The 72,089-nt window shown below is 38.3% G+C and overlaps 2 protein-coding genes across 2 annotated transcripts in view; both read left to right on the top strand.

The window, feature by feature from the left end:
• The window catches only part of LOC139721299 (membrane-associated transporter protein-like), a 15,921-nt gene extending 5,165 nt beyond the window's left edge, over positions 1-10,756 (top strand). The window contains exons 3-6 of the mRNA XM_071632624.1: positions 1-74; positions 3,798-3,908; positions 8,414-8,622; positions 10,502-10,756. The exon at positions 1-74 is cut by the window's left edge and continues 937 nt beyond it. Coding sequence (XP_071488725.1) covers positions 1-74; positions 3,798-3,908; positions 8,414-8,622; positions 10,502-10,756 — 649 coding nt within the window. The remainder of the gene's footprint in view (positions 75-3,797; positions 3,909-8,413; positions 8,623-10,501) is intronic.
• A 17,183-nt stretch (positions 10,757-27,939) lies between these two features.
• On the top strand, positions 27,940-66,080 carry LOC139721136 (echinoidin-like). The gene is made up of 3 exons (XM_071632471.1): positions 27,940-28,076; positions 64,521-64,710; positions 65,847-66,080. Exons 1-3 carry the CDS (start codon positions 27,940-27,942, stop codon positions 66,078-66,080), a joined length of 561 nt encoding a protein of 186 aa, XP_071488572.1.
• The last annotated feature ends 6,009 nt before the right edge of the window (positions 66,081-72,089 follow it).

Raw genomic sequence — 72,089 nt, 5'->3', positions numbered from 1 at the left:
TTTCTTCGGCTGGGCGGGGATGAACATCGCTCTGGTCTTCTACACTGACTTTGTCGCCCAGGCCGTGTACAATGGTAAATCACCTCATTCTTTCCATCACCTTCGTAATTACTTACCTCAGTAAGTGTGGTTTTGTACTTATTTTCTTTCAGTTGCTTCTTCTTTTCTTTTAGACAAAGTTAACCTATCTGGAATGGCTGGTCTTAATGAACTGATGCAAGTTACCACTTCATGTTTTATGAAACGAAAAAGGATAGTAGGCCCTATCCTTCCTCTTAATGAGCTATAACGGATTAATGATAAGTAGTTGGGGTTTTTTTTGGCGTATCTTACAACGTACACTGTATATCACTCTTGACGCGCGCACAAAAATTTAAACTTTGACGGGGCCATATTGTGTCATATCAGTTTAGATTGATGTGAAATTCAGCAAACATATTTTCTGTAATTTACATCGGCAGCGTATCACCCAAAACGTAAGATTTCATACAAACACAATAGCTTCCAGTCTGTCACTTCTCTCTTTTTTTATTTATGGAAATGAGAGTCAAAATTGAGGTACAAATGTATGCCTATGTGAGGCTGTGATTGCTTTTGAATTGATAGTACCATACTTAGTACTGCATTGATTTGTAACTATCCTATTTTACATGTGTCGATCATGGGTGACCAATATATCTGATGACCCCCCCCCCCCCCCCCCCCCCAGCATATGACCTATCATAACTCGTCTTAAAGTGACAAGTTCCATAATTTATTTATCTTTGAAGTTCAGTTCAAAGCAAAGGGTGTATGATCTACATACAAGTACCATTGATTGTGTTGGGATACAAATCATGCATGCTTGCCTTGCACAATGCACTTTACAGTGTAGCATGACAGGGTTATGGTTAGCACATGAAGCTCTTGTCATACAATGACATGTTAGGTCTAGATTGAAGTCCACATTGGTCCTGTTTACAGACCATAAGGTCATTGAGGCTCCATTTCAGCATAACTGTTACCTACGTTGTACATTGTACAATGATTAGAATAGCCGTTTACAAACACGAAAAATGCGTGTATGTGACCTTACTTCACAAAACTGACAAAAAGTCACTACAATATTTAATGTTGTTTTGTTTTGTTTTTGTTTATTGGTTTTTGTTTTTATTTGTTTTTGTTTAATGGAAGTTGAGGTCAGTCAGTGAAAGAAGAGGTTCTGTACTGTCAAGTGGAACAAGATAACTGATCTAAATTGAATTGATTTATTCCCATTGATATGGATAATGAAAATTTAACTTACAGGAAACACTATATTTTATAAAGGGGCTGTGATATCAAAGGTCTATTATGTGCACAGAATGGGGGCATCACTAGAAATCAGTTACAGACCACTGCAGACATTTACAATTCCTGACATGCATTAATCTTAATCTAGAGATAAATCAGTGTATATGATTTTTAATTTGTACTTTGCCACAAGCATCATACCCAATCTGTAAAAATCTTGAAAGAAAAATCACCTGCTCACGAGTGAATGTGAAAGTAACAAAGAGGAAATAATTTCACAAGATGGAAAGTGATGTCATTGGGAACCTTGTCCATGATTTAAGTGAATGCTGTACATTTATATCCGAAAGACATGAGGCAGTGGCCTTGAATATTTATAGAGGGAGTGAAAGTTCATTCATTCCCAAGGTGTGGCTTCATCAAAGGGGAATACCCAATTCCAGACCAATCAGAAGCTAGTGCAATTAAGAAAGAATAGAAATTTACAAGCACAAAATAAAAAAAAAATGATTGAAATCTGTTATTGGGGAGATAATTGTTAAGTTAGTGCTATCAACCTGTTTTGGCAGTGTGCAGAGTTGACAATTATTCTCTCACTCTCTCTCATATCCACACTTACACACATAATGGACTGGTGTAAAAATCTATATCGAAAATTAGAACAGCAGAGTTACAGTGCTATGCATCAGGTTATTCCTTGTGATTTATACAATTTATTGAGCAATTTGTGAGCATAGTCAGAATACATGGTAGTGTATTGTGCAAAGTATTGTACGTCTCCCCCCACTTGTGTTATATAATTTTTTTTTAGTCAACTAGAATTGAACTGTGTTCGAAGAATGTCACTTCATGCTTAAGCTGGCTTTGATAAAGAAAAATTGTTGAACAAAAAGGAAAGCAAGAGTTCATTCAAATCTAATGAAACATAATCCAGGAGTTTTAAAAGTTGCAAACGAGTGTATTTTCACTACTAAAGAGAGGATTTATCACAGGCATGTAGATGCAAAAACAAAATAAGGTGATGTAATCATTTACAAACTGGGCATTATTGCACTTTATTGCACTGTAAAATCATTTTCAGAAATAAATCAGCACTGTGAATCCTGTTTTAAGAAAAAAAAGCATCATCATGTAACATCTCTGGAATAATCTGATTGAAAAGATGCAGAAATTATACATGTAATTGCCTCATTTCAAATTTGTTGTGAAACAAGGAAAATTCATTTGAGTTATGTACTCAAATTTATGACTTAACCAGCTTTTAACATGATCACTACTAATAATTTCCATTAATTTTTAGATAATGACCAGTATTACCTTTCAATAAAAATGTATGCATGTAAAGGTAAAAACCACCAAAATTATAATCATGCTCTCTTTTTTGCCTACTTTTTCTTCTATGTGTGCATAGTTACATGTAGGTCTATCACTGAAATCTTTTATGTGGAGATGAGCTCCCAGTTAACTCTCTCACTTTCCCTGGCAATTTGTCAGCAAAGCATACAAAAGCTATTTTACATACAGTCTTCACAGAGTTGATTGTGTGCACAAAAGGTTAATGAAGAGCTTTGGTGAGTTTAGGCCACTCCCTATTGGCAGTTTCTTCCTTCATCAGTGGATTACCTCTGATGTAGGCCACTTTGGCCTCCTCCTGCTACTACTCCTCCCCCTCCTCCTCCTTTTCCTCCTCTTCCTCCTCCTCTTCCTCCTCCTCTTCCTCCTCCTCTTCCTCCTCCTCTTCCTCCTCCTCTTCCTCCTCCTCTTCCTCCTCTTCCTCCTCCCCTCTTCCTCCTCCTCCTCTTCTTCCTCCTCTTCCTCCACCTACCCTCCTCCCCTCTTTCTCCTCCTCCTCTTCCTCCACCTACCCCTCCTCCTTCTCCTCTTCTTCCTCCACCTACCCCTCCTCCTCCTCTTCTTCCTCCTCCTCCTTCTCCTCCCCTCCTCCTTCTCATCTTCCTCCTCCTCCTCCTCCTCCACCTCATCTTCCTCCTCCTCCTCCTCCACCTCCTCCTCCTCCTCCTCCCCCTCCTTCTCCTCCTCCCCCTCCACCTCCCCTCCTCCTCCCCCTCCTCCTCCTCCTCCTCCTCTTCCTCCACTTACCCCTCCTCCTCATCTTCCTCCTCCTCCTCATCTTCCTCCTCCCCCTCCTCCTCCTCCTCCCCCACCTCCTCCTCCTCCCCTCCTCCTCCTCCCACTCCTCCTCCTCCCCTCCTCCTCCTCCCCTCCTCCTCCTCCCCTCCTCCTCCTCCTCTTCCTCTTCCTCCACTTACCCCTCCTCCTTCTCCTCTTCCTCACCCTCCTACCCCTCCTCCCCTTCACCTTCTCTGCCTCCTCCTCTTCCACCTCTTTCTCCTCCTCCTTCTCCTCCTTCTCCTTCTCCTCCTCCTCCTCCTCCTCTTCCTCCTCTTCCTCCTTCTCCTCCTCCTCCTCCTTTTCCTTCTCCTCCTCTTCCTCTTACTTTTAACCTCCTCCTCATGCTCATCCCCCTAATCTTCCTCTTCCTCCTTTTACTCCGTCTCCATCAGGTGACCCCAGTGCTCCTCCAGACTCCGAGGAGTACCTCCGCTACGAGGAAGGCGTCCAGATGGGAAGCTGGGGTCTGTGCATCTACGCTTTCTTCTCCTCGGCAGTCGGACGTACGTATGCATTTCTTACCCATGACCACATTACCCTGGTATAGACCTGCATGTTACAAGCGAAAAATTTGTTGTTGTTGTTGTTGTTGTTGTTGTTGTTGCTGTTGTTGTTGTTTATCAAAGGTTTAATACTTTTGCTTTATTCTGTCAAAATATTCAAAGGCACAAAACATTCAAAATTTTGAAAAATATTGATATAGAGAAAGCATGTTACTGTAGCTTTCTAATATGGATTGTGTTTCAATGCCAAAAAGCTGTTTTTATCAAACAATGTTTTTCTTGTTTATCTGAGGTTTTGTGTTTTTGTTTTTGTTTTTTGTTTTTTATGCCTCCGCCACAAAGTGGTGCCGGAGGCATTATGTTTTCGGGTTGTCCGTCCGTCCGTCCGTCCGTCCTTCCGTACGTCCGTCTGTAATGAATTTTGTGGACAAGGTAACTATCAAAACCTGTTGAGGTATCCTAATGAAACTAGGCATGTATGTGTATTAGGGGATGAAGTTGTGCCTATCAACTTTTGGGTGCACGTGCTCAAGGTCAAAGGTCAAAAGGTCAAGGTTAAATACATGAAATTTTACTATTTCCTCCATATCTATGCAATGCCTGAAGATATTTTCTTGAAACTTAGTGTATACATGTATTACCCAATTTAGATTCTGTGGTGAAAGTCTGGGTCGTGAGGTCAAAGGTCAAAAGGTCAAGTAAAACTATTAAAACTTCTTTTTTTTCTCTGTAAATTTGAAAATTGTTCAAGGTATCTTCATGGAACATAGTATATACATGTACTGACTGGCAGTGATTATCTAGAGAATGTAGGGTTCATGGGGTCAAAGGTCAGGGGTCAAATGCCAGCAGGATTGTTATTTTTTGTTTACACTTGGTGTATGCATGGTTAACCTAATAGAAATTCTCTGGAGAGTTTATTTTTTTTTCTTTTTCTTTTTTTTTTGACTCAAAGGTCAAAAGGTCAAAGATCAAGTGAAAGTGCTGAACTAACTTTTTCCTCCATATCTCGGAAGTGGCTCAATTTATCGTGAACTTACTGCATATTTATGCATGTTCTACCTGAAAGTGATTATCTTATGAATTCTAGGGTCAAAGGCCAGATGAACATGGTAACAATTTACTATTCAGTACAGAAATTGCACTTTTTCTCCATACCGGTACCATGAAAATTACTCAATGCATAAATGTATGAATGGGTCAAAGTCAAGTTAAAGTCCTTAAATCCCCAAATACATGCTCTCCTATTCATCCAATTAAACCAAGGTCAAGGAAGGTGAACATTCAACACATTTGTGACAAACTTGTCATTTCAATATTTTGCCAGTTTTGTGAAAATGTAATCACACAGTGTCCACATGTACTATCTAGACCTATTTAATAAGAGAATCATGCATTATGGCGGAGGCATACCAGTCGCCATAGCGACATTTCTAGTTTGTTGTTGTTTTTTTGTAATTAAGTGGGATAAAATCATCCATCACTGTGATTTGAAAGAATAGAATCTGATCTGGCAATGTAATCGGACTGCATTCTGATGGTGATGCTCAGCAACTTTCATTATGCTTCCATGGTAACAGGGCATATTTATCAGGGATGCCAGTTTTCAGGCAAAAGCCTATTCAGGACCTGGCAGTTTCAAGGTTCAGGCTTTTTCATGGTCACAGTAGCTTCATGTAAGTGTATTTCAGACCATCTCTTTCATTCAAACTGGCATCCCTAATTTGTAAATGTGCAATCTTTACTAGGCTACAGACCAAAACACTTCCACTTGTAACTTTATTGAGTGTCCTGTGACATGCAAGTAACTTTAAAAGTAATCATGAAATTTTACATTTCATTTGCAATATCAGAAATCCATATTTTGAATTCACTTTCTTATTTTTTTTTTTTATTAGGTAATTTGTCACACTGAAGACCCTCATTTGTGTAGCTGTCAAATCAATCTTTTGGTCCATTCAGTGTTCACTTTTATAAGTACTACTATAACAGTTCTTGTAAGAGGTAATAATGGTGATTATGTCATGTAGACCATTCAGATATTTAGATATCCATCCTTATACTCTGTAAGACGTGATTAGATAGTGTTTTTTTTTTTTTAAACTCGCATTTAGATAAAAGAGATTTCCCAATGGTTTAAATGTGGATACAATCCTGCATATATATGTGTATTGATTACCCAGGTCACGTACAAGTACTACCAGTACTATTACACATTGAGCTGTAATTCAGTAGGCAGTTTGGCTGACATACCATTCTTTCTCTCCATCATCCCCCCCCCCCAAAAAAAAAGCTCTTCCCTCTACCCTGAAAGAAAGAGCAGTACACATACTGACCGTTTTTTAAATTTACATACAGTCTGTACTGTCATTCAACTGAACTGGGCAATATCACAAACACAGGAAGGGAGGGGGGAAGTCAATAGGGATTACTACTACTTCCTTTGTTTGGGTTGGACTTGCTAATCAATTGTCTATTTTCACCCATTGGGAAGCAGCACAGTTTTCTGATAACATTGGATGATAATCTCAGACACATTACATTTTAAATAAAAGACAATGAAAAGTACAGAGAGAAGACTTTTGTTCATGCCATTAAGAATATAAAGTTCATTTGAGCCCGTATCCTGTGCACTTTAATAATGAGGCTTATAAATGTCAGGAGAATAAATGATTTGACCCTCTTTTAAAGGAAATGGATTTGAAAAGGTCAGTGGTTTCTTATTGTTGCTTGTACTGTAAAATAAGACTTGATCTTGATGTCTATACTGTAAAGCAAGATATTTTAGCAGCATGAAATCTTCGCAAAGTGGAGCCGACAGTCTTTTTTATGGCATGAAATTTTCTCAAATTGCCACTGTCATTCTGTTTAATGCATTTAGTGTTAAAGAACTTTGACATACATTTTAATTTCAAGAATCTAGGTTCACAAAATTAGAATGCGTGTGAACATTTCTGGTTTTAAAATACATGAACAGTAAGAAGGCGCTAGGAGAACACAGGACCCCTGAAGAAGCAGAACAATTGAACAGTGTTCACATTGGAGCTTCCTTTAAGATTCTCGTACCATCAAACATCGAATTTCTCGAAATTATGATCACCAACATGTAATTTCTATCGTCCAAGTTTGTTTCTGCATTTTTTTTTTCCATTTGATTAACCAGGCTAGAAGTCCTGATGTGAGAAATGTCACAGCCTGGTGAAACTATAAATTACTCACCTTATCTCCGTAGATTAATTGCTCAGCAAATAGACGTTGTTGTAATGTCCCTGATTAGGCTCATTACTGATCAATCACACTGGTAGTACGTGCCATCCCGTATCTGTCTGGCATGTAGCCAACACTGCTGCCAAAGAGGTGTTGGTACTTAGGAAGGAGAGTCAGGAGGAGGGGGTGTGGGAAGTAGGAGGCTGTGGAGGAGGGTTTGTTATGAGTGAGGGGTGTGCGAAGTAGGAGGCTGTGGAGGAGGGTGTGTGGGGAGTGAGGGGTGTGGGAAATAGGGGGCTGTGGAGGAGGGTTTGTGGTTGAGTGAGGGTTGTGGGAAGTACAGGTAGGAGGCTATGGAGGAGAGATTGTGGGGGAGTGAGGGGTATGGGAAGTAGGAGGCTTTGGAAGAGGGTGTGTGGGGAGTGAGGGGTGTGGGATGTAAGGGGCTTTGGAGGAGGGTGTGGGGGAGTTAGGGATGTGGGAAGTAGGGGGCTTTGGAGGAGGGTGTGTGGGGTTTGGGAAGAAGGGGGCATTGGGTAGGGGGGAGGGACATAGGAGGAGGGAGTGTGGGAAGGAAGAGACTTGGAATTAGGGGCTGTGGGAAGAAGGGGATATGGGGAAGAGGGGTGTCAGGAGAACGTGTATGGGAAGGAGGAAACACTGGGGGAGAGATGCGGAGAGGAAGGGTTGTGTGAAGAAAGGGGCATGGGTAGGAGGGGGCACTAGAGGAGAGGGTGTGGAGAGGATCTATAAAGGGAGTAGGAAGATGGGATTGTGGGGAGGAGAGGGTGCCCGGAGGAAGGAATGTCAGGAGGAGAGACTGTCAGGAGGAAGGGATGTGGAGAGGATGGAGTGTTTGGAAGAAGGGGCATGAGGAGGACAGGGCCTGGGGGAAGAGGAGATGTGGACAGGAGGGGGGCAGTAGGAGGAAGAGGCATATTGCAAGAAGGTGGTATGTAGGAAGGAGGGGGTGTGAGAAAAGTGTATCAGATGTGCTGAGGAGGTTACATGGGGAGGAGGAGGGGGCATTATAAGAAGGGACTATGTGAGGAGGAGGGGGTGTGAGAAAGATCAAATGAGGTGAGGAGGGGACATGGGGAGGAGGCGGGTATTGGGAGGAGGAGGAGGCATTGTAAAAAGGGGATGTACTGTAGGATGGAGGGGGTGTGAGAAAGTTTGGGTGTGGTGAGGAGGGGGCAGGGGAGGATGGATGTGGCAGAGTGTGGTGCTGTGATGTTAAGCTTTACTCTCCATGGCTCCATTTCATAATGAACTTTCTCTCCTCTCTCTCTTCGTAGTGCTGATGACATTCCTGCAGCGCCACCTCAGCCAGAAGTTTCTCTACGTGTCCTGTCATCTGATCTTTGTAGCGGGATGTATCGCCGCGGTGTCTCTCACCAAACACATCTTCATCATCTTTCTCCTATGCCTGTCGGCCGGGCCATACCAGGTGGTGCTCATGACTGTTCCCTATAACATCCTCGCTCAGTACCACAAATGCAACAAGGTAAATTTAGATCTATTCAAATTATTGAAATTCTTCATCAAGATGTTTTTATTGCAACTGATGGAAAAATTGCCCTACATCGATGTAAATAAGCACCAAATCAGTCAGTGTTGAGTAGTAGCCATGATTAAAAAAAAAACTGTTGGCATGCATACTCATGCAGGATTTAAAGGGATTGTGTAGTTTTGGTTGCGACCTAATTTCAGGTTTCTAACAATTTTTGGTGGGATAATGAGAAACCTCTTTTGAAGTATGAAAGAGCATGTATTTCCATGAGGCATTCAACATTTATTTGATGAAAATTGGTTTTGAAATGGCTGAGATATTCAAAACAGCGATTCTAATAAAGTGTGGGACCCACATTTTTTTACGATCGCTTTGTTTTACTTTGTTTTTGGATGTTTCAGTCATTCCAAACCCAATTTTCATCAAATAAACTTTGAATTCCTCTTAAAATGGTATGCTCTGTACTATTTTGTAAGTGTTTTCTCGGTATCTCGCAAAAAGTTAAAAGCCCAATTCTCATCTCCACCAATACTGTACCATCCCTTTAAACTTACAATCTCCTGATCGCCAGACAGGCATCATCTCCACTAGACCACCAAGCTTCCAACCGCAAGTGCTGGTTCTAATCCTCGTAGCATGCAGTGGGTACTGCATGTTTATTCAAATCAATGAAATTCTTGCATTGAGATGTTTTTATTGCCACTGTTTGACAATGAATCATGGCTACTACCAAACACTGATTAATTCAGTGCTTACTTATATTTACATCAATTTACCTAGAGGAGAATTTGTCAATCAGTTGCAACTGTAGATCTTTGTGCCAAGCTCTCATTTGTTTACAGTGCCATATTTCAGAAATTATGACATACACAACTTCCCCATTTTCTCAGCCCTGTCAGGTGGGGGATTTTGTTTGTTTGTTTGTGTGTTTGTTGCCATTTTTTCAAGCAATGTAGGCAATACTAAAAAAGATTGTAAATTGTGTTAAGGCCAGTTCCATGGGATTTCTTGCATACTTTGGCATTTCATATTTTGCAGGAAAGGTCACCAATGATAGTATATTCCTTCTACAGTAATCAAAAAGGGACTTGTATGGTATTTTTCTTTTGGATGTAACATACCTTTGAATAACTCCATTGCCCTCTGTTTCACATAAAGTATAATCACCTTGTAGACAATAACAGGATGAATATGGGATGACAAAAGAGTCACAGTCTGTGTGCTAAAATTCCCATGAGATCTTTTGTAGATTGTGCTCTTTTTTTTTCCTAACCCATTTGACAAGGGTCTGTTGCATCAATCAAATGTCTTTCTGCTGGCATGTTTTTGCCTGCTGCAATAAAGTCATCGTTGTTTATTGCAGAAGGTGACTGCTCATTCTCTCCTGTGTTATGTTCATGCCATTTATGTACTTGTCAATCAAGAAGTCATTATATAAGCATGCGCCACATGCAATATGATTGATATAGAACAGAAATGGCAACTATTTTAATGCAAAAAGCGAATAGTTGCACATTGTATTCTAGCACCATTCATATTCACAAGGAGTTGGTTGAAGGTGTTGGTAGTGAAAAGAGTGACCGAATCCACGCTTGTAACTGATTGAGTGTACGCGGCAAAGGTATGCATATTGTGATTTCAGAGGCATGCAGTGGTGCAGAAGCTATGAGTTGATCATGATCCCAACACGAGAGTCAATGTAAATTGGTGATGTCAGCTATGCAGCATCTGAAATGATGAAAATTGCACGGCTTACGAGCGACAGCATGCAATGGTGCTGTAACCGCATGTCACATGAACAATCAAGCAATAGGAAAGCTAGAATTTTGTAGGTTTTGTATGAAATTTTTTTTAATGTGTTTTGTCCTTGTAGTACAAGAGTCCAGAGGAAGGGCTCCCTCGTGGGCTTGGTACGGACATGGCGTGTCTTGACTCCCAGTCATACCTGGGCCAGATTGCCATCTCGGCCATTATGGGCCCCCTGATCCAGCTGACCGGGTCCCACCTCACCATCATCGCCCTGTCCGGTCTCATGTCCCTCATCGCTGCCCTCTCGGCCGCCTTCCTCGTCGCCTATGAGATCGTAGAAGACGGAGATAGCGACACGGAGAACGAGAATGTTGCCTAATCGTGCAAGGTGGGGGGTCACAGACCAGACGTGCCATATACGTAGTTATCACTCTGATTTGCACACATGACTAGCAGTAGACAGGTCCTCAGTTCAAGCCCTAGCTGGGATAATGACATTCCTGAGCAAGATGCTCCCCTACCCGACTTCTTCTCTGTCGCACTATACCACCAGGTGTGAGTGAAAGAGAGAGTTTATGACAAGATTTGAAATGATATTGAGATGGTGCTCTGAAAATAGGATTGACAGGGAACAACTCCAACACAGGTGCTTTGCAGTACCTGTAAGTCGATGGTAACAGAAAACGGATCGGTTTCAAAGCTCTCACGCAGGTCACACGGAACACACGCAAGTAGAAGGTCAGTAGCACACGTCTAGCAGGTAAGACACAAGTGCGAAACTCGCAAACATTCTTGTCCGTCCGCAGAAAATTCTCCTGCGTGCTGGAAAATCCCAACTCTCAACAAGCCCGCGTAGCTTGCCCGGAAAGGTGTGACACAGCCTTTACACTTACAATTACATTGCTGCTAGCTGCACACCAAACTTTTCATGCAGCAACCTTGTCATGATGATTTAGAATACCTTCTAAAACGTTTAATTGCTTAATTCTGTCTCCCCCCCCCCCCCCCAAAAAAAAAGGACTTAACAGTTTCATCACTTTTATGCTGAATATTTCCTAGCTAGCTGCCATGTCATGCTTTTTGGTCACAATGTCTATAAGTCATGTGTATATTCTTGTGTATTCTATGATGTTAATCCTACAAAATGGTGATGTTTGAAGAGTAAGGTGATGATTATTATGAAGTCATATTTATCTTTCCCATCTTTTGTGCAGTATTTCTCAGGTGATAACCCATTTGTCACTTCAAGAAGTTGTGTTTCACATGATTATATAGAGATAAACATACATTGTAGATGATTTGTTCCTTTGTTCTTGTTGTTTGAAATGCTGTGTTAAAACTTACAGGACTAGACTTACATCAACAAGACAATCTAGCTTGTTGGATGTAAAACAGATTTAAGTGTTACTTGCATTTAGATTCATATAAATTTTATGCTAGAAGCCTGTTCTTATTCATCTTGTATAATTATAAGGTGCTTGGTTACTTTAACAAGGATGGATCCATGAATCCCATAAAGGGGGACCCCTTTACAAAATCAGGAGGGGGGCGCACGCCCCCCTTTTTTCTTTTTATTTCTTTTCTTTTAACAAAAAAAAGGGGGGGCATGCGCCCAGTGCGCCCCCGCCTGGATCTGCCACTGCTTTAATGTGTATGTAGCTCCAGTGCTGTTTTGTTTCCGGGAAGGCAAGTTCACTTTCTTGTTCCAAAGAAGAAATAGGGCAGTCTTTGCCCTCTAGGGGACAATGCAACTTCCTGTTCACATCACGGCAGATGTTGGCTGGAAAATGCCAACATGAGTTTCAGTGTCATTCTGTGGCACACACATTAATCGTTCATCATGCATTCAGGTGAATGACCCATGAATGTTATCATTTTAACATTTTATTTTCCCCAAGGAGTGTCACATGCACTAGTCTCAATATTTCAGACCCAGTGATTTTCATATACCAGTGCTGTTTTATGGGGGAAAAATGATTTACTGTAAAAGTGGATATTTTCGCGCGACTAATTTTTCGCACTTGGTCGGGTTAGAAGAGTTTCACGTGTTTTTAATTCCGCGGAATCAAGACATCACGCACAGGAACATATGGCAAGCAAAAATATTCGCATGCTTTTATTTTTGTGCTAGTTTCTGGTTGCGCGAAATGCTCAAAAATTTCAACTCCGCGAAAATTTCCACTTTTACAGTATTTGTAATGGGCTATCAAGTCTCGTCTTTTGAACACTTCTTGCACTTACCAAATTTTAGAAGCTGAAATATGCTATTCAAACCTTGAAATGATCTCAGTATACAGTAGCTTAGCATGTAGTCATTAGGTACTATGAGATGTACTTAAAAAAATGTAGAATATCAGAATTGGAGAACTTCCATTCAAAGAGGCTTTCAGTGGTCTGCTTTGGAAACTATCATTCCTGTAGATAAGTTATGAGAAAACAGATTTAGTGAAGAGTTATAATCACCTTCTAAATGTCTTTCCAGAGTAGAAGAAATGACTGAATATAGGTCAGATTTAGTGGTCCATTTGTATGTTTCACTTCCACTTTCCTATGACAATTTTCCACTTGATAATGCAACATTGATAATAGAGACAGTCAGGTGTTTGATAGATGTTATTAGTGACTATAGTATCGCCCACATTTTTATGTCATTTTTGTCAAGAACATTTAGAAATGTTTAACATGCTGCAAAGACAGTTGAAGCTAATTACAATACTCTCACATGGCTCCAGAAAATTTTACTGAAAGTGGCTGGAAATGTTATGAAGAAACATCTGTCTTTGGTCCTAGTCTATGTGTATAATATGTGTATATTGTGTAGGCCCTGATATTTTTTTTTCTTATATATCGGAGCTCATTGCAAGGTGAACTAACTTGTGGTAGTTATCCTGATGAAGGAACCTGTGAAGATGTTCCAATTCTTGCAGATTGACATCAGAACAGAGGATAAAACATATCAGAATATGAACAGTTTTTCACCACATTTAATGATGATATGTCGATGTGTTGCCAACTTTTCATCTTGTCGTAGTTTATATCATCAGCTAGCTTCAGGATAGTAAGAAGAGTGTGGAAAATTGTTGAAATTTTCAAATTTCTTTGCTGTATCTGACATTGAAACATTAGTTTATTTATCTTTTTCCTTGGGGCAATTCATATCAACAATTAATTGTTGAATAACTATTAGCACATATTCTACTTTTAGACAAATTCTTGGTATGTTTGCCTGTGAAATATTAATGTATAATTACATCTCATCATTCCTAGCGTGTCTGTGTCCCAAATAGCAACATTTTATTTTTTCCACAGTGAGTTTTCCATGTCACCATGATTACGATATTTATATATAAATACATAATATATATATTAATATGTATATTTTTTTTAAAGCTTTGTCAGTAGTGGTTAGTGATGGCTTGCAACCTTCAAAATGAGACTAGAAGATGATATGGCAATACATCTACATCAGGACAGGTGTTTAGGGTGGATAGTACTGGAACTCGAAAGTCAGGTGTGTGAGATACGATGCTTGTTGTATTAAATCAACAGGGTAGCACTCCCTATACATCAAGCAGTGTTCTCCCTATACACCAAACAGTGTTGTAAGTTGTTGGGTCTTTTTAAAGATTATTGACAAACAAGTGTAATAATCCATTTATATCACCATTCTTTTATATTGTTATACTTGTAGGAATGTTTGCTATCAAATCTGGAGTTTGCTACCACTTTGCCAGAATTTTCACGATTGTATGTACCCATTTTTACCAGACATTTAGTATTTACCTAGCTTCTACCTCATGTTATATGTTTTATGTACCCTATGTCATGTGGTGAAATAGGACTTACCTTGATTTGAACGTCCAGTGACCACAAGGCAGGTATATGCAGGTACAAAAAGAAAAATGAGTTTGTTATCTTGATAACTTTACAGGTTTGCACCTGGTTGATATCAGGTCTGAAACCATGCAAAGGTTTGATAAGTTGTAGGTGTTTTCTCAAAAAAATGAACTATTTACTAGGATAACAAATTATATTGTTCATGTAGTGTATTTATTCTTTTTTTTTTCTTTTTTTCTTTTTTGCTTTTAGTTTATCCTCCATAGCAAGCATATTGTGAATATGAATTTAAGGAGGACATTAAGTAATTTCACTTCATTTGGTATATAATGCGGTCAAATCCCTAGAAAATATTACCAGGAATCTCTCCACTGTGGCAAACATAAGACACTCCATACAATATTTATGCAGCAGATGTATAAACCAAAGATATATTGCTGTGAGATATATACTAAACCCTTCATAACCAACCTTGTGTTGGTCATTTCCTCATATTTTTTGGCCTACGGAATGTCCATATGAATATGTTTGAGGTTGTGCGCCCTTACATCCGGAATATATAGCAGATATATATTACATCCTTCACACACTTTCCAGTGCAAATATTAATCGATATCTACATATTTTGTGAGTGTATTAGTGGACACTATAACCAAACTGGAATTTTAAAGCATACAAGTTAGAAAGTGACATAAAAAGATTACTAAAAGTTTTTGTATGTACAATGTAGGAGTGTTTGCATTTATACTAAAGGAAGTTTGGGTAGTTAATGTTTCTTCTCTCATTATTGCACAGGGTATAATAGTGGGCTTGGCTCAGCAACTAAGGAATATTTCTTACAGCTGAAAAATCATATTTCATGTATTAACAAGTGTTGATGTCAAAGGATGGGAGCAATACGAAATATTATATATTGAAGAGTGCATATAACATGGTGTGAGTGTCTCCCTCTTATATGTCAGTGGTGCAAAATCTAAACTTTACAAATATATGTACTAACTAGTTGAATGCCAGTGGATGCAATGTGCTTTTTCTATGGAGTGCTGTTTTATTAGTTGAAAACATCATTTTGCTGGTCACCTGGTGGATAAACAAATAAAATTCTATTTTCATGTCTACTGAGATATGTCTACTGAGATATGGGGTTCGTGCTGTTTTTTGACTGTTAGCCTTGAACGAGAAGGACATATGACGTATGAGTGGACATTGTTGTTGTTGTTGTCGTCATTCTTGTTGTTGTTGTTGCAGCTGCTGCTGTTGCTGCTTCTGTTGTAGTTGACTAATTGTATACGTGTATGAAATAAAAGAAAGTAGTCTGCTGGGTTTGTGTGATCTTTTGTTGAGGATAAAACTATATCACGTCTTAGTTGACTCTGAATGTAAAACAAAAGTCTAAGAACTTTTTTTTTTTAAGAAAAAAAAAAACATTCGCTCAGTAATTGTCTGATCTAAAGTTTCACAAGTACAGTGTACTGTATTCATGAAGCAAGGATAGCATCACAATCATTGTGAATGCTAATCACTAGGTAAATGAGTCACTGATACATTGTCCCACAGCTCTTGTATTGGTTTGTGTGTGGAAAGTACTCTCATCCTAAGCAGGTGTCAATATCCGCTACGTAGTAAGAAGTCATGACTGCATAAGTCACTATATCTCGAGAATAATATCATGAAAATACCCACATGTAATTTTCTTCCATGAAATTTCTTTGGTGAAATTGATAATCAAAACTCACTTGTTTAATCAATAGTAATATTTTGCATTTTCTGTCTCTCACAATGTTCGTAATTATTATAGACAGGAAATGTTTGTAGCTACTACATTGGCGATAAAGAAACGATAATAATGATAATAATAATAATAATAATGATATTATCATTATTATTATTATTATTATTATTATTATTATTATTATTATTATTATTACTATTAATATTATTATTTTGTATACAAAACAATCAGAGCGTGGTTATGCGTTAACATCAACACCTTGCCCAGTATCTACATGCCTGCAAACAATACCACTGTTCACTAAAATCATGTGTAAATGGAAATGCAACATCTTAATTCGTTAAACATGTTATCATGTGTTTGATTTTGATGAAATTTCTATCGTTCTGCTTGTTTTCATTTCACTCGATTTATGTAAGCCCACGCGATCGTGGAATGGCACTGGGGTTTATGAAGTCGCAGACTCACAAACTAATGTTACAGAGTGCTTGTGTTTATCGGCAAATCGTCAGGATATTTTGGTTGATAAACTAATTTTGTGTGTGTCCTGCCCAATAGTGTGTTCAGACTTCAGAGAGAATGCAACAGTTGTCTTGGTTCTTTTGCATGTTCTTTTTTTTTTTCAGTCTCAATTTCATTTTTAGTACCTCCCAAGGTAGTTATAGTTGCAGTGATCATAGAGTATAGTAATGTTTTTATTAATACGTGTACATGGTAGTAATAACATCTATCGATATTATTAGCTAACCCCTGAATGTTCCCGTATTACGTGCTGAGAACAAGAAGGGGTCAACTAATAATATCATCATTTTTAGTGATGGTGCATTCTGTAATCTGATTGATCAATCAACCACGCACCTTCCTGTAAACGTTTTGGCGCCCTCACCGGCGGGTACCGGTAGACCCAGAACTCTGTACGTTTATCTCTTTAATACAATTTAGTGAAAGAGTACCCGTCAGGTAGACTCACCGGTATACATGTGCACAGGTAGGGCGGTAGGTGATCATGGTGTGATAGAAAGTTGATAAAATAATAAATATTTTATTTGGGTTTGATTCCTCTTTAATTCAGAACGAGAGAGCACACACGTTCGCACACACGCGCAGACTGCATAGTTTCCAGAATTGTTGTGTATCAAATTCCATTCTAATTAATACGTGCAGTAACATAATCCGATTTTACTATACAGAGTAATCAAATTTCAGACATTGATCATCAGCATAATATGGTAATAAATAAATCTTTAAAAAAATTGTTTCTCCGTGGGCCTACTGTGACAAAAACACCAAAATCTAAAAGGAAATTAAAGATGGTGGGAACATGTGTTTATCATGAGCAAACCGAACAAGCCTATGTCCTCCCTGTTTCCCCACCGCAAGTTTCCCCCGCCCCTCTTGACCCTAAGGTAACCTTTCACCCATAAGCCTAAATACATATACGTTATGTATGTAAGAACTACACCTGCTAAGTCTCTTCGAAAGTTGTGGTTGATTTTTTTTTTTCTTCAGGACAATAAATCGTCATGCTCTTGCTCATAAAATTACCATGTGTTGTCATGAAAAAAAAAATGGAGGATTAAAAGGAGATTAGCACAAAATAAAACCTATAAAGGGAGCTCTTCCTTTGTTTAGTTCAAATCTACTCTCCCACTTCAGTAGAAGAATTCCTGCTGATTTGCCTCATTTAAATAATATATATCTTCCCTCCTCAATCAATTCTACACAAATTTCTTTATTCAAGTTTAAGTGGGCACGGTCAGTGACGGTGTACCTTAATTTCTAAATTCATGTATTTCACAGAAATACAAGGTGTATAAACAAACCTTATTCTACCCAAATTTCCTTTCAAACCACAAAATATAAAACTCCAGAATAATTCCTTGATATCTTCTAGACGGGACCAGACCGAAGAGTGAACTTACAGCCTACTAAACTTATTCAATTCTTTGGCAGTTCAGGAAAAAAAAATGCACATTATGACTCTCCTTCCTAATTGCAAAAGGAACATAAATTGTTTAAAGAGCTGATTGTTTGTGTTTAACATGCTATGTGGGTGTTTATGATTTGGAATTCCCTGTATCAATATTTTATTCAGCAGTGTTGTATTTCTTTTGGCCTAATAAATGTTTCCTTTCATATCTATATCATTAGATCCAAGTTAGTCTTGTCATTTCTTTTTTGAAGTGTTACAAACTTTTCAAAGCCCTTACAAAATGATTATGAAATTTTCTGAATTTGATATTTTCAAAAATAAATTGTTGACCTGTCAATATTCATATAAAAGATTGAAACATCGAATTGATCAACTTGTCGAGAGCTGTGGTGTATAGGCCTATTACACACACGCACCACACATGCAGACACGTACACGGCATACACGCACTGCCGTACAAAATTCGGCCGAGACTTTATTTCAGTATCTGGTTATGAGTTAAATAACAGATAGTCCAATTATCAAAAGGTTTCATCACAACAGAAAGTTATTGATAACGGAGACATGCTGCACTTAAATGTTCTGGCTTATAATCTCGCGTCAAAATCTTATACACACATCTATAACGGAAGTTGTTCCTGACAACTAAAGATTACCCCAGCCCAGCCCGACAAAGCAGCAACTAATAATTGATATGAAGTGTATTAAAATGCGTGAAGCTGGATGGAATAACTTGCTATATACCCCGTGTTCATAGAAAAATCATCGGCCATTCACATCATTAATAGGCTATAGTCGTCTGGCGAGTTTATTGGGATACGGCATCAGTTATTTCATAAACGTTGTTCCAGCCTGACGCATCGTTACTACAAATAGCGATTTTCTTGTCCATATCTCATTATTTGTCATAACAACTTTCCTCCTAAAGATAGGAGCAAAACGCAACCTTGACCTTGCCGCATCTTGAACTTCTGGAAAGGAAAAAAAAACGGTTTTAGGAAGGAGCTTCGGTTAGTACAGTATACTGTGTGTGAGTTAGTGTTCGAAATAGTGTTGAGCTATGGCTACGTGCAGATTAACATGTACTCTCTTTACAAGGAGAACTGAGGTCACTTTTATAACTGAGAATTAAGTGCCACCCAGAATGACCCTCCACACAGTCGAATAAGGAAACCACAGAGAATAGTTCCTTTAGAAAGCCGTGAACGCTGAACATTTGAAGCTGTAATTGTTGCAGTTTAGAAACCATTCCCATGCATGTTAGGGTTTAAGATGGCTTCTTAAAAGTCATTTTATAACAATCAGGGCATTGCAAATGATATCTAATGAGTAGGGATCTGTTTGTAAGTCTATCAGGGAAACGAGTTCCGGTGTGATTCGCTTTCTGCTAATCCCTTGAAAAGATTCTTGACTAATCTGATTTTACATCGTCAAACGCTATTATACTCATTCTCATCATGTTTTAGGTATCATACGTCATAAAATTCATCGACGTGCGATTGTTGAAAAAATTCTAGTAGAACATGTTTATTTATGAGCGTTCTGTGACAAAGTATATTAAATATGCCAAATCCAAACAAATAGATTGTGCCGATCCCTGTTTGATGAAATGCTAAACTATGAGGACCACTAAGTCTTTATCCCAGGTCGATCGCAACCGCTGATTCAGAACATTAATCTGATTGATTTTGCCGAATGGAATAGATAAGCGGATTCGTTAAATTTGACGAAGCAATGAAATGCCGTCTTTAACAACATTGTCCACTAACAGAAAATTGCCAGAGAGCCGAAAATGTCACGAAAAGAGAACCAGTGGGAAGTTGAAAAAGTGGATAAAAGTTTTAAAGTTGATGTCGGAAAAACGTCGGTATTTTTATCCAAAAGTGGCGTCGCACTAAAATGCCTCTCATTTGTTTTGTTCTCTGCTTTATCTCTGTACACAATAGGATCAAATATGAATTTTTTTATGAGCTTTCACTTCTTGTGAATGTAAACTCAAGATTTAAACAGAATCTTCCTTCTTCTTGTGGTGCAGATGAATGTTGGCTTCTTTCAACTGTTCAAGAGATCTTGCTTCTTTTCCTGGTGTGGATTAAAACTATTTTTTTATTTATCTTTGATACTTCTTTTGTATTTTCATCAGTCTTATCTCCTATAGTGCCTTATTCAAATATTTGAATTGATTCAGTCTCTTACTTTTTAATAATGTGAATGAAAAGTGAATCTCATCAAAAATATTTTATTTCCCTTGGCCATAAAATTGAATATGAAATAAAATAGGATATAAGTTCTTTTTGTGGAGTTAATTAAAATTTGACATAAAAAAGGATCTTATTTCTTTTCGTGGTGTCGCTGAAACTGGCGGTTTTTTAAACAATCTTGCTTCTCGTAGCTCGAATGAAAACTTGATTATATATGATTTTGCAAGGTCCAAGAGTTTCTCGTTACATGATGGATGAAAACAACTAAACTTTAAAAGAGGGTCTTTCTTCTTTCGGCTTCTTACCTCTTCTCATTGTGTACCTATAGGAAAACTGAATTTTGACATGGAGTTCAATTTCTTCTCGTGGTGAGGATGATGTGTAGGAGCATGTCTCTGATGCGTAGGTTTTAGTGCAGTATGATTGTTAAGGCAATGCCACTTTCGTGATTAGCAGAGATCTTTTGCGGTTCCGAAACGACACCATGTTTGATGACTCAGCGACCAGCGAATACTGTATCTATCTGCATTGCTTGTAAATGTTTGCTTATTGGTTCAATATTTCGTTCTTCTTTTCAAATTTCATTTTGACATGCTTAACAGCTATAGATAAGATAGGTAGAGTTGATATAGACACCATAGAAAAGATAGGTAAAATTTACAATACACATTTGAATTGTACTGGCCTGTAGTTTCACCTAGACATGACGACTTTCACATTTTACCTGAATTACCATGCAGCAATCAAAGGGTTTCATACCCTTTCACGGGGTCTGGGGAGTTCTTGATTTTTGTTGTTGTTCGGGGTTTTTTTTTTTGTGGGAAGTGTTTTGATTTCTAAAACATTGCAAAAGTCGCAACATAATCATTTCGGTCATGGTGTGCTGGTCAGTTGTCGTAATGTTATTGCAAGTTTCATTTCATTTTGTTTCCATTTCATTTCATTTCATTTATTCATTTATTTTTGCTGAAAGACATGGCGGTATATTCAGTTTCCATAATGAAGAATTATAATACTGAAATAGATTATAATGATAAATTGTTATAATAAATTCCATGACAAATAACAAGCAAAAGCACCGACGAGTGGCTGGAAACAGGTGTGGAATGCAAAGCAGGCTGGTCAAACAGGATGGCAAAGTGCCATAGTTACACATATTGCCCGTTAAACATAAATCATGTGAGTACAAGTATGCGGAAATATTGACCGATTGTTACCTGTTCTGCTTGTGTATACACGTTAGCCAAGAAAATCTAATCTATTTAGAGAATACGTCGTTATCCTAATAAACCACAACCGTTCAAATAGTGTGAATGCAACTTGATGATTACACCGTGGTGTCAGTCTGCGGGAGGCGCTGAGGGCGCTATGGAGCTAGACGTCGGTCACTAAAAACCCTCATCCTGAACGGTAATGGTTCTAATTAAAGACAGCCCGATGGGCAGTTTGGGACGGAAAGACGCACATCAATACAACAACCCATTTAGCCCACGCAAACATGCTGACATGCAAGGGGGCAAACATCTCAATACAAATCAACACTTTCATTATAGTTGTTATATCAACACCAAGCAATGTCATCACATCACGTACGTACATCACATCACAACACGTCGCCTTTTTCGTGTTACGTAAGAAAAGCAGATGACGACAAGGTTTTTTCTTTTCTTTTTTTAGCTAAATGTTATTTAGAGCCTCTTTCATGCAGGTCTACATAACATATTCACGTGGACATTTTTTTAATCAGATTAAACTTGTCACTGTGGTAAAATGCAACGTCTGTTAGTGTTGGTTCGTTTCTATTGGGTCTTGGTCATGGATTCACATATCCCTTTCCCGCGGAATGGTTTGGATTGGTTGTGTTATTACGCACACTTTCAAACATATATATTCGTGTTCGGAATCTGACCCGTTGCATATTTCACGATGGACAAAGTATTTTTTACCCAATAAGTCTCTCGTCACTCATGTGTTTAAGTGGGTACCTGACAAAACCTTGATAATGATAGCAACTAGTAATAGTAGTAGTAGTAGTAGTAGTAGTAATAGTAATAGTAGCAGCAGCAGCAGCATCAGCAGTAGTAGTAGTAGTAGTATAGTACTAACAGTAGTAATGATAATAAAATATAGCAACAATATTGACGGCGGCATCCTTGTAAGAACTACCCTGAAAAGTACAATCATTATCTGCTTATCATTATCATTATTATGCAGGATAGGAGATATACAACAGTCTCGTAGCAACCTACACTGCAGAGCCTGGAGAAGGGACCATAATGTCTGCCCGATTCTCATTCCTGACATGAATGATTAATATTGACTGGCGAGACATCGCCCGCTTTGCCGAGCCCCCCGTAACCAACGAGCCCCCAAATTTTGCCAACCTGTCAAATCCGGGCAAACGTCTCTTCAGCACAGTGCTCGCTGACGTCTTGTCTTACCCTACCTTCAATAGAGGGCAACAAATGGAGTCCAGGTATCAGACTTATGGAAGGTGACACTGAAGGGCCCGCACAAGACTTTGAATCATCATAAGACACAGGCAGACCTGGAAGGGTAGTCTTCACTTTCAAATCCACGTCTTGTCACGCTGTCAATTCTTTTTTCTTTTTTGTTCATCGCCGTAGTTCCCCCCCCCCCCCCACCCGTCCATGTACCCTCTCCCTCCCGGATGACGGGGGTATTCACAGGTTTAACCTCTGGAGGCAGGTTGAAATAAATCCATCCTGTTTTCAGTTACGTCTGCTGCAATTGTACTATATTTGTATTTCTTTGGCTCACCAATCCTCACTTTTTATTTCAACCACATCTCCGGAGGGTTATAGGTAAGGCGCAACAGGAAAAACACACGGCAAAAAGTCTCATAAACTCCTTACTCATTAATTTATGCAACAATAACAATAACAATAACAATAACAACATCAAAAACAAAATCTATGTGAAGACATTGAAGTTCTGACCATTTTTGTCTCAAACTATAGCCGTTTATTCAGGCTTCATGTGAAGATGAGTATCAACTCATCGCTAACCTAAAACACAAACTAGGGATTAAAATATCACACCTATGTATAGGTTATACACTGTGGCGAAGTGAATTACACTTTAGACTCTTAAAAATATGCTTGAGAATCCTGACTTTATCCCTAACCAGGCTCGTACGTCCTTGAACAAACTGTTTTTTATCAATATTGATGATGAGACCTCTGAGAGGTCAAAGTTCACGTTCAAGATTTAATATGTATTATACATTGAGAAGACTATATGCTACATGTATATTATAATTCAATGTTTTAGAAGCTTTGGCGATCATTAATTTAATCATAGGCCTTACCATTATTATCATTCTGTTATTGAAATCATTTATCCATCAAGTCTAACAAACCACATTTTTTTTTATTTTTTGCCGCATTTTTTAATCGTAATATCAACACAACTCTTCCGTATTTTGAAAATAAGAGTTCATTTCTCTCCATTGAAGCTATTTCATGTTTATGATTACTTGTTGCACGAGATGCGAAGTTAACGCCTTTTATTGTTAATTCTAGAACAGATTATCAAATTGGCAACCCATTTTAGAAGACCCAAAACCCCTTTTCTCTCTCGAATTGACAATTATCTTATTTAACCTGATTTTGTGGAGATTCTATATGTAGTAAATACAATTAGTTTCTGTGTACTTTCTTAAAAATGCGAACATACCGTGGAATTCAAAGGTGAGACCAGATTATCAATTTTGCCGCCGAAAATTCCCCCAAAATTTGAGGGATTTGATACTATAGGAATGAAAGTTTTTTGCCCAGTTATAGTATTTATGGAGGAGCTCGTCAGTTTTGCTTACCAGAGAGTAAAGTATCTCATGGCTTTCAGAGTTGCCGTAAAACTTTCAAAAAATATAAATCTCAGTTTCTTTGTTTGTTTGTGTTTTTATTTAAAGTGCATTTATGTCCCTGTCTCAGTTCCTATTATTATACATGTATATGTTTGACTGTTCATCATTTTGAAGTTATTCATCAAGGAATAGCATTATGTTTTACCATTTTAAAACAGAAGAATTGATTTCTTTTAATTTCAGATGATCAATGGAAAATTGTGAGGTGATGACATCATCAGCACACCCATTTCCATATTCATCTCAACTGTTCGAGAAAAAACAAACGAGCGATATTAGCAAATCTTTACAAAATGTTATAACTTTCTTGTGTTCTTTTAATCCGACTTTGATGACTTCTTTACAGTTGTGCTTGTAAAATTTTAATCTTTCTTTTCAGACTAACTATATAGTCTCAAATTCCCCTTTAAAGGGTATGGCTAGTAACTGATCAGTGGAAATCAGAGGGAATGCTGGGGGATGATTGTTCCAATCCTTGTGGGATTCATTTAAGAGTACATTATATATCTATTGTTGTGTGAAAATTATTTGCTTCAGGATGGTCTCATATTCAAGTAATGCGCAGTTCAATGTTTCTAGGTTAGCATGCCTGTACAGTGTCGGAGCAATCGTTAGTTTAATGACATTATGCAGTGACTGCCATTTAACAGGGCCATAATAATTATATAGCATATATTCGAGTTCTGTAAACGTCATCCACAGACGAAAAAGTGTAAATCTTGTACCAAAGACAGTAAATGAGTGGGATGGCATTTTTTGACAGGAATATAATTAATTCAATTATGATTAGAAGTGTCAAGCCCTAGTGTCAAGGTGTGTATGTGGAAATGATTCAGGATTATTTCGTTCTTAATCATATCCATCCTGCGTGCGCCATCAAGTATGATTCTGTAGTATATCCATTTCTCGTCTTTCAAAAAAAAAATGATGAGTACTCTATACGATGGTGAATAACCAAAGAAAGTTGAAGCTTTAAAAAGGGCGTTGAGATTTAGTTGTGATGGATCATCGATCTTAGATGAGATGCTTATGTTCAATGATTGTTGTATCCCCCATACGAACACGCGCACATACACATACACTCACACACACACACACACACACACACACACACACACACACACACCAATATTCGAGAGTGATATACAGCGATGAAACAACTCAACAAGTGCAGCTGAAATCTATTTGCGCTTCTTTGATAGACCTAACAATGTAAATAGAATGGAGAGTGTTCATAAACATAATTCTTCTTGCCATCCTGAAACCTTTCTTTTTCTATATCATCATATTATTGTATGTAATTCACAAAATTTACAAGCTATGTTTCTCTTGTGAATTCCTCTTTTCCATAAACAGTTGAAAATAAGATTGTATTTGCTTACTTGTTTATTTATCGACATACAAAGTTGATATTACTATAATTGTATCCATGTTTTGTTGAAGCTTATGTGATTCAAAATTCCTCAAAATGCTCTGTACTCCTGTAAGCGTTATAATAATGATAATGAATAACATTATATAGCGCTTAATACTGATGTTTCTAAGCGCATCAATCCAACAAAAAAGGTGTAATATTGAGGTAAAATACAGCATTATGTACATATGATATAACGACAGCAACAACAACAAAAAGATTATGTTATGCATACTACTTTGTATTATAATATGGGCATAAAATCATTTGAATTTGAATTTGAATTTGGATTATTGTACGTGACATTGTAGTGGTTTCAATATTTTCTAATATAAAAACAAACAAACATGTGAAACAATACATTGAATAAAAATCGAGAATGAAATGATACGTTTGAATATGTTAGGCATTCTATTTCAAATGGTGTCGTCATTATTTTTTTTTTGAGGGCGTTCTTCGATTCACATCATCTCTTCTTGTATTAAAAGAGGAAATAAAACCCAAATATATAATTATGTGAATTGAGTGAATGCAGCAATATCAGTAGAACACATTAGTGAAAGCTTGAGGAAGAGCGGACAATCCGTTCAAAAGTTATAATCTTTTAACATTTTGGTACAGCCATCGCTGTGTGAGAAGACTACTACAATTGTGACGTCACAAATGAAGAACGATATAAAAGAAAAATACAGAAAATTCAGCAAAATTTGCTTTCCTTTGAAATTAAAAGTAAACATTCTTTCGCCTTTTTTTTACTGAAATTATATTAGAGTAATGTTATTTTCCTTGCTTTTTAAAAGAGATAAGACAAGTGCTCTTTCTTTATGCTAGGAAAGAGAAAATATTTTTTTCTCCTTAAAAAAAAAACACAGGAAAGAAAAGAGACGTAAACGCAGACAGATATTTCAGAGAAGACAGCAGAAAGTAAGAAAATGGATTTCCTAACACGGATAGGAAACTTACGTCGCTTCCTGTATCTCTACATAGTTCATGTATTATCTTTGTTGTCCTCCCCCTTCCCTCGCCCCTCTCCCTCTCTCCCAACAAGAAATCTGGAGATTGTGTAGCGCCGATGTCTCTTATTGTTGTTGTTTTTTATTATTATTATGAGCGAGTACATTAGTCTGTCGCTGTTGTTACGTTTGCTACTGTGCTCTGTCTTGCTCCCTTTATGATGTCTTGCGCATCACCGGATGTCCCTTATCAAAGTTGGTAAGGCAGCATTTCGAAGGGGTTCTTCAGAGATCCCCTTGTACTCACTGCTATAGGAGGCGAAACTCACCTCTAGCTAGCCTTTGTTCCAGACCAGTCTGATGTCATGGTTAAGGGGCAATAATTCATTTCATGTTTCAGTTAAATTTGACAAAGGGGATACATTCAAATAAACGTAATATATGGATTTTCATCAAAACCCAGCTTGTGGGGTAAGAAATTAATGCTTTCTGAAGTTACGCTCATGCTTTCGTGGAACGATGTCATGGTTATACACAAGTCTCCCATTGACCTTGAAACCAATCTTTACTTAATTTCCTCTTGTTTCATATTTGATGATAATTATGATGTAATATGATGTAATATGATATGATAAAAAACAGATATACAATGCTCTTAGAGGGTCTATTTGAAATTACGCACTCCCGAGGTCGCAGGAATACGGGAGCACTATTTTCTGAGCCGTCCTATATTTTGTCACATGATGCTATATAGACCAATCACTGAACATGATTTCGTTATTGAAGGATATGAAATATGATGTATATTGTAGTATGATATTAGGTACTGATAGTGTGATATCATGATATCATATTAAACAATATGATATGACAATATGAATCATTGTAATAAATCCATACCATATGATATAGGATATCGACTAGCACCAAAACTCGAGAGGGAATATGTGTTATAATTCAAATCTATGCCCGACAGTCATTGATATCGCCTGAAAGTGAATAGCAAAATGATATCTCCTATGAAGTTGCTGGTTGGTTGATATTTTTTAGTATTATTGTGTTTGTGATCATAACAGCTAACGGGATGATTGCACGTCAGGTTATCATCGCAGTCATTACCACCATCATTATCACAGCCATTGCATATTTTGTCGGCATTCTATCAACCGTAAAAGCTATGTTACTTGATGGCTTTCACTTCATATTCTTCAAGCAGAGGTAAGTGGACTGTTCTATAGAGACTAGCTGCTGCCGGTGAGCGCGGAGTTTTCGGCGCAGCGCGCGCGTGATCGGTCGAAAGTTTTCTACGTCGAATGACGTACGCGCAACAACTTTCTTGCTCGGTGCAGCTGTCCCCCGTCTTACTCTGCGTAGCGCGCTTTGTCACATCTCAGGGTCAGGTGCCAACAAAAAGTTGTTACTCAACGAAAAACTCGCTCTGCGTGCAGACGACCTACAGACGAGAATCGGAGGCTGCACCCTCTCCTGGCGGAGCACACGCCGCAGAAACTAATTATTCTTAAATTATTTCGTCCGCCTTATCGAAGCGGATTTCGTTCTTTCATACATGTCAACGGACGTGCCTCCCCAAAGACGCAATAAAATGGGCTCGCTTGTTACCTTTGTCGTCCTGTTCTCTGCCGTGGCCCTGCACTCAACGCAAGTTGCGGGACAGTTTTATATCGGAACACAATGCTGCTGCCCAACTTTCTGGACTGGTTACGGGAACTACTGTTACAGGTATTTTACCATCATCTTTTAATGTCCCCATCACTACAACCAACAAAAGCACTACAGTCAGTATCACTTTGTCAGACTAAACGTTGATGACGTGTAAACACGAGCTTTCTTGTTCTTCCTTTTGTTCAACCCATATAATGTTTCCTCCACTCTCGAACAGTGTACGTGATACGTGAATATAGTAATGGATCGTCACTTTGTATTCGTGTCTTTATTTCGAAGCTACACTGATTATCATTTCTCCATGGTTGACGAAGAAAACAAACAAACAAACAAACAAACACGGCAAATTTCAACTTATGATAAGCTTTATCAGCCTAATCTGCGCCATTTCATACATTGTACATAATGTCTCCGTCACAATCCATTAGAAATATACAAGGTTCAATCCTGTGACTGTTTCTTTTTTTCTTCATCATATTTAAATGAAATTGAGATGATGATACCATCACGTGTTGTACGGGCTGCATTTTAACGCATGTGATGCTTGGGTATTGACACTCGATATTTCTAATCTCTCCATTAATGCCACGGAAGATTATGACGCCAAAGTGACTTCGTCACGTCTATATGAAAGACTTGCATGTAAATCCCAGTGAAATAGAAACAACCAGGCAGGGGTGACAATATTATGATTCTACCTTTCCCCACTTTCCAAAACTTACACGCGTTCGTGGAATCATTTGACGCATAAGTCAGTTGATCTGTAAGCTATGATTCGTTTTGTTTGAACTTAATCTGAATGACCCTACCCTTAAAACTGCATGGAAGAGCTTATTACCTAAAAGTGTCCGAGAAATCTATCATTTCATCTTCGACCTGTGCCTGCCCGTGCATTTCATAGCACAAAATCGACTAAAGCAATAATTTAGCAGTAAAAGAGGCAAAGAAATACCACAAAAATCTACTGTACCTAAAGAAAGACAGTATTTAGCGCCAGAAGAGAACAAAGAGGGATTCTTTTCACAGCGATGTTCAGTCTGATTTGACTCAGTAATGCGGTCCCATTTTCTTGGCGCGGCATATCAGCGGAAGTTCTCTATAATTCCCGTTCGTGTTTCTCTATTGTGTCCTCACTGTGGATTGTATAAATGTTCCTCTCCTTATAGCTGATTAGAATCTTGGCTCGAGCGACTGATCAGCACTGCTCATATAGTGCCATTGATTCGGCAGACATGTTGCTTATAGAGTTTGAGTCTAACAATTGAATCGCAGTTTTGTAAACGATTTGCACAATGACACAACGAACGCGTCAGTGGCGGATTCAGAGGGGGGCGCACTAGGTGTGCGCCCCTCTTTATTTTTTGTTAAAACAAAAGAAATAAAACGAAAAAAGGGGGCGCGTGCTCCCCCCCCCTTTTTTTTTTATTTTGTAAAGGCACCTCCCCTTTACGGAATTCCTGGATCCGCCCCTGCGCGTGTATAGTTTATATGTGAATAAGTTATTCAATATTTTGAAAGGCATGTTTATTTTCTCTGGGAGGGGAAGCGAGAGATAGATACATTGTACCGGAGGGGGAGGGGGTTGAAGTTATACGGGAAGTTTATAACTGTTATATCCCAGTTTTAACCCCTCCCTGACATGTCAAGCTTATATTTGCCTTTGAGGGCAAGGTTTCCAATTCAGGCAAAGCGCCAAAGTCGTGTTCGAAGTACTGTCAATCATTTAACGAAAATGTACGCTACTTAGAACAATCCCATTACTCCCCCCCCCCCCTTTTTTTTTTCTTTTTTTTTTCTTTTTTAGATATACGCTTCAAAGAAACAAGGGCACAGGTAGCCCACGCAAGCACATTTTGTTATGATGTTGAATTTAGAGTCAGGGTTATCCGCAGCAAAATTGTGGAACCCGAGCTATTTTGATCTCCGTGATTCATCTTTTTTCCCTTCTTCTTCTTTTTGAAAAGTGTTTTCACTTATTCCGGGACTAGATTGAATATTGCCAACAACGTCATAACCCTCAGACCCTTGAGACATACATGCATACAGACATGTATCATTCCATGCGTACTCACACAATATGGAACAAAACTTGAACAAACAAACAAGGACACTAGGAGACACTCGTATGAAATAATCACATGAATTAATGAATTGATAAACGAGTGAATGAATGAATGAATGAATGAATGAATGAATGAATGAATAAATAAATAAATGAATGAATAGATAAATAAATAGATAGATAAATGAATAGGTAAATCAGCATAAATTGTATGTATAGTTTATAATACTTCATGATACCTTTATTATGTATCTTCTAGAAAATGATGAAATAATAATTGTGTAATGTAGGACTACAGATTACATACAAATAACTCTCAGTTGAACTGAGCTGAAAGTAAGACAAAAATCTCGAAATATGTAATTGAAAATACATAAATCCAAAGTAATAGATTGGTGTGTATATACAGGGCTCGACATATAGTGATGACTCAGTGCCTTGGGGCCATTAAAAAGTGGTGTCGGGCCACCAAATCTATATTTTTGTCGGGGGGTGTTTCATAAAGCTGTTCTTAAAGTTACGAACGACTTGTGATCACTTCTGATGTGCTATACTTATCAGAATTTCAATAATTCAGCACAAGAACTGCTTTATGAAACACCCCCCTGATCTGGCAACTAAGGCCACCAGTCAAAAAAGTTACTGTCGAACCTGGTGTATAGCTATGTATATAAAATATCATATATATATATATATATATATATATATATATATATATATATATATATGATATCATACAATGTACCATAATTATAACATAACATAGATCACCATATCATATCATTTCACATCATAGAATCACATATGTAAATGATTGTTACACACAATACTTGCATTCTTCTATCGTAGAGGCACATGATTATCATTAACACCACCCTGTGAATTTGTGTGTACACTCATCGAAGGAGAGCGCAGATCTGGGCCTCTCGTGGCGGACGAAACCATCAGCAGACTCACCGATGACAAACTGTTTTTGCTAGTCCTGTTGAGGCCAAACTGTCAAGGATGGCCCAGAAAAAGACCGAAGTCCTGTCTTTCATTAATATTAGTTTTGTCTGTAAGACGTGCGGCTGCTTAGAACACATAATGTAATCATCCGCCAAAAAAGGGGGAGGGGCCTTGACCTTCACTGTACCTTTAAACTCCTAATCCACTCTGGCATATCATTAACATCGGCCCTACTGTGACGTATTAAAGAGCCCGGATTTAACCCATTTCCATCGCGCCCTCGACCTGGATTTCGTCTTCACTTGGCTGCCGCAAAATAGAAATATGATTTTCGAAAGTGGATCTTTTTTTCCCCTAACTCCAGATCAAGATGAAGACACTGAGGAATATTTCGTGTGAAGCAAGGGCATGATAAAACAAAGTTGCAGCATATATCAGGGTTGCTGAGATGAGTTGAGGTGACTTTTCATGAGTTGTCTTACGTCGACGTGTATAAAGCATCCATATGCCATGGAGCTACTTAGCTCCATGCACACATGTATTAATGAGTAGTAACATCTGATTAGCACAAACTGGAAAGTGCGTAACTCGGAACTATATGCACGGGTCTATTAGATGCATGTTGCCGTGCCACGCCTTTTATTTGCGGTTGGAGCAGATACGCCGGGGTAGGCCTAGTAATGTAGTTGTCACGTTTCTCGAAGTTCCAGCACCGAGCCTCGAGCGATGATTCGTCACCATGTCATCATGACTTCTGTCAAGAACCGTCTGTTGTATCATTTATTCCTCCCCCCCCCCCTCCTTTAACCACCCCTCGCTCCCCCTGAATCAATATAACTACAGCAACCACAACAACTGGTCTGATCAGATCAAACAATAAAGCGCAGTGATAAGGCAACTTCTGAACAAGAGAGACTAGACTTGGTTCGAAATATATCTCAGAGTCGCTTCATTTTCTATTCCACGCTCAAGAATATTTTGAAAAAAAAAAATGAAATGAATTCAAACAACCGAATGAAAAGGAGAAAAGTTTCATGACAAATGAAATAGGACTAAAGACAAGAGATTTATGGAATTCTATTAAAGTACCACAATACCATTTTCATCCCGATACACTGATAGTCCTGATACTGGTCCCAATACTTAATGACAAAAACACCGATAGACTGTTCGGGATAACGTACGAAACTGTTGAATTCCTAATTTCATATTTTTTCATCGTTTGCTTTTAGCTTGTTTGTCGAGGTCAATTAAATTGACAGAGGATTATTTCTTATCGATAGAACTAAATGCGTCGTGCCGTGCCCGGCCGGGAGAAGGACGCGAACGCTGACAAGGCCCGTAAATATTACACGCGCCTCGCTTGCGTTCGCGTCTTTGGCATTTCTCCCGGGCATGGATTCCTTGAATCGCGTGCATTCGCGTCGTTCTCCCGGGCACACGACGAATTATGATTCTATCAATTGATGCTGACAAAAATATACACTTTCAAATGTCCTGACTGGACTATGTTGTCGATAATCGATAACCCTGCTGTATCACACTCTTCAGCAGTGAAATGCATTAAAAAAAAAAATGATGTTGACTGGACACTGAAGTGAAGTGAACTTTGCTTCCATCTTTGATGATGTCATCGATTTGCCGTGGTGAGCACCGAAGTTACTAATCTGTCTTTCTCTTGGTCATTGAATTATGACACTTCTCGAACGGTTTTTGACACGAGAGCTTACTGGTATGCGCTGAAGGAATGACGTCATTCCGTGACTCCGCCCCAAAAGGGCACTCGAAGACGTTTATATTTTCGACTTGGTTCATCCGTACCACTCCATATATTCCCAGTATATTCTTAACACGATGTTTAAAAAGATGAAAAGAACAACAACAACAACACAGAAGGGTAGAATTTCATTATAATTGACCCAGGTAAGCTACATGATGTGTGCATGCGCTGAGTAGATTTTTGGCAAATTTCGTCATGTTCAAAGATCACTTAACTTTGCCTTTAAATGCTATTTTCAAGCCATTGTTCAATGATGATATAATTCCATAGGAAAATTAAAATTAAGTTGTCTACGTGATATAGCAGGTGGACAAGTCGGACAAGGGCCGAGGTCAGAATAATGTCTCAAAAAGTTAAAAGGCCAAAATCATTTTTATGACGATTTATTTGGCTTAGATCAGCTAATTCATCGATTCAAATGAGAAACGAGTTGAAGAAGTTTTTTTTTTTTTCCTGTCTTAGGAACAGGTGAAGCTGAAATAAAAAGAATATTTCTCAATCAGACAGAAACTAGGAAGAGAAAAGACAATGGGTGTATGGTACGCGGTATTTGCGCAAAGTAATTTATCAAATCCCACTTCAATCTCCCTGGCTAATGTTTCCAACATGGACGATTCTTTTATCCCCAGTTGCAAATGTTGGCCTCACGCTCTTACTTTGCTTAATCACTGACTACAAGAAGAATCGAGCCTGTTGCTTTGAGGGAAAAAAAAAAACTTACATTGTGTTTCCAAGGCAAGTTAAGGATAGTTTAAGCAGCCGCGTCTCATGACAAGGTCCTATGATTAATTCAAGGCAGGCAAGCTAAACGCGCCTCTCATACTCTCAAGATACAGTGGCTGCCGCAAAATCGGGATCGCTCCATTGTGATGTGGAAGCATCTCACGTAATTTGAGGCGGGACAAGTTGAATTGTGTTTTCTTGATTTCCTTCTCTCCGCGCCAATCCTAGGGCAGAAAATTGTTGGGAATTAAGCCATCATTTGCCTGAGAGAGTGTCGCAGATGGATTAGTTTTGTGTGTGTGTGGGGGGGGGGGGGGGGGGGTTCCCCGTCAAAGTTTAAAAAAAAAAGGTTGGCGATTGAATAGTGTGGCAAATTGCGTTTCCTCTTGAGTTTCTGATATCGTGGACAATAATTGTTCTCGTTTACATCTACTTGCATTTGAAAAAAAAAGTTATCTTCCACTACCCCCTTAAGGTTAACTTACGATGCACTATTTTATGTTGTAAGAGTGTTTATGATGGACAATGAACACGTTGAATTGGCATCGTACGTGAAACAAACAGATACTAGATCCTGCGAGTGTAGGGGTGACTGTACTAGTCCATGCGCATCTTGTGTCCAGATATTTTGCTGAATTGAGCAGCGTCGTGACAAATATGCACTGTTCATGTTGGCATTCTTACTAGTAATACAAGATTCTACCAGAGCCTGAATTAGTGGTATTCAGTGGTCTATAATTGGTTTAAAAATTATTGTTTATGCATAAACACAAACAAGAAAAGGAATGAACAATGACGTTTATATACAATACATGTGTATATTTATTATGTAGCCTTATTTGCTTTTTTTTTTTGGTAAAAAGATATTAAGACATACAGATATTAGTAAAGAATATACATGGAAATACCCTGGAAGTTTGAAACATGCTAGCACACGTGAAGAATTAACTGGAACGAATTAGCGACGCGTGGTTTGCCAAGTATTTTTATAGAAACGTCACGTGTGTGTTAAGAACCGATGAGGCTGGTAGGTTTTACTTATCTCTCGATCCATATTGCTGTATTTGGAGTGAAGTGAACCTCCTGTCACACACACACACACACACACACACACACACACACACACACACATGAAAATAATGTATGTATGTGTACTTGCATGACTGGAGAAAAAAAAAAAGTTTGAAAAAAAAAACTAGAAGTCATTGCTGATAATCCAGTGGGATTAAGAGAGCGAGATTTTGTCCCGCGATTGTGGGATTAATGTCTTTGAATCATCGCCGGTGTAAGTCGAGGGGCGGATCGCGGCTGTTCGGGGACAACTATATGGTAGTTTGCGACGTGACGATTATTTGTGACGAAGAGTTAAAGAAAAAAATGAAAAGAAAAAAATATCTGCCAAATGCAAGATTTTGGAGATTTTGTTGGTGACGGGAGGTTGAGATAGATTGTCGATTGAGTTTTAGATTAGTAGACTTATCATTAATTCAAAAGAGAAGTTGCCAATTGTACTTTCCAAATATTTTTTTTTTTGTCTCCTCCCCCCCCCCCCCCCTATTCTGTATGATTGTGTCAGAATATATACTGATGAATGACTCTAATCTAAGCGGATGCTGAGTCGCGAAATATGATCTTGAACGCCGGCATTCATTATTGAAATATACCACTGTTCGTAAGAACAATCCCTTTCAATTGATGATGGAACAAGATAAAAGGTGTAGTAGTATATAGCAGCAGCAGTGGTAGAAGTAGCAGCAGCAGTAGAGGTAATTTGAGTTCAGTTGGGTCACTTGAGTGTTTTCTACCTATTTTCTCTCTTTTTTTCATTCGAATACATAACGAAATATACTATTTAGAACAATAGTCAGCAACTCGAAATAATGTAAAAAATACAACAAAAAGAATGATTGTAGTAGTAGTAGTGGTAATAGTATTGGCAGTAGTAGTAGTAGTAGTAGTGGTAGCAGTAGTAGTAGTAGTAGTAGTAGTAGTGGTAGTAGTAGTAGTAGTAATAGTAGTAGTAGTAGTAGTAGTAGTAGTAGTAGTAGTAGTAGTAGTAATAGTACTGGTAGTAGTAGTAGTAGTAGTAATAATAATAATAATAATAGTAATAGTAGTGGTAGTAGTAGTAGTAGTAGTAGTAGTAGTAGAAGTAGTAGTAGTAGAAGTAGTAGTATGGGAGAAAAGTAGAACTAGGCAGGAGGAGATCCAAGACACACTGTTTATATCATATTCACCCGCTAAACATATCAGACATCATTTCCTATTGGTTCTAAAACAGTTCACCATTCGTACTATAATATAATTTCCCCGCATTCAACTACATCGGCTGCTTCAAAATACATCTAACTAAAAAAAGTACACCCACACAGTCCCCCACTGAGGCCCACACAAACCATGCAGCGATAAGGGTCGGGAATATTTTGGCAGCACGTTTATGAGTCAGTCCCCCAACGTGGCCAGTGAGCGCTCCCTCGGTTAATTCGGATAATTAAGATCTCCTAAAGAGTTAAACCGCATTTCGTGTCTTTAAAGGGTACCTTGGTTGAATTCTACACGGTGTGTATGCACGTCCGAGATTGTCCATAATAATTGTTATTATCCTAGTTAGTTGAGATCACGACAAACCTATGTTCATAGGTAATGCTGAAATATATGTAGCATGTAAACATGTCTTTCAAAGAGTGTAAAGATTGATGTAATTATGACATGACTTTGAAGGGAAATATTATGGACCTTTTCCCAGTAGTCCGAGTCAACGTCCTTCAGGGTGTGAGCGTGTTTTTGCTATTATCTGTAAGTCAAAATTTATGATGAGAAATGTTGATTCCTTAATAATAACTCAGAAGGCCATAAAACAAGTAACCCAGAGTGGATGACAATATTGGGAAATGTGGACCGATGTTAGGGTACGCAACGAGCTAGGCGTCGGTTTAAACCGTGTCCCTTGTCTTTCCTGGTATATAATTATATCACAACAAGAACTTTATGTCCTAAAATAGGAATTATCATGATGATTGTTGGAATAGTTAGTCATCAGTAATTTATCTTGCATTGTCATTGAAGTGATATTAGTCAGTATTATTATCATTATCGCGATTATCATCATCATGAACTCACGGAAAAAGAAGGATGTACAACAAACACGACAAAAGTCAGCGTTACATATATTCAACGTACATTCAATGCTCTGTAAGTGCCATTCAACGTACATTCAATGCTCTTGTAAGTGCCATCCCTTTTGAAAGGGCACGAGATTTCGCATGATTTGAAGAATAATGTCTCCCAATATCGTTTATGAAATCTTACGATACTACACCTCAGAAGTGGTGTTTAGTTTTGTTTTTTTGTTTGTTTGTTTGTTTGTTTGTTTGTTTTGGTTTTTTTTTTTTTTTTTGGGGGGGGTGAGTTTCTTAAGATATGGAAAACTAACCCCATGTCATTTGAGAATAATTATGCTCCCCTACTGTACCTAAAGTAACTATTGGAATTTTTTCGGGGTCATAATAAATTTGCTGGAAATGTATATAGTATTATTTCCCCCTCGATCATAAAGAAATTTCCAGTTTATCATTCTGAGTTACCTGCCTCTGCAACATAATCAGCTTATAAAATGTGTATAGTTTTCAGGGTTGCAAAAGGGACAGACGAACTTCAATACTCAGTCTTGAGGTTACGAGAACTTGAAAGGTCAAAACCACTTCATTTCAACCCACTGTATGTGTATGAGAATTACTTGGTGGTTGTAAAGGAATTTTCGCTTATCGGGGGCAATCTTTAACTCAAGTAAAAGGCCTTGTTGGAAACATAACATTTATAGTCAGAAAAAAATAGAAAGTTCATATTTTGTTCCCATTTTTTCCTACGTACGCAATGAATATTTTCTTTTTTATGACTACGCTTTCGGATATTTTTAGAGCCATGTCGTGTTTAGGAAAAATCAACATTCATTTTCTATTTTCTTAACGATTTATTGTTGGAAAAATAGACGGACAAATCTACGCTGTTGTCGACAGGAGGAAGTTATCTCTTTTGGTAGACACGGTAAGGGGAAGGGGGCAATTAAAGGTCACGTTGCGATCCCTCACACGGGATTGTATCACCTAGCAAACGGAGGCTAACCAATTTTATTCTGTGAGAGGCAAATTATATCGTCTGCGCGTACGTCAATGCAACGAGTCTCAAGATGGCGACTTCATATATCGTACGTGCCATGGCAACTGTAGTGTATAGCAACTAAACATTATTTACGCGGTATAGCTACACGCCCGTCGCTCTCTTTAATACCAAGCAGGGTAAGATCCCCCCCCCCCCCCATTCTACCAGTATATTAAAGAAGTAAGAGAATACTTGTTTTCTGTCTCTATACAAGGATATGAAAGGAATTCAATGACGGAATGAGATGAAGAAGTGGAGAAAACCAGCCCGCCCACGAAGCGCTGTCACTAGTAGAACAAAGAAAGTTTGTCTATCTCGTGAAGCCAATGTTTCATAACGACTACCAAGCATTTCATATTTATTATACAGTGTTGTGCCTATACATGATTTCTTTCACTGATGAGACATGGTAATGTCTGTTGCCATGGTAACAATTTTGATGGGGATTTTAGTTTGGCGCATATTAGGTGTTTGTATAGTTTAGGATAGAATAATGACAATGGGAATGTGCCAAGCATGAATCCACGGCAACGATTCAAGACTCTAAAACAGATTTTAAAAAATAGGAAGTTTTCCCTCTATTTTACAGTGGGTGTGATAACGAATGACAATTTGAGAATTTGGAACATGAAAATATCTCATCTGCGAAGACGTCAACTGTTCGAAACGCCGAAAGAATGAAAATAAGGTGCGCCCTCTTATGGCACACCTTGTCATAACGTCACTACGAAGTTTCCGAAAGACCACAGAGAGATGAAGCACGCATAGAATTTCCGCTTTCGATGACTTTTTGTCAAAAGTTTGTTTGTTTTTCTCGAGATTTTGTAAGAGGTATATGAGCAACGGAGCAAAGTGAGGGTGAAATTAACCCCCATACCCCCCCCCCCCCTCTCTCTCTCTCGCCATTTTGCTCCTTCAATTTCTTCAATTTCTACAGCCAAATTTCCAAGGAACTACCCTTGGAAAACAAAGACCTGGAACTTGTTAGAGGTATGATTGTGCCACAGCGGATTGTTATCATCCCTCGATTTCTGCTCGTTTAATCATACCAAGGCAGGTGCAGCGTAAGCTCATCACCAGTGATGAGGAATCGAAGCCGTTTAACCCTGTGGTTACCACTGGCAACCTCGAACCATGAATATTGGATAAAATGTTACAAGTATTGCACTTTCAAAGTGATGCTGTTGAGAGAATTAAGGATGAGATGACCAGGTTACAAGTTAGAGCTGGTTTCAAAGTCGATTTTTAGTCTTGAGGATTCAGGAACGGTGTAGTTTGCATCGGAATACTTAAATTGATTTCCAGGTAGAATATGTATCTTCCAAGACAATGCTACTGTATTTGGTTGCTCTTAACACAGATTACTATACATTCATAACAGACAAGAGCTGAACAGTTTCTCCGATATTTTGTGTTATGTTATTTTTGTGAAAAGTCAATATAGTGCGCGATTCTCACATAGCTCGGTGAGTGCTGACTAGCAGAGACGAAATTTCATAACAGATCAATTATTAAACTTTCAATTTATACCAGACAGAGACACAATGATATTAAAAAATAGAATAAAGTAAAACACAATTTTCACCCAAATTTAGGTATTGGAGCATTAATTTACACAAACTCTCGTTCTTCCTCCTCATCAATATACATGATATATATCTCATGAAAACATTGTAGAAATAGGCAGGCCGCAGATTCTGTTTAGAAGTGATTAAGGTATCCCCCATACGTTGATTATATTCAAAAGTGTATTACCTGTGTATATTGATTGGAAATGAAAATAAAAAAACATGCATGTGAACATGCATGTGTGAAATAAAATGAAAAAAATTATATCCAGTGACGTAGCTTTCCAACCTAACTATCTATTTCCAAGCTTTCGACCTTCAACCTTGTTCACGGCTGTAAATGTGATAATATTTATGACATAAAAACACAATAAATGCAATTAATGAGTTTAGTATACGTGTATAATGTTTACACTATATAATAACGAGTAGGTTTATGATGGTACAAAAAGGTACAGTATGACGTAAGCATGAGCGGATCTCAAAAAGGACTCGATTTGGGACATTTCCTGTCTAGTAACCTCAGCGCCTTCTTCTTAATGACGTCATGTTTTTCCAATCTGCGAAAGCGAAATGATGTTGCGTTTTTTCACGACTATTGATAGTGGACTGGCTCTGACATTGGTAGCAACATACTTTACAGCAACGTCAAAAGGATTTTTTTTACGTGTACAGTTCCCCTTAGAAGGTTAATGCTGGCAATATCAGACTCATTTTGGGAGAAAAAAAATTGTACCTTTTTTTTTCAAATTCCTGTAAAGTATATTCATGAAATGGTAAAGTGTTAATTTACCATTTTATTTTTAGAGTGTTCAAACATGATGGCACATCATTATAATTTATGTAGTACATTGTAGAAAGAATAATGTTAGGAAAACGAAATTTATTGACATAATATAACTTACAGCAATTGAAATAGGACAACGCGGGCAGTAATACCGTTATAAATGACAATGTTCAAAACTATAATATACAATGTTTTGCTAGTTTCAGTATTGCCGCGTTGCTTGTAAAGCCCTTTCGTCAGATGGAAGCTTTCCAACACTTCAGTGAATATGTGTGAGAAAAGTCCATAGACTTATGTAACTCAGTAAGGGACGATTCTGGACTCCTTTTTTTTTTCAGCTACACGGCAGCTGTTCATGCAGTGAGTGCTGAACGTGTGCAAGTGAAGGAAGCGGAAATCATGATTAAGGATAATGATGAATAATTATGACGGCACATGATTGTTCCAACGTTGCCAATTTGCAGATCGTAAGTGTGCAAACTGATGTAACTCCGGAAGAGATTTGCAATGGGTTTATACGTAGACACGGTATTTTATTCTAAGGTTCGAGGTGGTCTTGATAGTGACTACACATATATTATGAAGAAGGAATACCATCCACCTCACAAAATGAGTCACGTAACTACGTCAGGCGTTGTGATTATAGCATAGACGTATATCTTTGTGATTGAGGCATTTTCTTCCTTACTTAATGCGCGATAGAAGAAGTCAGGAAAATCAAAAATAGTCAGAATCCAAAGTTATTCGCACATTGGCTAGTTAAAGATTCACTTTGGAGTCGAAAAAAAAAAGTTATTGCAATCACACAGATGATGGGAGAATTCATTTCGTGACAACGTCAGAAAGTTCACTTAGGCAACACTTCCTCTGCTCGTAAACTAAGGAAATTTGAATAATGCGAATCATGAGGGAACATGGTAATTGTTTTACGCGGGGTTGTTTCCTCGTTTGATTTCCTTTCCATAGGTTTCTGTGTGAAATCTGTGTATATTTGACATATCGGCACTGAAAGGGTTAATTTGTTTGAGAACCAGAAAGGCTTTATCGCATATTTGGGGGGCATTGAGTTATTGGTATCATGTTGAAGAGCTTGATCTCCCCTATATAGGCCTATACGTACTGGTGTCACTTTAAAAAAAAAAAACATTTTCATTTTCAGTAAAGTGATAGAAATTAGAACCACATTGGCGCTATTTTACCCTAATGCATAAATATTTTGAACAATGCTCATAAATCTACCCAATTTTGACTAAATAAACCTTTCATTACATGAAAATTGATTATTTCGTTTTTATTTACGCTCAAAATCTGAGACGCAATAGCGACCTTCTCCTTGGTTCTCAGCTGACGCATTGTTTCATGTTACCTCTGTGAGAAAACTTTGATAACTACGATTGCCACTGGAGTTGCTCCCAGTGCGGTAGAAATGTAGCACAAAAATCAAGGATGACGAGTACAAAGGGTAATCATGCTCGTGACAAACTCGTGATGAAATCAAGTTGAAAGTTACGAAATTAAATCAAATCCAATCCAAATGAAACGAAGCAAATAACATCAAATCAAAATTAATAAATTCAAGTCATTCGAATCAAGTTTATACAAACCAAATCAAATAAACTATTGTTATATTGACACAAATCAAATCACGTCAAATTATATTAAATAAAAATCACACCAAATCATATCAAATAAAATCACATCACATCAAATCAAATTAAATCAAATCGAAGACCAACAGAGGTTAATCAGTCAATGTATATCCTTGAACTGTGTAGGTTTAGCACCTGTCTCGTCCAATCAATATTGTGGAGATTCATCTTCCTCCATTGCACCTGACGTGGAGAATGTCGTCAGATATTAGCCACATTCAACAAATATTCGGCTGATTCAGTGTTCGCTGCAAACAGTCAGCCACATAACGCCTGTATGACTAATCTTGGGAGGGATTAGCGGATTTCAAGCTTGTGATTGTAGGTTCACGCATAGACCTATATCACAGAGAGAGCAACACTTTGCTTTCGTAAATATTATGCTAATAATTTTTGGCAATGATTGGATGATAATGGAAGAGCTCTCTGGTATAGAGCAATGGTAACCCTGAAGAGGCTCTCCTGAGCAAAGAAGACCATAATCATTATCATTTATCATTATCGCGATCATTGATAGTGCTGCTGTTGTTGCTGCTGTGATTATTGTTATTCATGCAGTCCTGAAAGGGAAGAGTTCTATCCACCCATCTAAATCCATAGCTGTGTCCAATATCGGGCACTTCATGGACTGTGACAGTAACTCACCATGCTCATTGTATTGAATGCAGTATTGCACATTAACCCCTCCCAGGCCAACAAATCCTGACACATTGTTATCATTCTGTGCGACACGGTTTACAGTATGGGTAATGGGGGAAGGAAGGTTGCATATTGTGATTCTGTAAAAACGGTGTTGATCTTGCATTATAAAAGAATACAGTTTATCGGTCTATATCATAACAGCCATAGAAAGTGTAGGTGGCCGCCATATTAGCATAGTTTATAGACACTGCTGGTCTCATTTTAAAATGACAGATTGAGGAGTAGATGTGCCGGTCAGTCTCGCAATGTAACCTCTGCTATATCGTACCCTGCTCTTGGTGAACAACGTGTCCTTGATTGCCCATCCTCAAAATTTCTGTTATGTTTATAATGATTATGTGCTATAAGGTGCTGAGGCTGTATAGGCGTCTAACAATGTTGCATATCACCCTTCGTATATAGACCATAGCATTCTACAGCTCTGATGTATGTGATATCATTCACCCGTATGGACTATGGAGTTATCTAAAAGTTCACGACAGTATCACAGGGTCTGCAGAATAAGGGGATGGGGTAGGGATTCAAGCATCCTGCAAAGGGGGCTTAGAGGGGGCTTTGGAAAGGGAAGGGGTGCACTGGTGACTCACAGGCGAGGGGCTTCCGCTCCTCAGCCTTATCGCGCCGCTCGCGTTGCCTGCCCGAGAGCCCTCTGCAAGAATAGATAGTTACATCAGGCGCTATGTGTTTTTGATACAGACTTTGTTTGTTTATTTGTTCGTGTGTGTGTATGTGTCTGTCTGTTTGTTTGTTTGTTTGTTTGTTTGTTTGTTTGTGTTTGACAGTTTCACCACGGAAGCCTGGTGGGTTCGGTGCAAAGTGATTTGAAATGTCAGTATCTGAACGAGAATGGCTTAACAGACAAAGCAGATAGACTATTTGGCATTTTCGCACCGCCGCGCCGAAACGTCGCGACGGCACAACATATAGATGATGACTGGCGGGGGAGGGAACATACCGAATGTTCCACCCGAAGGGTTTCAAATGCTATTGAGGGAGGTCCCGAGACGAAGTCGAGGGACTTATAATCTCCCGAAATAGCATTTCAAACCCTGAGGGTGGAACGTTTGGTACATGTCCCCGACTACAAAAGTCATCTGTTATATCATATGGGTCAGTCAAATCTGCTTTTTCACATTGTATGGAATAGGCAAATCTATCCTATCGACTGCATGAAAAATATGATCGTTCAATCGTTTTGGTATCGTTTGTCATTTGTTACGTGAAAATGTTTTCCCATGAGAGAACATTACAAAAATGTTCTGCCCATGGGCGAACATAACCAATGTGCCTCCATCACGTGACTGTGTTTAGCCAATCACTAACCGGTATTTGACTAAGCCATTTAATATCACAAATTATTCACTTCGGTTGTGTGTACTAGGCCCATCAAGAAAAAGCCCTCAATAACAGTGAATGCCGAATTATTTTCAGATGAACTCTTGTTAGTACATTCGATCTGTTGGTTTTTTTTATATCTAATGATATAAAAATTAGAAATAAAATATCCGCACCAGTCTCATGGTATTGTGGTTCTTGTCCCTGCTTAATGAGACTGAACAATAGTTTCTGGTAAGAACACACATCGAATGATCATGATGACGCAAAATAGCACATCAGAAGCACATTCGAGAAAAATTTAATCCTAATTTAGCGTTTACAAACAAGATCCATTAAGCTAGTTGGGTGAGCGGTTCAATTCCCTTGCAATCAATGAAGCCTACATCTCAATATTTCAGTCGTAGGTGCGAGTAAATAACAGACTTGAAATACATTCTTTTGATAATTAAGTATGGTTAATCAATCAAGCTGGAAATGAACGACAAAGAAGAAGAAGAAGATAAAAGTCATTTTTGTAACACCTTTGATTTATTTGTGCTATTCGTATTACAAAATGTTACAAAATGAGGCTTGTTCCCATTAGAAGACTATAATTACGTTGCGAATTGAGACCGAGGTACAGTAGATGTCTATAAATGCCGTCCAGTTTGATGTAGCTGACGTTACTTTCACCATCACTGCATAGCCACGTACTGCGCGTCTGAATTCGAATGATTGTGTGTATCCTCGTTGGAGGCGCTAACTCAACTGCATCGCCAATTTGCCGAATTTCATTATCATCGCTCTTATTTCTTTTTTTTTTTAATGGGGGAGGAGGAGGTGGGGGGCGGTCATCACGGTCTCATTGCAAACTACCCAAATAGCTCGATGAAGAACTAGAAATCTAACCGTTAAGTGTGACGCTTGCTCTCGTTTATGTCATAAAGTCAAATGACGAATGCATTCGGAAATTTGAAAGGGGGAGCTCCTCCTATACTTCTGGTCAGAAATAGATTTCTTGCACCCACGAGGATCGTTCCTTCTTATCTCAAAATGTCATTGCAGCTCCAGTGCGAAGGACTCTTAAGAGCTTGAATTAAACTATATGTGGAAAATATACCGAAATAAGGTCAAAGAGAGTGGGAAGAGGGGTGGGGGGGAGGGAAAGAAATCAGTACATTGTGGTCTAAAAAGAGCCAATAATTGTAAGCATTATATTAAGCTATTTATTCATTTCCGTTTTATACCAACATCTTAGCCCTTTCAATTAGAAAACTGCTCTACGAAGGCGAGGTGCAAGATACAAATACATACCTTCAAATACAAAGAATTGCAATTGAAACAAAGTTGCACAATCAACAAGAGCACCTGTGAATTATTGTAGTCCTTTGTCAGATTCGGCGTGATTGTCTATGATTTTTCTATCCAATTTTAGGATCAGCTGTAAGACATTTTTGGTTATCACTTTCGTTTCTCGTCTTCACGCAAACAGGTGAACTATGGTGTAGTGTCAGGTTAGGTAAACAGTTGGTAAAAGGGGTGTCAAATCCACCCAATACGTGGTTTGGGTTTGAAACCCTTGACCCGAGTTCAATTTACCCCTCCTTCTTTTTTTTTTTTTTTTCTTCTTTTTTTCATTTTAGACAAAGCTCAAGGCGGCACTAGGCGGCGCTGTGCGATAAAAATAGAACATTGCGGTCAGTAACCTGTCAACATCCATGACCATGACGTACCCAGAGCTCGCCGCCTGGAATGACAACGTGAGGGCGCGTGAGGGTGCAGGATTTACTCGAAAAGTGACAAATCATTTATCATTATCAACCAAAAGTTTCGAATGGCGGTCACACGTAGAATTGTGAATTATACATCGAGAAAAGAAAAATCTATGAATTGGAGTCACAGCTAGAATTCTGCTTTGTCAAGTTACGCACTACACACCAGGTTATACGAGACGCCGTGTTTCACACTGGTTTGTAACAGCTAGAAGATTATTATATCCAGTTATCGCGCTTTAGGCTAGAAAAAAAAAAAGAGCATCGATAGAGAATTGAAAGAGTAGCCATCTTTGTCAATTAGAGCTGATGAGAGTGTCTGTTTTTGTATTTCGTTATGGACGCATAATGTTCGTGAAAACTTCTACGTATTTGGGTAGTAGAAGGCTTAACGGGGCACCACGTATTCTTCGGTACATACGTGCCCCTGAAAAGGGCCTGCCCACTCCCGACGTTTTGGCAAGCATATTCTTGCCGTTTTCAAGAGAATGAGTGAGACTGAGATATCACTTAATATTAAGATATTACTTACAGAGTAACTTTTCTTCTTCATTAGCCTCAGTCGATTTCAAACACGTAGCAGTTTCCGTCTGTATCAGGAAAATGTTCTGATTCATTCGTGGAATCTGTCACTTATTCATTCAAGCATCCTTTCAATATTCATACAAGCATTCATGCACTCATTCATTTATTTATTCAATAATCTTATCCATTCAATCAATTCATGTGTTATTCATTCAGTCTGTCATTTACTCGTGAAATAATTTATTCATGCAATGATTTATTCATGCAATCATCTATTCATTTATATATTTATCTATTCATTCAATCGTTCGTTCGTTCGTTCGTTCGTTCGTGCGTGCGTGCGTGTGTTCGTTCGTGCGTTCGTACGTTCGTGCATTCGTGCATTCGTTCGTTCGGCACGATATGTCGGCTTAATAAGGTTTGCTGACCATTGCTGTGGTCACCAGGGGCAAACCGCAAGGGGCAGGCAACAGTGTGTAATTGTATAGGACAGGCACGTTTAAACCTCTTGGATCTAGCTACGTGCGTGAATAGTTAGATGAAGTGTTTCTGGCACACACAGGACCTCCATTCTCTGTCCTATCCGAGCGACAGATAGATTGTGCCTGCGTCATTGATCATGATGATTGTGCAGAATAAATCCTTGACGTAGAAGGAGAAAAAAATCTCTTCTATCTTGCGAAATGGTGGTTTGTCAAGATTTCTTTTCACATTCAATATTAGCTGTGGGGTTTCAAGCACACCAAAAGTCAACAGCGCCACCTTTCTCTAAGTGTGCGAGTAAAACAAAAGGCAAAATTATCTGAATTAGTACCTACTCCTCACTCAAAACGGACTAAAGCTTAACATTTGTCACAACAATACAGGCATGCACCTGTCTCATACTTTATTCTTTTGATTGACATGATTCTGTCTGAGACAGACAGGATTCGTTATTATTAGCACAAAGTTGGGAGTAGTTCGGATTTGAGCCAATTTGATGGATGGAATCGAAGCGACTGCTTCCTTAATTGGCTTGCACGGCTACTGTGTATAGAGTTGCTTGATGACGTCATCAAGTGATGTCATGGGCGACATTTCGAGAAATTTCGAACTTTGCTCAAAAGACTTGGCAGCAAACCTGACATTGTGTTCATACAAGTTCACAATTACAATCGCAACCACGCAAAAAAATGAGGCAAAAACAAAACAACAACAACAAAATAAAATAAAGGCACAAAAAACAACAACATTAACGAGGCAAATTCATAGTCATTTGAAGTAAGATGAGGGTAATTTCGAATTCTACTCGCAACCCCGACTGAAAGGAAGAGTTGTGTGAAATACAGCGTTACAGCAGAAATCAGGTGTATATCGTGCATTTATACCGGAAAACAGTAAAAGGACAAGATAAACTCTTTGTCCAGAGGGGGAAACAGTTAGTACGCTAACTGTAAAAACCCAGTATACACACAACGTGTGAGGTTTAACTCGCATAGGCACTTTCGGAAAGAGAAAAGATCTAATATCCTTAGAGATTTCATCACATATACATCGATCTCTCAGACAAACACTTTCTTGGGATATGATATTTCTTTTAAAGCCCAGTGGGCCTGAACTTCAAAGAGGTCACTGATGGGGACGTGTGCACCCAGACGCTCGTAAGGTTCTAGGGGAAAAGGAAAGCCGACACTGGAACGTGCGTCACTGTTCCAAATTTATCCCCAGAGCTTCGGCAATCTGGATGACTCGGTATAACTCTTGCTTCCATCACAGGTGAAGTCGAGGCACAGGACCAACATGCTTTCGTCACTCTGCTCGAATTTCGGCCCAAGTGTACTTCTCTTCAAAATGCCAAAAAAAAATCGAAGATGCCTCCTCCCCACCCCACACCCCCCCCCCCCCCCCCCACACACACACACACACACGATCATTTAACTATGCTTTCCTCACCCCGCGGCGCTGGATGGGGGATTTCCCGAGTTGGTCAGGGGATAAAACACCTTGCAGCAGAACCCCCCCCCCCCCCCGTGGAAGTCTGTCTCTTTGATTATCTCTCTCTCCCATTTCCTCTGTGTCTCCTCCACTTTAATACTGCCCCTCTCACGTGCCCCCCCCCCCTCTCTCTCTCCATCTGTTTGATTGTGTGTGATGAGAATGTATGTGTGTGTATGTGTGTATGAATGTGTGTAGTGCGTATGTGCAGTATGTACATTCTATGTGTGTATGTATGTATCTCTCTCTCTGTCTGCATGTGTATCTATCTGTCTATCTATCTACTTATATACCTATCTCTCTACCTTTCCATCTTTCTATCTATCTTACTTCCTATTTATATATCTGTCTATCTGCCTATCAACAATGTCTGTCTATGTGACTATCCATATCTATCTATCTATCTATCTATCCATCTATCTTCTATCTATCTACCTATCTATCTATTTATCTTTCTATCTATCTATATATATATTTCCATCTCTACCTATTTATCTATCTATTTATTTATTTATCTATCTATCTATCTATCTATCTTTATTCATCCATCCATCTATCTCTATCTATCTACCTACCTATCTATCTACCTATCTATCTATCTATCTATCTATCTATCTATCTATCTATATTCATCCATCCATCTATCTCTATCTATCTATCTATCTATCTATCTATCTATCTATATTCATCCATCCATCTATCTCTATCTATCTACCTACCTATCTATCTATCTATCTATCTATCTATCTTTCTATCTATCTATATTCATCCATCCATCTATCTCTATCTATCTACCTATCTATCTATCTATCTATCTATCTATCTATCTATCTATCTATCTATCTATCTATCTACACTTGTATCTCCCTCATTCTTTCAGCTTTCTAAACGCCTGAGCATGATATTTCACAAGCAGAGTTTCCACGCATCCAGCACGGGAGGGGTGGTCGCAGGATAATGCCACACTTATTTTTAGCCAGCCATTATTGAATTCGGAAGAAGGAAGTGAACACTTTGAATGGGATTTAACAATGTAATGAACACTGCTGCAGTTTAAGGAAACCGGGTACAGGAAAGAAACGAAGGCGAGAGATGGAGACAAGGGGGTAAATACAGCGATCAACAAACTTCTTCCCGCGCTGCTCAGCCGTTGGTGAACTCGAGTTGGGGCGAGTTCTGCAAAGGCACAGTTAGAGAGACTAACCTTCATGGTGGATGTTCAGCTACCGCGTCATCGCAAAGTAGATCACTTCTCGCCATCGTCAAGTTGACGTTGGTAGAATAAAGAGCTGAATTTAACATCTTTAAGTAAACAGAACAGAAAAAGTTTTAAGGATTTTTTTTTCTGAATAGTATTATAAGTCATGCAATTCAAAATGTTCATATCAGATGTAGATTACATTATCATGGTCCAATCAGTTTCCTATTCGCATGCACACAAATCCAAGGTAAATGTGTCGTTGAAGTGAATTTGATGTCATGACATATTTCATTTTTTTTTTATTAACCTAGATATATGCCGAATCGGTGAGGGTGGATGTTTATTAGAAGGATATTTCCGTTACTTAACTTACTTATGATATATATTTTTCAGATTATGAATATGTCAGAGGAGGAGTTATAAGGCAATTATACTTTTTTTTTGCCCCATCGTATTTGCGTATATGATTGCCAGGGTTATCACTATTTTGTTATAGTATCTGGTACTTTCAAATTCCACTTTCAAGTTTTCTATACATATCTCGATATATCTTGCTCAATTCTCTCATTTCAAAGCCATCTCGAACATGCAGTGGATTTTCCCTGTATTTTAAATAATCTGGGACTTTCTAATCTTCTCCGTCAGTAGGAAGTAAGATAAAACCTTGAAGATGTTTGCATCACGTATAACTATGTTCGGGTTTGTTTGTTAGTTTGTTTGTTTTTTTCTGTCACAGATGTCGGATATGATATCATTGTCGTGGTTCTCCCTGCTGGAAATAACACAGTGTCCCACAGTGTGAAATCTCTTTACATTGTTAAATTCGAGCGCTTTAACATTGTGAACACATTGTGAATCATCACTTCACAGTGTGAAACAAAACATGACTGTGTGAACACTCTGTGCAAAACCATACCACAGTGTGATATCATCTTCACACTGTTAAATTCGAGCGTTTTCACATAGCTGACTATCGTGACTATGCGGACACAGAGTAAACATACTGTATGACACTGCGTTCTTTCCAGCAGTGTTTGTCATGTCTGGGAAGGAATTATCCTTGTCTGATGTTGTAACATAATATTGCTCCTTAAATGGAAGCCGGAATCTAATGCCGTCAATCCAAACTAATCCCATGAATGGACATTTTACTCGGTAATCTAAGACGATGCGATTTGAAAGGGGACAAACAATCACTTCGTATTGTGGCAATTCTTGCGCCGATGTAATCTTCAGTCAGTCAGTTGCTTCCTGTGTGTATTATGATATGTTTCAAACAGCAGTGTTGATTCCAACAATACGGACAAACTTACACACTAAAGTACAGCATTCAAAATCAAAATTGTTTGGTGAATAGAGAGTCCAATTTTCTTCACCGATGAGTAACTTCATGATTTCTGCGTTCGGAGGTACCACCTCCCTTGGAGGTACAGAGCAAAACAAAGGACAGTTTTGTTGCAAAACGGCACAAATAAAGACATTTCCATCATTTACATCTGGGAGCAAGGAAAAAAAATAAATGTTGCTTTTAGTGATGAATAGACATGTTGCAGAACAAGCTCTCGAAGAAAGTCAAGCTAAATAGCCCATTCATGTGCAATGATTGAATTCAAACAAAATTCTCGTACAATAATCTATAGCTGTAATACATTTTTCTTTCCAGGGTGGGAGGGATTTTCCTAGTCTTTACAACTATCTGAAAAGCAAATGATATTAAACTAAGGAACTAAGTAATCTCATGCGTAACGCTTGCCTAATATAAAGTACAATGTAGCTTGTTCTTTATACAATTTTGTAACTCATCATCAGCCTATCATGGATTGCGAAAGACCTGTGCTAAATGGAAATTGAGATGTAGTGCATCAAAACTAAAGCCAGATCTTTTTATCTCTTAAAATCGTTTCATTTGTTATGACGGTACTGGAGTTGAGTTTGTTAATGACGTGTCAAATCGTATAGATGACGTGGAGAAGATGGGTCCGTGCGTCAATCGAGAAATGTAAGATGAGATGATAGTAGTTCAACCATACAGGAAGAAAATAACCGGACGCTTGTATTTTGTAAGATGTTGAGAGCCCTGCCGTAGACCCCCTGCGACGCCTAGGACGGGATAGCTCTTCCGGGTCATGAAATGCACATCTTGCCCTAATTGACACTCCTCTAAAAGACAGTCTCTCACCTCCCCCCCCCCCCCCCTCCCGATGACAAAGAAGAAGGTTGAACATGACCTTTACTGGATTTCTGAGGGTTGGAGCAGGAGGGGGCCGGGATTGACTATGTCCGTCAAAATTAAACAAAAACTCTTTAAGTTATACACATCCTGACCGCGGACTCTGACCTTGTGACGGTTGTAACGGTGCAATCTTGGACATTTCCGACCACTCCTTAAGGCAATGAGGGTACAGGATATTGGCTATTTTTCGCACACACTGTAACGATATCAATACAAGAAGTGGTCATAAAGAAATATGATAAATAAACACAAAATCTGAGAATATGACATGCCATAAGGAAAAGGGCTCCGTATAAAACGTCTTTGATTTTATCTCATTTACAGAATATGACGATAATGATATTGATGGCAACAATAACGATGATGTCAATGGTGGATGGTTGCAATTATTAGCGTCATATTAGGAATTATAATAGTATTGGAAATAAAGATTCTAAGAATGTTAATAAAGTTTAACAGCCATTTTAACTATCATATGATAGTTACAACGACGGTTATTATTATTACTATTATCATTACTGGCTGACTTGTCAGTTATGGTATGATCGTTATCATAAGTATCAAGATGAAAGGTCCTCAAATGATTATAATCAACATTGCAATGTTTCGTTGGTATGTTGATGTCATTTCTTTTAACATGGACACTATAAGACAATACCAGGATAACGCTGTAATTAGTTCAATTCATTTCAATTTTTTTTTATTTCATTTTTCGACAAATCATTGTATGCACATCACTTTCTTTGGTAACAGAAAATAAGGTAAGAGAAACTGTGTAAAATAAAGAGTATACGACACTATTGTGGAACCATTATGATGATTATGCATTGTCATGAAAACTTAAGTGATTAGAGTGAAGTATACAATACGCAAAATGCGAAAAATGGAGGGACCCACTGAAAAGACAAAGTTTGTAGAATGTGAGCCCATCTGGAGAAGAACATCAATAAAAACACAGAAAAAACAGGTCTGAAAGCCCACTGAAAAGACAAAACAACAGACACAAATACACAAGAATAAAAAAGAGACGGCATTGGGATAGCAATAACACTACTAAACGAGAATTAGCTATGAGACAACACAAGATGAGACAAAACTATAACATAACAGTAAGACAACGGAATAGACAGTTCTAGGAACGCGGGAAATAACTTATACCACAAAACAAACAAGAAGCACACGTGGTCTGTAATTTTCATTCATAAGTCCTATGAGCACTCGTCATCGTTTCCGATATCGCTACGGATGAAATCAAATAATACTCAATCTATAACGTCAATATTTCTTTCGGCTTAGTCATATAGCTTGCCCGGCGCCAATATTAAGATGTCATGTAATCCTTTAAAATGCCTCCTTAACTCGAAATAATTGAATGATTTGATTAAAACTATGCGTAGACAGGGTCGCATTCCCTCGAATCCATTCCACTAATTAGTGCGTTATAATAGATTATGGGACGCTATCGTGTTACTAACACTCTTTGTTGTTTGGTTTATTTTCCTACTAAAAGAATAGTGAGTCATATGGGGCTCCTTGTTGCGTTTCATTTTTGCATATCGCTGAACCAGTTTTGTGCTCAATAGGGATCGGCATTCAACCAAAGCGGAGAGGAGAAGCTATTAGAGGCAAGGGGCTTTCCCTTATGATATTTTGATACGATAGTATATGATATCATAATCATGATTATGTGATATGACATATGCGATAATACATAAGGGATAATGGATTATAAATTATTATACGTCTTGCATCTAAGTGATGTACAGTTCTACCCGAGAATAGGTTTTGAATCAATAACATGCATACCTTTAGTTTGTAGCAGTGTTCCTCTTGAATGAAGGAAGCGTAGGTTGAAAACGTCTTTGATTTCCGGGATTCTTCGAAAATAATATATCTTTAGCAGCGAGCAAAATCATGTTACTTGCCGGCTAAAACGCATGTGCACAACCACTGGCAATGATTTGAAATCGAGTGCTTTGTGTAAGACCGCGGGGTTTGATTTACAATGCCTGGTGCCCTGTATCGTAACAATAACTTTTATCTAAAAAAATAAATAAATAATAAAAAAAAAATAAATAAATATTGTGCCTTCTTTAAAAACAGAGACTTCCAGAAAACTACTGTTGCGTTTGTGCTCCACGGTTGTGTTTGTGCACCATCAGACAATAAGGAGCTTAAAGGGCCGTTCACATTGGAGCGGTTTTGCGGCAGCGGCAGCGGCGGCGGTTTGCCGCTAAACTCTGCCGCAGCGGCACGCTGTGCACACTGGAGCGGTTTGCCGCGCGTAATATGCAAATTAGATTGTTGCCCTTGGGCACCTGCAGTTTATTGTAATCAATTACATAATTATCATGCACATGTATACCGTGAATACATTCCCCATGGATCTGAGAATTTACAAAATCACTTTCCCAAAACAAAACAAACAATAAAGGAAATCAAGGATGCGTAACATGCAAGAAGACTATTGGACAATCAGTACTGAAATCTCAGCTTTTCAACTTTTTGCTTTAAAAAAAAAGAACACTTTCAACACAGACTGTTCAATGAAACTGCAAAATATTCTTTGTGTTACTGATTGGTATGCACGCAGACATTATTGCATCGGACCACTGCCATATACCGAGAAGGCAGTACATAAAATGTGTACATCCAACACCTCAATATCTCAAATATGATCTGCGAATGTCACATTTTCCTTGTTTTTGTTTTATTGGGTTTTTTTGTTTTTTGTTTTTTTATACAAAATTAGCAGCATACAAAGTAATGATATCTTATCTTGTTTCATGTTAACGAGAAAATGACTAGTATTTTTTTTTTCTGGTGTCGGCAAAGTAATCAACTGTATGAAAGATGAGCTCTTAAAAAAAAAAAGAGAAAAACCAGCGACATACTTCTTTACTTGTCATTCCAATCTTTTACCATAGAATAGTATACCGGTATTATGATATACATATATATATATATATATATATATATACATGTATATATGAAGAGTTTGTTTGCAAAAACCGATAAGTCCATTTTTGAAGATTTTGAGTTACGGTCTCTATCATAAAGTACAAAATAATACCTGGTCACTACATATAAAGGTATAGTTTTGAAGTTATGGCCAAAAGAAGCACAAATTTTCTTTTTATTTTCTTTATTTTTCTTGACCTTTAATCGCAAATATCTCCATTTGGCAAATATGGACTTATCGGTTTTTGCGAACAAAGTCTTCATATATATATATATATATATATATACATATATATGTAGATCATCATGATTGTGTCATTCATTTTCATGTGCATGTTTGTGTAATGATTTTTGTACTTCATAACTCACTTTTCCTACAGCGCCTTGAGCATGTTAGTCATGTGGAATTGGCACATTAAATGTATACTGTATTATTATTATCATTATTACCGATGAACTCGATATGGATGAAATGTTAATGTTTGATTTGATTTCTGTCATAGTTCATGCTCTTTTTGGAAGTGTCATAGTTACAAAGGTGAGGGGATGTTTTAGGGAATATGCCTACCATTCACTCTCCTACTCAAACCTACTAGATCTACGTATGTAGAGTATAATGTAATCCACAAACGGCCCATAATAAACTCACCCACATACTGTACTCCCAGCTATGGAAAAACAAGAGAAGCATTTTAACTCTCCACAACATGTGTTTTATATTATGCATGGGGAAGAAATCAATGGCCGTTTTGCATCCTCTTAGAAAAAACAAACAAACAAACAAAAACAAAAACCACACACACACACACACACACACATACGATGTCAGTTTGGATTTCAAATTCATACATCTGCATTACACCATTAAATCTACGCTTTCAGAAATCTGGATAGCATTTTAACAGACAGTCGATTTCCAAGTGAACCACACAACTGTTGGGTAAAGTGATTACCAAAAGCCAACTGAGGTCGGTTTTATCTTAAGCAAGTTTTGTGGAATTGCACTAAATCTTTTCTTCGAAATTTAACCACCGAATGAAAACATTAGTTAACAGGATTTTTTTTAACCAACTTATGTCGGTAAATGACAAACATCACTCGAAATACACGTCAAACAATGTACATACACTAATACAAACCACACGTCAAATTTAGCACTTGAGACACTAATTCAGGACAATTGTTCCAACATACAATCTCATTTGATGTGATCTAATATGGCAGTCTGTTGCAGAAATAAAGTACAGTGTATACATATACTGTGAACATTTGCGAAGGGAAGTAATATACACGTAGCACATTCACATGTAAAATGAAAATTCACAAGATCTGACACTGTATGAGCAACTTTGCAAATCTGAATGGATAGACATGAGTTGTCAAAACAATATAGTAATGGTAGTATGGTACTGGATTTTATGAATGATTGAAGTACATGTATAATAATTAACACCAACGTAATTTGTATCTTGGACCAATTTTCTATAAGCATATTATTCTCATCTCCTACATCTGAAAAAAAGAAGAATTAATTCAGTACAAATTCCTAGCAGAATTGCATACTTTACAACATATAACAAATAAGTTGTTTACATTTCACTTTCAAACCTCATAAGGACCAATCTTTCTAAGTAATAAGAAACAAAAAGTATTTGTATTACATGTACATGGGTCTAGGGCAATCATCCCCTGGGCAATTACCCCGGACCCTTCCCCTGGTTCTAATCCTAATCCTGAACCTAATCCTCACCCAAACTCCTAACCCTTGATCTAATCCTAACCCTAATCTTTACTCTTACCTCACCACTAACCTGTATAGCCAGGGGGTAATTGCCCTCTGGGGCAATTGCTCGGATACGCATGTACAAAAATCTGTTTGACAGGAAAAATATAGGAGAGAATAGGATTGAGAGAAAAGAGCAGTACAGAGTTCATCAAATGAAGTGAGCAAGAAAGAGCGGATACATAAGGGTGGATGAGGCTTGAGACTTACAATGATATGGACATGTATTGAAGTTACAAACACAAACACAAGAAAATCAGGATAAACAAAGGAATACAACAAAAATGGGCACCTAGGTGCTTACATGGTTCAATTTAGCTAGTCAGATAACAAAATCAAGTAGCAAACAGAATAGCAACATATTACGCATATAATGCAATGACCTGTTATGAGTTATCTGACATCAAATACTAATTTAATGCAAGGAAGGTACAAACTTAGTATTCAAGATTATACATGTAATGAAAATAATATTCAATGTCATGTCAACATTCATAGATTTGGGTTTCAAGATAAACTTGAAGCTTTCAAAAATCTGTAGTAACATGCTTCAGGTACACTATAAAGTGCTTGGTCTACTGCTAATCATTTTACTCATTGGCATGCAGCATAATACAATATTGCATCCATACTCCAAAGTCAAATACACACATGTGACAGGTACTATGTAGGTACATAGTGAAAAGGTGGAATTTCATCACATTTTAGAATAGTATGTTGGCTACTGGCCTACCTGGGAGCAATGCAAAGAATTCTTGTGTTGTGGACCTGTACATGTATTATGATATCACATTTCTCCTGAGTTGAGTTCTAACAGCGAAGTGATACACAATAGCCTGCCTTGTATGATAATCATGAAGAACTTGATCACTTCTTACGAACATAGATGAAATTGCATGGGGTACATCTTCACTACTCAAGTGATACATGAAGGATGCCAATTGAAGACAATCATATCTTGAGTTTTCAAATTACCATTCACATTATAAAGACTGAAAGTAGTTTGATCCACAATATCTTGGTTAAATTTTCGATAGATTTTTTTTTTCATTACCATGGCAACACATTAATTACATGCCACATTTACCTGTAATAGTGGCCACATATGCCAAGTTCTAGGTCAACTCCTGAAAAAGCAAGAGAGTCGTTGTAACTTGGGTTGGAACAAGGTGCAAGCATGGTTAGCAAAAATACTGTTGACAGATATTTAGGCCAGGTGAGGTCATTTAGAACTAGTCTCCATGGCAATGTCACAGTTTGGTGCGATCGATACATCCCTTGTCAACTTGTACACATTATGTGTGGGCGTGGTGTGTAATAATGGAATTAGCAGCTTTTCACATATTCGATGCTTGTCTACATTATCATAAGTAAAACTAACTCCTTGAAAAGTGAATACATGTACATGTTTCAGAGAAGCATTAACCACTAATAGTATCAATATAAAGTTACCTTATCATTCATACATGGTACAGGTGTACAGTCAAAATACAACAATATCCAAATGGCAAATGGCTTGTGAAATAACATGGTCACTGTTATGAGGAGATCACAATTAATGGGTCAGTGCCTATTTCCCTATAACATTGTATGTACTTCTCAAGCAAATGCTGTTTTATTATGCAGACTTGATATGGGAAGGGTGGAGATGATACATAAATGGTTGCATTATGGTTGACTCGGCAAATTTAGAAAATTTTGTGATGGATGCCAAAGTTTCAAATCCTCCTTGTTGATACAGGAGTCCCTTTTAAAATGGTCTCACCGCCATGCAATGTGGCCAGTAGTTGCGATTTAGAACGAAGATCAACTTGAAGACAAGATCAGCTGTACCCACAATGCCTTGAGGACTGTGCCCTGTGCTCCACAACTGCAGATACACGTACCTGAAGAGGGTATAATTTGCTTTCTCCAATAAGAAGAATGAAGGGCTATGACTGCGGATGTTCTGTGTCGACCACATATGAGTAGTTAAAACAGTCCTTCCTGGAAGAACGAAAAAGGCAGGCATATATGGAAACAGTGTAAAAATTTTTAGAACATATTGATGTGCACTATTTTCTTATGCATTTATACACATGATGTTTCCAGTAATTTTGTATCATATATTTACTAGCAACTCCAGCAAACTAGGAGCAAGAGTGACCAAGATCAGAAGGTCATTCTTTAAAGCTGAAGATCTACTATGCACATGCAGGAGTGAATCAAACATGATATCTGGAAACAGGGGGCAAAATTGTTTCAGAAGGGAATGGGGAGGTAGTACAGGCCTGTAAGAAAGCTACAGATCACAACAGAACAATTCACACAATTCTGGCCTTCATGGTGCTATTTGTTTGTTTGTTTGTTTGTTTTTTCCCATGTCTAGCTTAATTACAAACCAGAACTGTCTTTGCAAAGAAGTGTACCTCTAACTTTGTCTTAAGTCAATTTTTTTTGACCAAGCCCCCCCCCCCAAAAAAAAAAATAAATAAATAAATAAATAAAATAAAATAAAATAAAAGTGACAGACAATTTTACATTCAAAGTTATATTTAACTTGCATTTTCATGTCCTCCGAAACTGATTAAATTGGTATGGGCCAATTACTAGACCTAGGCACCTATGGTACACTATAATATATACTATCAAAATGATTGATTGGTTCATGCTGCATGTTGTCAGACCTGTCAAATGTATGGGATGTTGCCATATACATTATAAAGAAAGAGAAGAATCTACATACATGTACACTTCCTTGAATGAAGGGGCAGGGTAAAGATTAAAAGATGTGCCTTCACAGAAATTTCACTCTTAAGTTAAGTTCACTCTTTATTTCTAGGTGACATACAAAATAATGTACCTGTGTTGTCATTAGAATCATCAGGTACACTACAATACATGTACCATCACTTCCAAAATAAAGTTGTTGTTTTTTCCTCCCACAGGAGTAGGTCAAGTTCTGAACAATGGTTATGGTATAAATGTACCTAGAATGTCAATCTTTTGAATAATGCACTTTCAGTAAATCCTGAAAGCTGAAACTCACAGCTTTCCAGTCAATGAGTGAGCTTGCATCAAAGCCTGGTCAGGGATGCAGCCTCCTTTGCATGGTCTTTCCGCATTCACTGAAAAGGAGGGAAGTAGATTCAATCACTGTTTACCTGAGGGTAAATAATATTCATACAAGTGAGGTGTTATACAAATGATGTGTTATACATGTACAATGCATTATAACGTTATTTCCTTACATGAATAGGGGGAACTTTTTACTCAGCACAAAGAAAATGTAATATAAACAGCTCTCTTTTAAAAAGCACCTTAGCCCTTCACTCCCATAACCAACACCACATGCAGGAATTGATTGCCTGAACTTTTGATATCTGATTTTTGCTCTTAAATTGCTCATTTTGCAGCACAGTGTAAGTGCTACTAAAATGCTAAGTGCTTATATCAATGAAACTATTCATGAAAATATACATTTGGTATTGCTACCAACATGAATTAATGCACTGAATTACCTGCAGAACACAATACAGAGGGTCATCTTTCCTACTGAGGAACACAAAGGACTGGCACAGCCTCCCAGAAGAAGTAATGGCTGCTTCAACCCTTGATACAATATGTCAAGGGTCAGCAATTAACCAACCACTGCATCACTGGCATTTCAATTGTATGAATGAGGGTACCACCTATCGGCACCCTATGAATTTGCAGCTCGTTTATTCCAAAAGTATAAAACAAATTCACCAAAGTTTTTCCTCAAATAACCTGTAAATACTGCAGTTTCAAATCTTGTGACCGTTCTGTTGATTCCAAATCTCTGTTGTAAAATTATGCAATTGTAGTGCGTGCGATGCATTTTCTTTGCGTGGCTGAAAAAGGGTACCTCACAATCTGCACCCCTTCCCTCCATAGGTAATACATGTGAATTTCATAGTCATGCATTGTTACTGAATACTGTGTGGATGTGTAATTGAAACGTGTTTAGTTTGTTTTGTTGGCTTGATTTTCGTTTCTTTGTTACTGTTTTCATAGCTATAAAATGGCACTTAATCCCATGCGTACCTTTTTGTTCTATACGCAAACAGCCATGATACGCAGGGTGTCGATGTACCCTGCCGATAGCTGGTACCCTTACCATACATTGAAGAAACCGTCCAAGTCTATTGATTGTGGGAAATGTGGGCATCTTTGGAAAGGCAAGACAAGATAATGCACACGTATGCTTACCAGCTACAGTACAGTTACAGTTAAAGTGATTTTAAAACATTACCCTTAACTTGGTCAGACTCAGCCCGAGACTCATGAGAGGATTTGATTCACTTTCTAACAAGAAAAATCAGTCCTACTCCTACTTCACTGCCTGTCTGATGATGCGAGACTGAACGCAAGTAAATTCAAGTAGATTGTCTTTGTCATGCCAATGCCAATGGACAAATTTGTGGTTATGTGTATGCATTTATACCAGTGCGGTGGCAGTATGGCAGCACAAAAACACCTACGTAGTACGTGACCTAGATCTAGGCCTGTATAAAGGCAGAGTCAATACCCAGAACATACCTAAAGGGCCTAGACACTAATGCACGTTAGGTCTAGAAACTTTAGACTAGAGTCTAGAAGTTTAGAACTGTCTAAAAAACGTTAACAATAAAACAGTATCAGGCCTAGAGGCTAGATGTTTCTGTTGTTTTTATTTGAATTTATTTGCCGTTTATTGACCATTTTTTCCTCGTATTAGCTCTAATTAATGCCAAATTTTTACTTATGAATTACTTTCTAATTCAAAAAAAAATTCCCTCTTGGGAGTCTTGGCTCTACTAGGCAGGGCCTACATTATTCTAATTTTATTAGAAATAATTCAAAAATACTCTATGATATCAAATATATCTCACGTTAGAGTGTCTAGTCTACTAACAGTTAAGAAGCATATTGTAACGTTGAATATGTTGCATACGCCTGCCTACGTAACTTTTTTTCTTTTTTTAATGAGGATATTGTTAGGGCCAGGCCCTACCGCCTGCCTACCGGTATACAATCCACCATATTGTGGTCCATTTATCATATGAGAAGCCCTTCCCATCTATGGACTCCATACATTACTGGTCATTAGTAGGTGTGGGACTAGTCAGATAGTACGAGTGCTCCTACTGGACCTAGTAGTTCTAGATCTACTCTAGACTTCAAGGCTTCAGTACCACGTTGGCAGAATACTACTAGTATATCAGACATAGATAGGCGTATATGGGACTGTGATAGACTGCTTTCTTTCGCTGGCGAGTCTGCGTCTATGGCAAAATACGTGGAAAGTTACAATCTGCAATGTAGCCTCTGCAAGAGAGTGACCGCTGTCAAGGGTCGAAACAAATGGCAAAACCTTGAGAAAACCAAATGAGCAACTTACCATTTAGCCCGATTTCATCACCAATGGTCTCCAATTCGATATTTTCCTCAGGAGTGTTTTTGTGAACATAATTGAGTTTATTGTACAAAAGTTGTCTTTTCTGGACGTCTTCGTTCCGCTCTTCGACCGACGTGTTGCACCTTCGCGAGACTCTTTTTCAAGCTAAAGTTTAGACCCCACCCACATAATGACGTCACGAACTGTACTCTATTATGATTGGTCAATAGCAACCTCGCCGCAGCGGCAGACTAGAAAAATCGCTCTGGGGAGCGATTCGAGAAAACCGCTTGCGGTTGCCGCTCTGAAAAGTCACCGCTACCGCTCCAGTGTGAACGGTTGTACATGAACAAGACGCGAGGGATTTTTGCGGCACGCCGCTGCCGCTGCCGCTGCCGCAAAACCGCTCCAGTGTGAACGGCCCTTTAGAGTTTAGACGCGCGGACGTTCAAAGGGAAAAAAACAAAACATGATCTAAGCGTGCGCAGTAGCGCGGGTCATTATACTGCGCACGCTCAGATCATGTTTTTTTTTTCCCCAGGCCTCTGAACGTCCGCGCGTCTAAAATCTAAAGCTCCCTATTGCCGCATAACCGCCTTGTGCTTTGTGCAACAGCTTTTTTGTTTTTCATTTCATCATGTCATTCTTTGTGTATCACCAGCTGTGGATTTTCATTTTGTCACATTGTGTTTTGTAGAACACCTGGTAATTTTCACATCTGTACGTCGTGATTTGTGTAACACTGGGGATTTTCACGTTGTCACGTTGCGTGTTATGACACGTGTTATGGGCTGAGATGACAAACACTGACGCCTGTAGTCGAAAGCTTATAGTGAATGCGTCACTTATCTTTGTTGTTGTTGTTGTTTTTTCGAAATTAAAAGACAGGAGCACGGCTTTGTTTCGGTGTTAGAGGGAAGACGACGTGACGCATGCGCATAGCTTTCATATTGAGTTTCTGTTACATCCACCGACTCATACCCAACGCATGTCAATACTTGGGATGCAATTTGAATGCAGTAGTCGTTGCTACATCGGGCACTCCTCTGGCAAGCTTTCTGATTGTAAAGGAAAGTCCTTGTTACAAAGGCATGCATAAATTTGAGTATGTGAGACATGTTACGTGGTCTATAGATAGCGTCTTGACATGAAAACATGCTTTACTTGGAGTGCAATCAAAGCTGACTTTCACTACGTGAACCGGTAGGATATTTTCCAACGTTGTTTCTTATCATGAAACGTTGTTTCTTATCATGAAACGTAGTTTCTTGATGGACCTCAGTATCGAAAGGACTATGTAATCACGTTCTACTATCAATAATGAATCTCTGTCAAAAAAAAAAAAGAAGAAGAAGTACAGTGGCGTGTCGAGATGGGCCGCGTCACCGCTTGCCAGCCAGCCAGAATGGAAACACCGCCCTCGCGCGACAGTCATACTCCACAATTAGACTAACCACTAATTCCTTGATCAGAGGCCCGGAGTAAGGGGTCTTTATGAAAAAAAAGAAAAATGGCACAGAAGGAAGTTTAGATTTAGACAGAGAGTTCCGGAGGTCAACTCCCTGACTTTTGTTTCAGAAAGCGAAACATGGCAAAACAAACCTAAAAGCCAAAATTGTTTTGCTTTGTGTTTAGAAGTACGTTTCAATCTCGTCTGTCCAATTTGTACTCCATTAGTTTCCATCCTTCTCTCTTTCTTTCTGTCCTGATTGAATTAACTATTAACCCTCCACGTGCCACATTAATTTCTAATACCCATAGCTCTCTGTGTGAAATTTGTGCACATTTCATTCATTGGCACCGGAAATGGTTGATCTTTGTTTTCTCGGTAAACCTTTGATACATCTTTCTATTTCAAGCAGTTAATAGCTTTCTATTCCTACATGTATATCCATGCTATCAATGAATCTTCATTCCATTTTATTTATTTCATGTCCAACAAACAAAAATACAGTTACAGTAAGATATTGACATGATCACACAAATTAAAACAACAATGAAATAAGAGAAACTACACTGAAATGAAGTCAAACAAATGTTACTTTGATAAAGTAACTACAAAATAAAATAAATAACAATCAAAGTAGAGCTTGTATTTTGCAGACACCTCATAAACAATGCCTATAATATACTTACTGAAATAACAAACTATGCAAGTCGCCTAAAAAGATAAGAACAAAAGAATAACATACACACACTTACAACACAAAGACACACATACGAACACGACACAACTCTCTTGTCAACAAAAACAAAATACAAAACAAAAGGTAAGCAAGGAAAGAGCAACAGGAATAGATTAAAGAGAACAGGGGTGTTTCATAAAGCTGTTCGTAAAGTTACGAACAACTTACGAGCGACTGGTGATCAGTTCTTGTGCTGAATTATGGAAATTCTGATAAGTACAGCACATCAGAACTGATCACCAGTCGCTCGTGAGTTGTTCGTAACTTTACAAACAGCTTTATGGAATAGGGCCCTGGGATGTAGTTAACAGTTAAAGGATAAGGAGTTTTATAACCAGCATTCAAACGAAAAACGCAGATATACACATACATATTCTAAATCATTTGCTTATTTCAGTCTCACTTTAAGCTCTGTAAATATCATCAAAATTAAGATCATCTCCATCGTACCTGCAATGTTGTGTTATGCAATAATACCTGCATTATGATAATTCTAATCATCATTGTAACCCAGTTTTGTTTGTTTAATGCTTTTGTGAACACTAAGTGGAAGTAGATTCAAATGAATTAAAATCAAATCATATTATATTCCCAAATATTTCACCAGCTTAATCTTTATAATTCCACGCACAACTCAATTTTCTTGATGCTACAAACCAACTGGTAAACCCTTTGCAACTGTTGTGCTAAACATGTAAACCATTAATCATTGTTGCTACTACCGGTTAACTCTTCTCTATCATACTTTAATTAGCTCTACTTCTACCTTTTTTTCCTCTTGATTTGCTGCAGATATTTTAACGACGTGAAAAATTGGCTCGAGGCGGAGTTCTACTGCCGGTCGTTTGGGTCCGGTGGGTGCATGGGACAGACGGGGCAGGCTCACCTCCTATCAATTCACTCGCAGGACGAGAACGACTTTGTCTACTCGTACTTCGACACCGTCAGGAATCGGCTACCTCCCGCCATCGGACCGATCAGGGTACGTTGATGGCTTCGGTCACACCTGTTTGATCCCCTGCGCACCAACTGTGTTAATATCCATGGGGTCTTTGTTTCTCTTTTTGGTTTTGGTTTTGACGAAATTGGGTCATGAAAATTTAATGAAAATCTTGATAGACACGAATTCATGCACGACTTTTGTAATTTATAAAGATATTGTGTATTCGTATATTAGATGAATGTATGTATTAAAGGAGAAATCCAGTCCAAATATAAGTTAATCTGATAACAAAAAAAGAGTAAAATCTTTCCACAGTAAAAATTTGACTGAAATCGGATTAAAAATAAGCAGGTTATCACATTTTGAATTTTGCTAATTTCTGCAAAACATTTCTTGTACAGTGGCAATGAATATGCAAATGAGTGAGCTAACCATGTCATAACCTCATAATTTTCCATTGATGTGTACAACAATGGTGATCAGTTGGATATACAAGGATTTGAGCCTCGGGCATAATTATTTTTGAATAAAAAAATAGAAATTTCAAAATTTTATGTACAAACTGTATGGCAAGTTGTGAGGGGATGACATGCTCACTTTGCCATTTACATATTCATATTAACCTTCCCAAGAACTGTTTCCTGAAAAAAATACAGAAACTTCAAAATGTCATAAGTTCCTTTCCGCTCTTTTTCTGCTTTCAATCAAAATTATACCGTCGTATCATTTTACTCTTTCTTATCAGACTAATATATTTGGACTGCATTTCCCTTTTAATCTAATGTATGTATGTGTATGTATGATGTATGTATGTATGTATGTATGTATGTATGTATGCATGTGTGTGTGTATGTATGCACGTATGTATGTGTCTGTATATATAATTCAAATATCTGTTGTACGTATGTTTGTAAGAACGAGTGTTTATATGCATAAATGAATGTTTGTATGTTCACATGTTTACAATGTGTATGACTCACAAACATGAAAATGGAATACTCGCATACACCTGGTAATCATTAAACCAACCACAGGATGTAGCGAAACCGTGCATTGTCTTGGCGTTTCTGTTGCAAAAAAAGGAAGAAAGAAAGAAAGAATGTGATATACGTATGAATAATAGAAATATGCACTCTAACTGAATGACGTAATATGTTGACTTCACTCTCATACAGGATGAGCGCCTGTGGCTTGGATTAACAGATTTCAAACAGGAAGGATTCTGGGTCTGGTCCGACGGCACCCTAGTCGACTACGCCAACTGGCGCGAGGGCGAGCCCAACAACGATCGCGGCAACGAGGACTATACGCAGATGACCGTCGAGATCAATCACGAGGGCAAGTGGGTGGACGTCACCGACGCCCACAACGACTACATCACCCATTTCATTTGCAAAATGCCGCGGTAGGAGCGCCATGAACTCGACCCCGCCCCTACCCAGCGTCCCCTCTCCGCCCCGCCCCGCCCCCTGCCCCGCCCACTGAGAAGAGCGAATGTTCTCACAGCACAGACTCTGTCACGATCGACTTGGGGCAGGGAAAATTCTTACGTCCGACTACTAAGTATATTACGTCGACACGTGTTTGTTCCAGAAATCACACCAACACCGTGGAAAAGCCTCAACATGGCATTCTTGCAAGTGGACTGACTTTGAGAATTTGAAACCCAAATTAAAGTAATGAATTAGTCCATTCAAGCAATGAAGTAATGCGTGTGATCCTAAAAACATCAATCAGTAAAATTATTCAGTTTAATCCATCACATGTTTCCAAAAGCCACACAACTGTGGTTAAGGTTATTTGTTCTTTAATCGTATGTAGTCGACAAGTATGCTCGGACTGAATTTTATCTAATTTTAAGAGTACAAGTCTATAATAGCTCTAATTCTTTCGCGGCAATATAAAAGATATCGACGTGAACTTAGAGAATTATGTGAGATTTTGATACTAATCAACCTAGCAGGGAATAGGTATGAAACGAAATACGAGTAAAAAATGTGTGTGTTATCTCATAAGAACAAAGTCTTCCATGAATGTATTTTGAAAACGATAAGATACACTGAGAGTATTAACGGAGTCGATTGGGGATATTGGTTATTCCTGATTAATAAAAGCCGTCGTAAAATCTCAAATATCTTCCCCTGTTAGATATCTAATTTGAAACAGCTTTGTCTGCCCATATATTCATCTACATTATTTTCTATTTCCCTAAACTCGTCACTGTGAAGGCAAGACAGTTTAATTTGCAATGATGCCGTTTATTTGTGAATGAAATCCGAACGCTATAAGCGTCTTCATACTTTTTCTGTTATTGAATTTTGTTTGTTATGCCAAGCCAAGATAACATAATAAACGTTTTGAAAGAAAGTAGAAAACTCTTAATGAATTGAGTCTGTTCGACATTAAAATGCCGAAACATTTCTGAAAAGACGTGAATATTTTCTCCCTCCTATTTGATAATGTTCGCCTGGATATGACGAATGTATATTATTATTATTTCTAAGTAATGATTATGACTTGATAGATTTTTGTTTTTACTATTTCTCGTCGTGTTAAAGCATGTGTAAAACAAAATGACTTACGAGTGTTTTGTTTTAACGTTTATTATGCTTCCAGATTTTTTTTTTACAGAATCTGTAATCATTGTATCACGTTAGCATTCTTCGAAATTCTTTAGCATTCAATGAAAAATTGTACAGAATAAGAATATATCAGCTGTAAATATTTGAGTATTTTTAATAGATGCGTGTAAGTTTTAAAGATTTATCGATGCATGCAGCTTCCCGGAAGATAGAGAGAAAAAGGAGAAGAAAAAAAGAGTCCTTCATTGCACGCCAGAGCTCAAGCTTTAGTACGCCTAGCAAGTACTAGATGTTTCGCAAAAGGCCTTCAATAAAGTTGTATTTGTTCTTCTGCGGTAAGGATAATGTGATAGCAATCAATGTAGCATAGAAAAAAAATATTGTACATACGTCCTCCTGTGTTTCCTCTATTAAACCGAACATTATCTTAAAAGCAAGTCCAAAACCGTTGTCAGTTACAGGTCCTTTGAATATCCCTTCCATTACACGTTCGTTCTCACTGTTCGCCTATGTCGGTACGATACTTAGGGCCCCTTGTCACCCGTTTCCTTCCCCTATAAAAGTCATCTTTTTAAAGGTCATCTCATTCTGCGCTTTGCCCTTCGAAATCACGCAAGGAAATAAATCCAGCAGGGTAATAATGTCTTCAAGCAGAGAAGGGACTCTTTTTTACGAAAAGGTAAAAGCAAATGATAATGTTGAATGGACAGTACAGCAGTAAGGAACGTGCATCATTACAATAATGACGTCATCCACGTGACATCTTGTCAGAGTGGTATCCACTGTGCATAGAAGTGTAGAGAGGGGAGGTTCCGCTTGCATACTTAGTAATTACCAACGATTTTTAAAAAATAAAACAGCTACATGTATCTGGAATGTCAGATGAGAATGTTCACTCAATTCATACTCCCCTACACACGAAAAACAAGCTTATGTGAAAAGCAGACACGATCGTCTGATGATCATAAAATGCATATCCTTCCAAAAATTTCCTTTCCAAGATTCAGCTAAAAGATATTCATCCGATATCAAAAACATATTGCAGAGTGACTTAATAGTGACAATCGCATCATAAGGGCAAGTATAGAATCTTTCCTTTCTAGCAAATATACATGTATCATAAGCAAAGCTGTAAAAACTCTGATGTTTTAAATAAATATGCAGATTCTCAAAACTTTCATTTGTCACTGGGTTATATTTCTCGACTTCATCTGCTCCTGTATGATATGTCATTAAGGAATGAAATGTTTGAAGGAGAATGAAAGCCAAATATTATGTGCATTGAGTGAATGCAACAATATAACGCATTAAGTGAAGTTTGAGTAAAATCCGTTCAAAAGTTATGAGTTTCTGAAGTTTCGGCGCTGGCATTGCTGGATGAGACGACTACAACATTTTCTGACGTCAAGCATGGACAACGATATAAACAAAAAATATAAAGAGAATTCAACATATTTTTTCAGCATAATCAATAAAAAGCGCTTAACTTACCTCTGTCAGAAAACAGGTGGAATTGCATTACTCTTTACATGTCAGTATAATATCAAGGAGGAAATGGCTAAATGTAAATTTTGTGGAATTCTCTTAATATTGTTGTCCATACGTGACGTCACAAGCTGTTGTAGTCTTCTCATACAGTAATGGCTGCACCAAAGCTTTACAAATTTCATAGCTTTTGAGAGGAGTATCCGATTTTCCTCAATCTTCACTAATGCGTTCTACTGATAATGCCACATTTACAGAGCACCAGAATTACGCACGCGTGCACCAGGAACTTGACTACAGTAATACTATACTTCATTAATGCAGCAAAATTTGGAGAAGTAATCAGTCCAACATAAGAACACACACACACACACACACACCCATATATATATATATATATGTATATATATATATATATATATATATATATACATATATACTTATTTTTCTGTATAGAAAAAATAGATAAATATATAGATAGAAAGGATATGTATGAATATATTACAGTGAACGTGTCGGGACCCTCATCTCTCTTCATGTATCTATCCATCTATATATATGAATATATATAATATATATGTATATATCTATTTATATATTTATATATATTTGTGTTGGCGTGTGTATGTGGGGGTTTTTATTTATATCTTATATACATCTTAATATTTCAACATAAAGGAGATAAAGAGAATAGAGATCCCGGAAAAAAGGTAATTCATTAAAGTTGTCATCCAGCAATATGACATATCCTGTCATCATGGAAAAAATTTGGATATACTCATTAAATTCAGAAGCAGAAAAATGTTCAAGTCATTCACTTTGACATATTCCACAGCTGATGGTTGTCTTTTTGATGATTATATGACAACGTTGATTACACAATTCGCCCCCTTCCCAAAGAGTTAGCCCGTTTGGGCCTGTCATAAACAAGATAAAACAGTCGTGAAAGCGCCCAAGACTTGCTATGTACAAATGTAGGCCCGACTACTTGCTGGATCTAAAAACAAGCAAGCAAACAAACAAACAAACAAACAAACAAGCAAAACAAACATGATCAATGTTTAAAAAGGTTTTGGCCCTCAGGTTGTGCCCGGTGAGCCACACTGGGACCTTACGTGCCATCTTGAGCATTTTTATCACTCCCTGCCCCCTTTATTGATTCCTGTCAAATTTGGTTAAGATCTAAACCATGTCATTCACATTGAAGATGAAAATGTCCTTTTAAGCCTTTGGGCCTCATCCAAACGTCCTTATCCAACCCCTCAAGCTTGATCCAGTTACAACTGCCAACGCAATGAAGAACTCAATCTCTATAGGGCAATTTTGACTCCCATTATGCTTATAGAGACCTAAAAAAACTTGACAGTTCTGGGCACTGAAGGCTAAACCTTTGTGCAACAATGGTTTCTATTGGCACTGAATGACCTACTTTGTGTATTATATCCTGCCAAGTTTATCAAAAATCTAACCATTGATTTTTAAGAAGGACGTGAAAATGAAAAAAGTTTTGTAAGATGGAGCACTGACAGAAAGTGACTGCAACAGGGATCGTATAGTTTTGGTTGAGACCTAATTTCAGGTTTCTAACATTTTTTGGAGAGATAATGAGAAACCTCTTATGAAATATGAAAGAGCATGTCATTCTATGAGGAATTCAACATTTATTTGATGAAAATTGGTTTTGAAATGGCCGAGATATCAAAAAAAAAAAAAGCGATTCTAATAAAGTATGGGACCCACACTTTATTACGATCGCTTTGTTTCACTTTGTTTATGGATGTTTCAGTCATTCCAAACCCAATGTTCATCAAATAAACTTTGAATTTCTCTTAAAATGGTATGCTCTGTACTATATCATGTGTTTTCTTGGTATCTCGCAAAAAGTTATAAGCCCAGTTCTCATCTCCACCAATACTGTACCATCCCTTTAAACCCATATCTTAAAGTGATATGAGAGTGCATCTACGTAAGATACGCAGTATCCATATATACATACAATGCACTCCCGTTATACTGAACACAGTTGAAACGAAGTCGTTACAAAGAAATCAAAGTTCAGGTCCCCATATTATCATCTACATGTCTTTATTCACTATACCATCAGGTTATAATGAAATTTTGATATAACGAAACAAAACCGCCGGTCCCGAGGACTCCACTTTCATGGGCATGTATGTAAGTACGATGTGTGTACGTATGTGTACGTATGTATGCATTATCTTGTTCATCCATCGATCTATTCATTCATTCATTTACACACACACGTGCTGACTTGTCATCATATGAACATTTGTAGAAACAGCCAATCTTGGTGACTCTTATTTTAATCCGGCACAAGGGATGAGCATTCAACACATACATTTCATTTGACTTGCGAGCAATATGACCCTGCAAGCATTGCATTTGCCACGAATTAATGTCACCATTTTGTCCCTTGCATCAATTTACAAATAACTAAAGACCGATAGTGTGTGAAGAGAAGGTTGTCCTGATCAAATCAACCTTCATCAGCAGCCCACCAGAGTACATTTGAAAACCACCACTAGCCCTGCGTATCCGGGCACTTACCCCCTTGGCAACTACCCTCCGGATAACTACCACCCGGATAATTACCCCCAGGTCTATTCCCCCCTAGGGCAACTACCCCAAGGACAACTACCCTCCTAGGGCAATCACCCTCCAGGGCCATTACCCCCTAGGACAACTACCACCCGGACATCTACCCTCTTAGGGCAACTACCCCCAAGGGCAATTACCCCTAGGACGTCTACCCCCCGGATAACTACCCCCTGGGTTATTATCCCCTGGATGATTACCCCCCGGATAACTACCCCCCAGATAACTACCACCCGGATAACTACCCCCTGGATAACTCCCCCCCGGAGAACTACCCCCCAGTTAACTACCCCCCGGATAACTACCCCCTGGATAACTACCCCCCGGAGAACTACCCCCTGGGTAACTACCCCCCCCCCCCCCCCCCCCCCGATAACTACCCCCAGGATAACTACCACCCGGATAACTACCCCCCGGATAACTACCCCCCGGATAACTACCCCCACGATAACTACCACCCGGATTACCACCCCGAGATACCCCCCCCCCATAACCATACCCCGAACCGCCCCCCCCCCCCCCCCCCGCCCCCTCCTGATACTTACCCACTGGACAACCCTCCCTCCCCCCCCCCCCCCGAAAGTTAGTTGTACACCCGTTGTAATTTTTCCATAAGTTCATAACACCATATCAGAAGACTAAGCTCATGTAGGCCCTACATTAATGCACCTTTCTCTTACACTGTCATCATTTACTCTTTTGGCTTGTCATTGTCTACCATTATAACACATTAGA

This window comes from Diadema antillarum, unplaced genomic scaffold (assembly GCF_040938485.1).
Source record: "Diadema antillarum isolate AM-2024a unplaced genomic scaffold, OU_Dant_1.0 scf00000013, whole genome shotgun sequence".
Taxonomy (NCBI): Eukaryota; Metazoa; Echinodermata; class Echinoidea; order Diadematoida; family Diadematidae; genus Diadema; species Diadema antillarum.
Note: the sequence above shows the minus strand (reverse complement) of the source record. Positions and strands in the feature narration are given on the sequence as shown.

Excerpts from the sequence above, each read along its gene's own strand:
- LOC139721136 (XM_071632471.1), top strand. The coding sequence starts at position 27,940 with ATGGGCTCGCTTGTTACCTTTGTCGTCCTGTTCTCTGCCGTGGCCCTG. Across the intron at positions 28,077-64,520 it reads TACGGGAACTACTGTTACAG|ATATTTTAACGACGTGAAAA; the intron begins GTATTTTACCAT and ends GATTTGCTGCAG. Across the intron at positions 64,711-65,846 it reads CCGCCATCGGACCGATCAGG|GATGAGCGCCTGTGGCTTGG; the intron begins GTACGTTGATGG and ends ACTCTCATACAG.